This window comes from Phocoena phocoena, chromosome 1, assembly GCF_963924675.1.
Source record: "Phocoena phocoena chromosome 1, mPhoPho1.1, whole genome shotgun sequence".
Lineage (NCBI taxonomy): Eukaryota > Metazoa > Chordata > Mammalia > Artiodactyla > Phocoenidae > Phocoena > Phocoena phocoena.
Genome location: NC_089219.1, coordinates 98,105,721 through 98,166,535, shown reverse-complemented (window position 1 = coordinate 98,166,535; position 60,815 = coordinate 98,105,721). Strand labels below are relative to the sequence as shown.

Below are 60,815 nucleotides of genomic sequence, written 5' to 3'. Positions count from 1 at the left end.
GAGCTGAAGGAAGAGCACACCAAATACCTGAACGTCTTCCAGATTTCCTTTACGCTGAAAAAGATTCTAGAATCTCAAGTTGGTAGCTTCAGCCCACTAAAACCTAGTGTGGTGTAGGAGAGAACAATGGATTAGGATTCAGAAGATCTGGATTCTAGTCCCCGTTTGGAAAAGGAGTAACTGTTGTGACACTGGTATGCCATTGAGCTTCTCCGGACCTCAATTTCCACTGTAGGGAATTAACATTTGCTCTATCTAATATAGTAAGACAATGAGGTAACTTTAGTTAATTATCCCTCCTTCTTTTTCCTTTGTCCTAGCTTGCAACATTTGATCCGCCCTAGCATTTTCCTGTATGTACTTCTCTACCCCAGATGCTGGAGAAGTTGCTAGCAAGCAAAGGCAGTGAGAAACTTCCCCTTCCTGCTACATTCCAGCAAAGAAATGAAAGGTTTCACAGTCATTGCTAATCAAGATTACATGGAATTGATGAAATCATTAAAAGTGCAAGGAAGAGTTCTGGTTGCCAGGCAAGGCAGCACAGCTATTGTGTATCCATGATTACGGAAACAGGGTATAAATAAAAATCAATAGTAAGATACCTCATTTTAGTCAATAGCTTAAACCTTTTCTGCTTGTCTCCCTCTTCATTCAAGAAACTAAACTATATACAATGGAAACAGATCTGGTTTATAGTTGCTGAGGACACCTGGTTTTCAATTCAAACTGTTGTACAGATACTGAGTAGCCAGAAAAGGAGAGTGCAAATTTTCAATAATTGCCTAGAGAGGCCCAAGCCTCTCTAATTAAAAATCTGGGGGAAGGGTTTGAGATTCCTAGACCAGGTGACTATTAAACCCCTCTGGACTTTTAAGATTATGATTCTGTTTTCTCAAAGGGAAAAAAAGATTTATAATATCAAGGGTGACAACCACAACCAAAAAAATCTACCAAGAGGGAAAATGAACATAGCACTCCTGTGTTTTGTTTTGTTTTTCTTTGCGGTACGCGGGCCTCTCGCTGTTGTGGCCTCTCCTGTTGCAGAGCACAGGCTCCAGATGCGCAGGCTCAGCGGCCACGGCTCACGGGCCTAGCCGTTCCGCGGCATGTGGGATCTTCCCAGACTGGGGCACGAACCCGTGTCCCCTGCATCGGCAGGCGGACACTCAACCACTGCACCACCAGGGAGGCCCAGCACTCCTGTGTTTTAAGTTAAACAGTTTTATACAAAATAGAAAGGTCACAGGACACATAATGATGATGCAGCTGACTGAATTTCCTCATTTATTAAAGAATAGAAATAAATTTTGCTTAAAAATTTTAAAAACGACATTAAAACTTAGTTTATCTTTCCACTGAATAAAACTGAGAAGAAGACTGGCTTTCAGATCATATATTTATTTAAAAAAATAAAATGGATCGACAAAGTTACCACATTATTATGCATGCTAACAGGATTTCCCAAGCCCATGAGATACCATTTCTTGAGCAATAAAAAAAATGACTTCCTCAATAATGTAAAGATAGGAAACCTTTCAATCCAAATTCAAGATCTTTATCACTAGGTTCCACCTCACAAAATATATCTGTGCCACAAGCTGAGCTCCTCAGTAAAGAAAGCTTGAGAAGATACTAAACAAGGACGTCACTAAAAGATGATGATTTGTTAAAATTATAAAGCAACCATCTTTTGGCCTGCAAATATTCTACATTAGAAATCTCCACCACTGGGGATCTGCTCCCCATGACAATTTTACTATGAATCCAGGATAATTACAAACACATAGCATTTTTTTCTTGCATGCTTTCTTGGGCCAACCCTGTTTGACAACATGTACAATTTACGGGATGGAACTTGAAACTCCCATTCTCACACAGGGATAGTTAAGGAGTGTTACCAATAACAAAGAATAAAAGTTATATATAACGTTGGTTACTATAAATTATATTTGCTCTTAACCACCCCGTTCTCCTTAATATGTTCAGATTCTTTCCGGCAGAAAACATGAGTTTCCTATAACATCAATTACATCATTAATGATGATTAGAATGAGCTGTAGAGACCTTGATTCTGAAGACATGTATGTGCAGGTGAGATGCAATCTGATTGCAAACACTGACACAGTAGCGAATCAAATCAAAGAAAGAGAAGACCTAAAAAAAAAAAGAGAGATACTATTAGATTCTCAGGAATCTGCTTAGGCCATCCCTAAGATTCCTGAAAGCCAAGAGGAGAGGCTTCTTTCTTCTCTTATTTTGAAATTCACCTTCAATTCCATAAAATTTAATAACTCAATTTCCTCAAAGATTTTTCCTTTACACCAAGGAGCAACAAACTTAGTGAATATTTTAGGCTTTGTGGACCATACTCTGTCACAACTGCTCAACTCTGCCACTGTAGCATGAAAGCAGCCACAGACAATACATAAATGAATGGCCATGACTGTGTTCCAATAAAACTATTTACAAAAACTGGCCATTGGCCCACAAGCTGTAGTCTGCCAACTCCTGCTTTACAGTTAGAAATATGGAATTTATGAGCCAGGATGTAGGCAGGACTAATAAGAATAATACAAAAAATGACTCAAAGATGAAGCCATGAGGAACTCCCAAGAAGTCCCATAAATGTGGTTTTCTAGTATTCTAGATCATTACAATTATACGATCCATCTCTCAGGACTGGCCCACTGAAACAGAAAACAAGTAACCTTCAAATCATGAAATAGAACACAGTACAAAACTTACCAGGGCTATCCAAAGTACAATATATTCATCAATAAAGCTGTTAAAATATTGGTCCAGAAACAAAAGTGCTGGACCTATGAATGCTGTGTCATGCAAATGCATTTCACTTTTAGTCATGTGTGCCACCTATGAATAAAGAGAATCGGTGATGTAGGCAGGCATTTCCACATTAAAGCAATTGTGAACTACACAGTAAATCAGTATTGTGATCAAATATCAAGTTTCAAGAATTCTTTAGCAATACCTGTTGAATTTTCAAAACTAAAACAACAACAAAAAGTGGGTGTGAAAGCTATACACCGAAGGTATATACCACGCCAACTAAGTCCCCTTAAATACGCTTTTCACAAGGAGCCTTGAGTGTACAGAATGAGAATGAAGAATGTGGATAGAAAGAAGAGTCGTAGAGGTTTAAGGAGCTTCTGGTAATCTCAAATTGTAGCTTCATGTAAGAGTAAAAATGGCTCCCATATTGACATCAAGAGATTTTGATTAGAGGACAGCAAACTCTAGAACTGCTTAGGAAATTATGAAATGAAAACTATGGCCATAAAACCAAAATAAGATGAAAGTTAAAAAGAAAACAGACAAAAACTCTGGTGCTTACCACAAGCTTATTGGTGATTTTGGCAGATACAAAACCAAATGTCAATATATAAAGACAGGGATGCTTTTCAAAAAGCTGAACTGCTGATTTCTTGTAGATCATTGCAGCTAACGTAATTACTGATCCAATATGGAGAAAAGGAGAAAGGACACTTGTTCCCTGTACAGAGTAAAGAGAAGTGAGGAGTTAGTGGTATTCTATACCAATTTGCTTGATGGAAGACAGATCAACTTGAACTTCTAAGAACCTCACGGTGTCTGAGAGTCAGCAGTTTTTATAACTGAATACCAGAACAGCTAAGGAAAAGCAGCAGCATGGATTAGTTAGGCACAAACTGAGGATTTTACTTAAGAGAGCAGACATTTTACAAAGCAGATCGCACTTAAAAAAAAAATATATATATGTGTATAAAAGTGTGTGCATGCACAAAAAATATGCAAATAAAAGCATATAAATGTATACATGTGTAAATAAAACTGAGATGTTTCAGGGTTTTTTTTAAGACTAAGTGGAAACTCTCAATTAACAATGATTTTAATTAATTCAAATAACAATTCAAATGAAAAACAAAGTGACTACAAAACTAAGTCCTAGCACAATCACTGGAAATCTTAAGAAATACTTACTGCTATCGTTGATCCATTTTTTCCAACACCACCTGTGAAGATTACACGGAAGTAATTTGTACAGGAAAATATGGTGCCTGCTACAGTACAAAGCGCAGGAAAAATTTTCATTTGAATATTCAGCACTGGAATCTTTAATGGGTAGAGAGAGAAAACAATTAATATATATATATAAATCAAAATAAGAAAACAAAGCAAACATTTGATTCATATTCTGATATATTCTCCATTCCTTCTAGTCTAGTAAATACTTAAATTGATGGAAGTTTCCCTAACCTTTCCATTATAAACAATATAAAGTCTCAAGAAATGAGAGACTACATAAAAATTAATCTGACTTCTGATACCAACTTAAAAAAAATAACTCATCCAACTTTATTAGCTCGTGTCATAGCTAAATAAGGTTCACCTAATGCATCCCAGAAATCTGGCAATAATGAACCAGGCTATCTTCTGGCCTTTTAATAAAAGAAGTGTACTTTTCCTTTATCTTTGTGCATTTTTTGAACTCTACTGCTAAATCTGTAATTCGTTACTAATTGTTATGAGAGAAAGCATGGAGCATAAAGGACTAGAAATATTTGCAACTAGATTTAAAAAATCTGCAAACTAGAGAATTCCCAATTCCAAACTGTTAGAATACAGGCAGCTAGTAAAAGTAGAAAGCAACTAAGAAGGCATTCATATTCAAGGAGCTTCTGTAATCTCAAATTGTAGCTTCACATAAGAGTAAAAACAGCTCCCATGTTGATGTCAAGAGATTCTGACTGGAGCAGAGCAAACTCAGGGACAGGACGAAAAATATGTGAAGCACACCCAAGCAGGTACAGCTCTATAATTGTGAATCCGAAACTTTAACATATAAGTTTACTTTTCAGAAGAAGTAAATAATAAATTTTTACAGTATACTGAAAATATGAATTGATTTACCTAAAGGGAGGCTGAGTGCTTTGAGATCATGTATCTAACCTTGTGAACACAATATGCCTCACTTAAAATTAAATACACTTGTATAATACTAAATTCTAAAAATCATTTAAGATTTTCTTTCTTTCTGCACATCTCTTTTTAGCTTTTCTGAAGTCTCCAATTTTGTCCAATATGGACTGAAAAGAAAGGAATAGTAAAATGATATATTCTATTAAGTGAAACAAATGACCCTAGGAATAAGATTCCAAAAGCCCACAGTAGTTTAACAGGCAATGAGTTCTTACAATGAAGACATTTTAATCAGGGCTGTCTACACTTTTTAGGGATGCCATCTGCTTACACTTTTAAAATCAAATAAGAATGTGACACTTCCTATTTTTTGTATGTATAAAACCCCGGTAAAATTGAAAGATATAAAATTTAATGTTTAGCTACTCTATTTCTTTAAAACTCTCAAGAACTTAGTTTATTTACACAACTCTATGACCTCTTGCAAAACTGCAGTCTAAAAAAACAGGGAAATCAACTATTCAAATTTCAAGTTGTACTGTGGCAGTGTTTAATTTTCTAAAATGAAAATAGGTCAACTTAAAAATTAAGCCCAGAACTTCACGGAGCATCTTAAATTGTCTCCTTCCTTCTCTAACTGATCTCCAAACCCTACAGTCCAAATTCAGGGCTTGTTTTCAATAAAGGAGAAAATCAACACCATGGTTGCTTTGAACTCCAAGAGATTTTTTTGCTCCAGTTCAGAAAACTAAGGATATTACAATCTAGGTCTGATGCACCTGGCTGAAATTCAATATTCTGTCTAGTTTCCTTTTCCCTCCAAAGACAAAGGACCTGTCTGGCAAAGGAGGAAATACTACACTCACTTAGATTTCAAAAGAAGTGAAGCATTAATCCATTACAGGGGCATGCCTGTATTAAGGCCAGGGCACTAAACAAGTGCCAACTCTAGTGTAGCAGTAATCTGTGCCACAATTGAACTGCATTGCATCACAACTGTGTTTAAAATTTGGTGAAAATGCTTTAGGATCATGGAAATTTTTGCTCTCTGAAAGAACAAAGGATAAACAGCAACATTACAAAAGCCAGGCAAATTAGTAAATGGCTTGGACCACAAACCAAGTAAGCAAGCTATAGACGTAGGGGCAAAGAATCATAAACATTCTTAGGGCCCTCTTCACTTCTGTCATATATGATAGCTACATACACCAAAACATAAGCTCCTGAATGTAGGTTTACGTTTGAATTGATTTTTAGAACCCTGGATATTGTAGGTGCTCAGTATAAACTTATCAAATAGATTAAGATGTTCTCCCTTTTTCTCTCTACGTAGAATGTCTTTTTTTGAAATACTACCGTATTTCAAAATACGTGACACACCTTGCCGTCATGTTAAGAAGAAAAAAGGAAGTTAGCTACAACAAAATGAGGCAACATGAAGGGAAAGCGGAAGTCAGAGGAACCCCAAGTCTCACCAGGTGATGATCACTTAAAAATCAGCACTGATCAATCACTTTTAAAAAGTATTAAAAGTATTGCCATTTTCACCTCACACTCAAGATCAAGGAGGGTGGACACATTGTCCTTTCCAACCTTTCTTTCTGTCCTCATCCTCCTGGAACATATCCAGGGTGATCTAAGTGCATCCACTCTATAGAAACAGCCAGAAAGCTGTACTAAAAACACTTTTATCTCAGGCCTACCCAGAATGTCAATGGTCTTTGAGACTGGGAAGAATAAGAACTCCCTTGGGTCATGGTGCCTGCTCTACAGCTAGGGTAAAATCCTCTGGATTCATGCCATAAAATTATGTAGCCAAATAATATCAGTTTAATGTAGTTCATTTTTCAGAGATTAAAAAAAAATCTTAAATTCTCAGGTGTACCAGATTAAATGGACACAGATTTTGGTTTAATCGTTTGGATTAATGCAGAGTATCAGTTACTAAGCTGTTAGACAAGTTTTCTTATGAGCATAATAAAATATTCTTACAGGCTTTGTAAATTTCAGCAGAAACAGAAAGTATCATTTTGAGATTAGATACTTCCTTCCAAAGAATGTGGGACTGCCTGTTTATAATGTCTGATTTAGTTAAGTATAAAGCCACTACTTAAGTCTTTTAGTTTAAGAATGAGATACAAATAAATTACATTATATAGCAAGTCTTCAGTTCTACCTAATGAATTCTGAAACTTCACCTGTAGTAACACCCACCATTTGCCTTAACTGGATTCCAGAAGGTGTCTCCTGGTTTATTACACATTTAATCTACTACTACTTTTTTTTTTTTTAATTTTTATCTTTGGCTGCATTGGGTCTTTGTTGCTGCACATGGTCTTTCTCTAGTTGTGGCGAGCGGGGGCTACTTTGTTGTGGTGTGTGGGCTTCTCATTGCGGTGGCTTCTCTTGTTGTGGAGCATAAGCTCTAGGCACGCTGGCTTCAGTAGTTGCAGCACACGGGCTCAGTAGTTGTGGCTTGCGGGCTCTAGAGCGCAAGCTCAGTAGTTACGGCGCACGGGCTTAGTTGCTCTGTGGCATGTGGGATCTTCCCGGACCAGGGATCAAACCTGTGTCCCCTGCATTGGCAGGTGGATTTTTAACCACTGCGCCATCAGGGAAGTCCTCAGCTACTACTTTTAAAAGAATCAAACGTCAGTGAAAGTAACTGTGAGGGGATTTTATGGGTCCCTTCCAAAGTGATGACATTCTTTTTTTAAAGAGTTATATATATGATAGAAGATAGTTCCAAGACATCCCAAAAGGATATATTCTTTTAGGGAAGCAATACACAAAAAAAGTCTTGTTTTTTGCAATGTGTAAACCATATACTAACTTTTGTGCATGAAAATAATTTCTTTCCGTAAAAAAGGGCAGGGGAACCAAAACACAAACCATGCACACACAAAAAACCCAACCAACCAAAACCAACAAAAACTAACTACAACCTTTGGTAAAAAAACCATCTCTTTGGGCTTCCCTGGTGGCGCAGTGGTTGAAAGTTCGCCTGCCGATGCAGTGGACACGGGTTTGTGCCCCGGTCCGGGAAGATCCCGCATGCCGCAGAGCGGCTGGGCCCGTGAGCCATGGCTGCTGAGCCTGCGCATCCGGAGCCTGTGCTCCGCAATGGGAGAGGCCACAACAGTGAGAGGCCCGTGTACCGCAAAAAAAAAAAACTCTTTGATTTAAAAAAAAAGGCAAGAAATAGGTAATCAATAAGCAGTAGATAGAAATCACTTACCTTTGCAAAACAGCTGATTTTCTAAAATCAGCTTTAAGAAGACATTTGCACTGTTTTTGTTTGTTTTTACTATAAAGTTGCTTTCTTAAATATCAGTAAAAGTCTTTTAATGAGGATTTGGAAGGCAATTTCCATTTCATGGCCTCAACCTCAAAAGAGATAAAAATTTCACAGCTAGGCTCTAAATATCTTCTCTCCATTTTGGCACACAAATCAGAGCACTGCATGTAGTAGTCTTTCCTGAACTAACACAATGCAATTCAAAACAGCATATTCAGCAATGAGCCCATAGGGCCAAGGATAAAGAAAAAAAGAAATACAGTGGGTTTGAAGTCAATTATGGGAATCTGTACTGAAATCTGCTCAAAGAACCCAGAGTATTTCTCTAAGCCTCTGAATATCACCAGAGAAGTCCAGTCCTTTCCTTTTATTTTAATGATGGTAACAGTAGAACCAACGATGCTAATAATAAGACAGTGGCCCGTGAATCTCTTTCCCTACTGCAACCTCCATTTCAGTCTTGGATCTGAGAGTTCCTCAGATTACTTTTTAAAAACATATAATAAAAAAGAATGATTATCTTAATTGCCAATATAGGACAAAATATTTGATCCTTTTAAAAGAAAAAAATTACATCTGTTATGTTCATGTATACATTGTGTATATAAATTCTAATAAAGAAAGGTGACAAGTTTACCTGAAGCAAATTTACTACCAGGCACCACCTAAAAATTATGGATATGTGTATAGCCTGCGTGAATACATAACTGCAGTGAAAACAATGCTTTCTGTACCTCCATACTGATACAGATAATTAGGGATATATACCTGATGTTGACTTGATTTTGGATGATTAAGCCAGAAATCCCATTTTTTTTGTTACTGATATGCTGAAACATTAAAGGTAATTTATATATATATGTATAATTTTGGAGGGGGAGAGATCTTGGTATAAAACACAAAGCCTATGAAAATAATAATCAATATAATGAAGAAATTAAAAAAAAATTAAGTGGGAGGTAGGCTTTAGGCTTTATTACCTAGTTTCAGGAAAAGAAAATCTTTTCTTTCCTTCTTCTACAGCCAAATTGTTTAAAACTATTAACTATTTAATAGTTTTATAGCTATTTATAACTGCTATTTAACCTACCCAAGAGCAAAAGTAATAACATTCTAGTGAATTCCAAGATCTATAGATATAGATCTATATGTATACAGTGTGTATGTATCTATAGACCTCAGATGTCACTAGAGACAGTATTGACTTTTGAGATTAATGTGTAAAAAAAGATGTGATTTTGAATGATATTATGTACATGAATGAACAGTTTCAGAATTTTCCTGGTTGACTATGGATTTTCTTTATTCCTTCATCTTCTCCCTCCTCACAACACTATCCTCCCAACAAAAGCCATTAAACAATTTCTGGTAATAGATACTTAGGGAAGCATGTTAATTACACTTCCTTAAGTATCTAATTTACTATCATAAAGTGAGTTAGGTAAGGGAAAAATCTTGCTCAGTAAATTTCCCTTATACTTTAAAATTAATCTGATTTTTATGAACTGTGTTTGTTTAGGAGTAGCAAACATGCCAACTGTAAAAGCAGCAACAACTTCTATTGAGGGCTCATTATTTGATAGGCACTGGTCTGACTGCTTTACACATACTCATTTAATACACAAAATAACCTTATAAGACAGGTACTATTATTGTCTTCATTTTACAGAGAAGAAAACTAAGCCACAAGAGTTGAATAACAGATCAAGTTCATACAGTAGGCAGTGGAGCCAGGACCAAACTCAGGCAGTCTGGTTCCTGAGACTGTGTTCTTGGCCCCTGTATTATATATATTATATTCGCTCTTTCAGAAGTTTGTGGAAAAGAACTTGTGTTTGTAGGGGTGACTGTATTTCAAGTCAAGTTGAAAATCAAGGTCCTGGCTTGTGAAAACAATCCTAAGGCACTGATTTCAATAAGCACTTATTCTGTTCTGGGGCCAGAGTTAATTTACTACCAAGATTTGTTACTCAGCTTTAAGCATATAATGGAGAAATCAGTAGACTCATGTAGCTCAGAAAGAGAATAAAATATTTGGTTTAATCTTGTCATTGGTTAACTTGATACACTACCTGCTGTTTCCTCAGCTGTAAAATAGGACGACAAATAATAATTCTGATAGCCTTCAAAAATAACCCTGAAATGGACCTACTGTACAACATAACCCCAAGTAGTAAAATTCACTATGCCCTAAAGAGAAGTTTGTGTCCTATCATTGCTGTGACTTTTTGTTTTCAGAAAGAATAAAATAATTTTACATATCATCCTTTAACTGGATTATACCATATTAGAAAAACACAAGCAAAAGACAACATGCATTATATGGGATACACAATGTGCAGAGTTACCATAGATTGCCAAAAAGGTGGTCCTCCAATCACTGCCAGCAAATGCATGATTATTATGAAGATTTGCACTTCAGTCACATCAATTCTGATTAGGTACAAAAAATCCAAAAAAGCAGAATTACTCAAAACAATTTCAAGTTAATTACTTGCAAGCTTAGCAGCATTCCTCTATCATGCACAATAGAAAAAAATCTCAAATATTGAGGAAAGGGGAGAAGGAGGTGTCAAAAATTTGTTATGAGCAAAATCAAATAAAATCCAGAGCGTTTTAATTTCATTTGATGAATTTCACAGAGCAATAAAAACCCCTCCTTTCTAAAGAAAATTTCTGACTCATTGAAGTTGGGCTGAAACTACAGCTTAACCTTTCTCACCAAAAAAAAAAAAAAAATAAAAAAAAAAGAAAAGAAAAGAAAAGAAAAAAAGTGTGTGTGTATTAAATTTTGAAGCTCAAGCAGAGGATTGCATTGTACTGCTATATAATATGAGATCTTGAAATAAGTGCTTTGTAGTATCAAATGGAAGAAATGGTGAGCTTTTACTAAAGTAACATAAATCTCTGATACCTTGGCAAAACTTACTGCCCTTTAGATATATTCATTTAATGCCTTCCATGATGTGGGTGTGAAAAAAAAAATTCACCCCATTCTCAATCAAATTCTTATGCTTATTAGGTCAACTACTCTAAGACGTCTAGAAAGAAGATACTGAAAGCAGCCAAGAATTAGCTTTGAGCTTGCTGAAAACGATCTTACAGTCAAGAAGAGACAAACCTGGTACAAAAACAGGGCAGTAGAAATTAGAAGCCTGAAAGTCTGAAAAAAGAATATGGGCATATTCTGAAGACTGAGGAGCAAAGCAAAAACTGGTGTTCCTTTCCCTCTGTAAACTAGCACTTTTTATAATCTTGAGATTGTCATTCTCAGATTACTGGATCCAAATGCCTTTTAATTTTTTTACTGATTTACCCTACACATATGCTTGCACAAAATGTCTGTACAAGGTTATTACAGCATTATTAATAGTTGCAAAACTTTAAAAATATCTCTCAATGAGGGAGTAGTTATAGAAATTATGGTACTTCCATACAGTGAACTATTGGGTAGCTTTTAAAAAAAGAGTGGGGTAGCTCTCTAGTGGTGACATGGAAAAATATCAAAGTCATATTGGGTGAAGAAAAATGCTGCAGAATGTGTATATGAACTTTTTGCATAAAAAAGAAGAAAAATAATATTACATTTTAATTTTTGCCGATAATTACATAACAAATTTCTGGAAAGATACATTACAAACTAAGAACAGTGGGTACCTATTGGAGAGGACAGTGTGGGAACTGGACAGCTGGAGATGAGGATGAGAAGGAGACTATTCACTGCACACCTTTTTTATAATGTTAGTTTTTAAACAAAGTGAATAATTTATCTATTAAGAAGGTAAACTTAAAAAAAAAAGTCAGTCTAAGAAAACTGATAGCAACAACAGCAAGGGGGTTCAAATCCCAGAGCAGAATAGAGCCCCCATTTCTAAAATTGATACTTCAAGTAGACAATCTATCATGTTCATGTGAGCTTAAGACATGTAAGTTTTATGCTCATAATAAATAACCAGATTGAGACCAATCTCTCACAACTAAAAAAAATTATCTTTGATTGCTCAAGAATGTTTTTTAAATAGAAGCATATTAAGCTGCAAACATATAGTGATGTAGTTATCTTGATATACACATTTATTGAAAAAAAAATGGACTGAATTAGGCTCAAAAGAATCTGTAGAGCTGACCTGGTGAGTGATGTTGCCAATAAGGGGAATTACACTCAGTAGCAGACTCAGGAGACTAAGCAGGTGTCAAAGATGATCGACTCTGTCTTGGGTGGAGGAGGGTAGACATCTTACAACATTTTGCTGGATATGTGAAGTAGCCTTTTGGGAGGGGAAGGGCCAGAAGTATAGAATTACAAAATAAAAATGGAGGGAACCTCATGCAATTAATCTTTGTACCTTGGATGAATGTAAGTAAAAGAGATTAGGAAACATGAAAGATCTTTACAAAGCCCAAATTGGGATTCCTGGGAAATTTTTATGGATTAGCCTGTTTGGAAATTTTGGAAGACAGAATTCTGTAAACCGTTCAGATATTATCACTGAATTTAGATCAACAATGCCTTAATGTTAGGAGGGAGAGTCAGGGAAAACTTACTTACCAGTTGGTAGTTAGTTAAGAACATTTTTTCCTGTGTGATTATCTGATTTAGCAGAATACTCTGTACTCCAGGATAAAGCCCTCCTGCTCTGAATCATGAGAATTGCCTATCACCACTTCTGGATGTGTGGCTCTAATCTTGACTGTCAATGAAAAAACGTGCAGTGCGAGGCCGTCCCAAAAGAGAGAAACTAAGCAAGCTAAGTGGGACAGGTGGCAGAAATGATTAACAGTGAACAAGAGTTAATGATTCTGTTTAGAAGAGAAGTGGTTACCTGACAGTCCATTTTTCCACCCTCCCACGAAGAAGTCTCTCAATATAGGTTGAATTTACTGTAACACATATTAGGAGGGGGCTCATTTTACGCTTTTTGGCTATGCAGGAAAGACATAATTATCTACAGAATATTATATAAGGCAGGAATTTGGCATTTCTGTAGTCACTTGTTATTTTCAAAATAACATGGGTGATAATATTTCCAAGTGTTGGAGCTATTTCTCTAAAACAAAAACAAACAAAAAAATCAACCTCCACAACTATACCAAAAATAAGCCCTTCAAGGGACAAGGGCTATGTGGTAGAAAACCACCTAAAACACCAGAGTGACTTTTTAAAAAAAGACATGGGAAAACAAATCTCTTAACTATAGCATTAGATTTTCACAGCCTAAAAGTTTCAGAGGGGGGAAATTAGACGATAATAAACATAATTTTCTATAACCATGAAAGTATTTAAATATCTTGACTGGTATTGCTTAAATAATTTCTTATTTCTACTTTATTTTGGTATAGATTTTGTCAAAGGATAAAAAGAACTTCCCCAACTGCTGTGGATAATCCATGAGTACTCTGGTCAGAACACACTTAAATTACTACAAGCCAGCAACAAACAACCCATTCTAATGGTTGTCACAGAAGAAAGATGGAGAAAAGCAAACCAGTTGTGGAGATTGAGCTCTCCCATTTTTCTGACAGGGAAGCTGTAAGTGTGGCAGTCCACAGTGAAAATAACCTTCAACACTCATAACAAATCCCTTGGGCCCATCACTCCTTACAACATCCTAATGGTCAATTAATTAAGAGGTAAAGATATCAAGGCGTCCTAAATAAATATGAGTAATTTTAACTTCAACTTGTTTAACTAAAAAGAAATAGAAGCTTTCTAGTTGCAGTGCGGATCCTAGGGAGGCTTCATCACCAGAGAAAGACAGCTTAAAAAGTTCCCTGATCAGGACAGCTATTACATGAGAAGTACAGCTTTTAAACGTGATTAAGGGGTGCAACAACTCCAAACCATCTAAGTTAGCTAACTATAAAGAAAATTTCTATTTTGAATGTCTCATTTTTATTTCTTAGTGTTCAGAGAGATTCCTAACAAATGCATTTGGTTTGAATTCCAACAAGACTCAGCATTAACTGAGGAATGTGAAGGGATTTAACTGACATTCTGAGCGTTGATAAGCATGTAATCGTCATTTCCTAGCATTTTAAATATCAGAAATAAGACAATTTAATCTAGTTTTCATCTACATATGGCATATGCATTTCAAAGATATACTTGCAGTTAATTTGGAAACATAATTTTTTAAATTAAACTATACATAATAAATATAATTTCGTTGTAACTGGGTTGGCTACCAGCTTGGTTTTAATAGAGAATACGCACTAGGGCTAGATTCGCAATGTCACAGAAATTCTGATTTGTACAATTTGACCTGTTAGCTACTATTTTAAAAGAAGCATTTTGCTTAGGAAGTCACTGAAGGGAGCTGGAGTCCTAGTAAAGGATTAGATTGCTGTTAACTACAGATTTGCAATTATTTGTAAATGGATCTGATGTTCTAGGGAACTTATACATAAGCAGAATATGGCACTCATTATATATTTTACCAGGGTGGGTGAAGTACTAGTAGACCGGAATGAAGATTGACCTAGAAATTCAACATACTGACTTCCAACATTTTACTTCCTACCCTTCATAAGGGGCAAACTGGGCATGACAAGCTTAATGTTAATAACATCAACTATACAGCTGAGTGACAGCTATGAGTATTTTAAAGTCAAGTGTTATATATAGAGAAAGTCTAAGCATCTATTTTTGAGATAAGCTGAATTATTTAAAACAGTATTATCTACCACATGAGTGACTATACAGATCTTTAGACTATCTGAGAAGACTAAAATAAAACAACAACTCACCCAGTGACTTTGAATAAGAGAAAAATAGGCAAAAGCTAGAATAGAACAAGTCCTCTAAGAGGAACTAAAGTTTAGGTCTCAAATTTAAGGGGGCAGCCTATCCTTATCACCTTTGGCAACAGAAAAATTAGAAGACAGTCCTCTCACCTCATTTAGTAGTAATCTCAGAGTTAAATAAAGGGATCATGGACATATTCTTCCTCTCAAAATAGCACAATCAATTTTGAAAGAAATCTGGAAATTACTGGGAATTACTAACACAGGTCTTAAAATATAATAATAATGATAATAAACACTATGACAAGCACTGTAGTCAGCACATAACATGTTTTACTCTTTTAATCTTTACAACTATCCTAGGAAATATTACCACCATTTTATAGATGAGGAAATCTGGTCAGATAGGGTAAGTGACTTTTCAAAGGTTACAGAAATGATAAGTGGCAGAGCCTTGAAAGGAATTAGTGTTGTTCCTACACAGTGCTGAAACTCTTCTAATTTTTACTCTGCTAATCAACTGGGACAAACATTTGTCATACGTTTTTAACTTGTTATCGCTAAGATGTCTGTATGTTTCAGGATGAAGGTTCTTGCATTCTAACACAGTTTTCCCTAAAATGGCAGAATACCACAGGCAATAGCTAACACAGGAAGTTTAGATGCTAATAAATTAAAATAATTTGGAGACAAATTACAAAGAACAACTCTTTCTGAAGCTTATATTTTCCTCTGACTTTGTAAAGAAAAAAGAAAGTACATCTGACAATTTCATTTCAATGACCAAATCAGTTAAAGCAACACACATTAAAAGCAAAGGAAAATCTCTGCAAGTTAGCAACTGATAAAAGTGAAGACAATATATCTGAAGAAAAAGTGTATTTCCAAAACATTTTTCAAGATGTTAAAATGCTTTAGTTCTAGAAACATTTTAATAGGAAGGGTTCTATAAACAGAGGGTACTTTGTTATCATAGACAGACAAGGTGAAGGTAAATAATAGTATCCTGACTATTAATTTCATTAAGAACATTGGTGGAAAAAAACCTTTTGTAAGTTTAATTAATATTAATAAGTGAGCTATCAAAAATTATACATCTAGACAACTGCAGTGAGCATAAAGCTTCAGGTCTTTGGAGAAAGTACCAGAAACAGGTTAAGTGTAAAGGAGTGCTAAAGAATGACACATCCTGAGCTATGCATATTATTCTACTCTAGGTGGGAATACCACAAATAATTATGCCAATACATTGTAAATTCAATTGAAAATGGCTTTAGTTTTGCTCCTAAAACATGCCTATAGTACTTTTTAGTATACTCCATATTCCAAGTTTATTTGAAAACATGATGTAGGATATCCCTCACTACTGATTTGTCCCCAAAGCCATCATTACTACCATTGAATAACTGGATTTATAATGCTACAAGATACCTTTCAGAAAGAACTGCTATCAGAGACTCACTATTTCTATCATATTATTGAAGCATGTTTGGGTATGGGGACTCAATGCACAAAATCTAATGCTGCCTTGTACTGATAGAATGATCTGTAATATGAACAGTTCCCCAATACTCCCTAAACTGCAAAATTTTTTTTAAAATCTATTTTTCTTGTAAATAAACCGTATCATACTAAAGTGTGAAGGATTCTGGAAAATTCCACTGGGAAACCATTTCTTAATAAATCTTTTTGAACTTTCAAAAGTCATAAGGCCAAAATTACAATTCTAATATGAAAGAAAAAAAGATACTATTACTTCCTCTCTTAGCATTAATTAAGGAAATAGGTATTTACCAAAACAAAACAGAAAAAGGAGGGTATTCAAAGAATAACTACAGTAACATGAAAAGCTAAGAATACTTAGTTTTTAAAGCACAACTAAGAGAGGAAAACAGTAAACAAAACAAATAGAAGTGAGAATAGCTTCTAACATTAAATTTTTTATTTTTTTAAAACCAAGATCATTTAATAGAAGCAGAAAAACTAGTACCAGGTTTCTTAAAGAATATTAAAAGAGAATAAACAGAATTTTTCCTACATTACTATAAAGAGTCCTCTCAACTTACCTATCTAAGGAAAACTCTGCTTGCTTTATTTTGTTAAAAATGTAAATACCAAAAAGTTCTGTTTAATGGTGGAAAGGTATTTGTTTCAAAAATATTTCATAGAGCAAAAATGTTACAAGGTACAGTAGGTAAATGGGAGAGAGAATTGTTTTTAGCATCAAATCACCAGAAATATTATATTTCAAAAAATTTTGTTTAATAGGGTGGATTTTTATTGCCCTATATCTTAAAATTATTTGTTTTCTAATAACCTGTTTGTCTGTGAAATACCACAAGAAGACTTTTGAATTTTTGTTTTTAAATTATTCTGTGCATGACAAAGGTGCTGTCTTTATTGAGTTCACGCCATTGTTCACTGGACAGCATGAATATTCTAGCAGTTACCGTGAAGTTCCAGAACCAAGGACCCAGGGTTCCTGTGAGAAGCTGGCATATTATAATTATGATCTGGGACTCTGTAACATCGAATCTATGCATAAGGAAACAAACATTTCAAAATAACTTTACTCAGAGCTTTTGCTAAAGAGCCCTACTAAAACAAGGTAGCAAAAATAGATTTAAAATGTAGCATTCTCCTTATAAAGACATCTAAAGATTCAATGAAACAATTTACACAGTACAATTACTATCCTTATGCATACAGGTATACTTCTTACCCAAATCAAAACAGTATAAAAGTTTAAAATTTAAAACTGTAATACACTGAATAAATGACTTATAAATAGGCAGCTGGAAACACTGGAACTAAAAATGCAGTCAATTCTTAATTACCTAGGAATGGTGAATACTACTTGCCAAATAATCACACTGTCTGTGACATAGGTCCCCTCAGTGCCAGACTTCCCTGTGGATAGAAATGCTTCCCAGAAGCCCCAGTGGACAGTCATCTATCTATGTGCTTGAAAAACCGCTAATCATCTTATACCCTTCACTTCTCCACACCTCATCCTGCTCCTACCTCTGCTATTTCAGTAAAATTACCACATGGATGTGGAAGGGGCAAGAGGGAAAGTGAAAGTATGACTTCTTTTGATATGGCCACAGCAAAAATCAAACTGGTCATTTCCTTATCCTGTTTCTAGTCTAAGAATCTTATCATTTTTCCTTTCTCTTCCCTTAATTCCCCATCAGCATTATAACTCTCTACTATATTGGATTAGTTTATTAGTCGTAAAAATAGTTAAAACATCCAATTCAATGGTGACAGAAATAGAGTAGCAGTATAGAACACGCTTCAAATAAAAACTACATAATCAAGATTAAGAACTGAGGAATGCTAATGAGATAGAAAGAGGTCCATGATTTTACCCGATGATCTGAGAGTTCAAACTACAATCTAGGTTTTACATTAATACAAATGCTGTAGTTGTTTTAGGATATTATCTATAATAATTGGATAAAATTTAAATGGGCCGAGTCTAAATGAATGAATCATTGCTGAGGAAAAAAACAAAACAGGTAAACTAGAAACTAAAAGGAAAATCTCTGGTATTAATAATTCATGTGATAAATCTTAAACATTTAAAGATAGGCAGATCCTATACAGGAATTTAGTAGGAAGCTTCCTAATTCTTTTATTTTTTATTGAAGTATAGTTGATTTACAATGTTGTGTTAGTTTCTGGTGTGTAGCAAAGTGATTCAGTTAATAAAATATAATATGTACATATAAAATAACATAATATGTATATATAGTATGGATATGTTATATAACATACTTTATAAATAGATAAGTTATATAACATATATTCTTTTTCATATTCTTTTCCATTATGGTTTATTACAGGATATTGAATATAGTTTCCTGTGCTATACAGTAGGACCTTATTGTTTATCTAGTTTATATATAGGAAATTTCCTAATTCTTAATCCACAGAAAGTGGATTACGTATTGGGTTGGCCAAAAAGTTCATTCGGGGTCTTCTATAACATCTTACGGAAAAACTCGAACAAACTTTTTGGCCAACCCAATACAACAGACAACAGTTTTTAACTACTTGGAAGTAGGAGGTCTTTGAATACTTATTCTTTAGAGGTTATTTGGATATGAAGATGAACTGGATTTGTCACACTACTAGTAAATACACAGCCTATTAACTTTTTTCAATTAACTACAGAAAAGAAAAAGCCAGAAGTTATTTACTTACATAGGAATAAATGTTGGTGGCAGGCTTTTTAGCTAATGTAAATGTGAAACCCTAGATGCATGAATTGAAAAATGTCATAAAGTGAAGATACTCTGCCTGCTATAACTATAAATAATAAGCACACTAGAAATAATATCTATAAAAGTAATAGATTCTCAGAAGGAACCTTAGATATCATGTAATCCAAAACTCTTATGTTACAAATTGGGAAATGAGGCCCACAAAAGTCATGGGCCTTGCCCAAACTGATATACAGATAATCTGGAGATAACACTTGAGGCAAGACACACTGGCCTGAGTTTAATCTATTATAATTCCTTTCTTTTATTCTCTCCCAAAAAGATAACAAGAGTATTTTTTTTTCTGAAACGATAACTTAAAGAGTTTTACCTTTCACAGTGTGTAAGATTTTTTAAGACCTATGTCTTACAGAAATATAGTCTTATTATAGATTGTTTAGGGTTTCTAAGCATTTAATTTATAAAAATGATTCTATATATACAAGTTATATATTTAAAAGTATCTGGATATAGAAGGTTTAGTTCTTAAGAAATGTGAACTCTTCCATTTAATATAATCCATAAACATTAAAAGAATATTTTACAAATGTTTACAAATGAGTTTCAACTCATAATTCTTCTCTTCTTCCACTAACCCAATCCTTCTATGCAGTTCTAGCCTCTAAGCCCATATCCCTCCCTCAGTTTTTCATATCCAGGCTAGTAAAAATCCTAAAGGTCTAAGCTGGGTCTGGAAGGTCCCCATGAGCAGTACCCATCTCCATCAGCTCTCTACTTACTCAGTGCAGAAGCACTGTCAGGACAGAGGTCTGTCTAGCTGTGACAGGTACTGAAATTCTCTGTGCAAGGCAGCTCTTAGCAAATCAGATTTTAGTGATCAGAACAAAGATATAGCTCATACTTTCAGGGAAGAAGTATTCAAATCACAATGGTTTTTTCACAATACCTGACTGTGAATGAAAATTATTTAGTTATGGATAAATTATTATGCCAATTTTTGTGCAAGCACACTTAAAAACTAAAAATAGGGACACTAGGAGACTAAGAAAAACAAACAAAATTTCTTCTTTGGTAAATATACTATTTTATAAGGTTATTAAACATATAACAACCTGGATTTATTATATATATATTAAATAAACCTCATGATTTTTTTGTCACTCGTGTATAAATATCAAAATAAAACAATTAAAATAAAAATGTTTTAAAATAAAATTCCCAAGATGCCTAAGGCTGCTTTCCCCTAAGGAGGAAGAAAACACAAGTGATTTTTAAAAATTTCTTTTCTCAAATTATATTTGAGAATTGACCTTTCCTAATTAAATAAATAAAATTTGGACTTTCTCTTCCACACATATAAACTTTACTTCAATATTTAAGCTACTATATATCTGCCTATTATATCTGCTCTTAAAAAAAAATATGTGAAATCTGGGGCTTCCTGGTGGCACAGTGGTTGAGAGTCTGCCTGCCGATGCAGGGGACACGGGTTCATGCCCCGGTCCGGGAAGATCCCACATGCCACAGAGCGGCTGGGCCTGAGCCATGGCCGCTGAGCCTGCTTGTTTGGAGCCTGTGCTCCGCAACGGGAGAGGCCACAACAGTGAGAGGCCCGCCTACTGCAAAAAAAAAAAAAAAAAAAAAAAGTGAAATCTAAAATTTAAACTACTTTAAAAATATCTTTAGAAATATCTAAAACTACTTTAGAAATATCTATATTATTCCATATGCGTCCATTACATTGGTATTCTGATAAATATTTCCTTAAATGTAAAGCACTTGCAGTATATTTCTATGAAGGTTGTAGCTTGCTTTTAATTTTAAAAATAACTAAATTCGGTGTTGCTTTAATGTGGATGCAAGATTTCAGAAAATTGTATACAGTTTTCCCAAATCAAAACCAATCCCTTAGGGAATTCCTTGGAGGTCCAGTGGTTAAGACTCCATGCTTTCACTGCCAAGGGCGCATGTTCGATCCCTTGTCGGGGAACTAAGATTCCACAAGCTGCAGCCAATTTAAATAAATAAATAAAGTCGATTTTTAAAAAATCCTTTACAATACAAATATTAATTTAAACTGAGAAATTAAGTCCAACTGATCTCAATATTTCTAGATATTTTTTCACACCATTATAAGGAAGCACTACAGTTTCAGAGGGAGAGTATGCTCCTAATCTAGTCCCAACTGCCTGATACTCTACTCCTTTAGGTCCTGCATTTTTAGCAGTCTAAGCTCGATAAATCACCCCCCCCCTTTCTTCAGGTGTCTTCAATCTCTTTTCTAAGTCAGTTTCAAAATGTTCATAGCTACCATAGTATGAGCTATGTTCAAAATTTTCCCATTAAAAATACAAACCCCTTCTTCCTTTGAGCCCATGTTTGCTCCTCTGATACCTTGCTCCTTCCCATCCCAGCTACACATTTTATAAGTAACCTATATTAACTGTGTGCTTATTTATTTTGTTCACTTCTGTTCCCTACAGTCTGGCCTCATTTTGAGTCTTGGCAGCACTTAGCATTGTTCTCTTTTGAAATTCATCCCTCTACTGGCTTTTCATTCTGGTATGCCTCCTCCTACTCTGGCTGTTCAATAATTTTCATGGGCTTCTTTCTAGGCTTGCTCTCTATGTTTTCTGCTATTCTCATTCTATTTGGATGTCTAAAATCCCTCACATACGTGTTCTAGATAAAACTATTCCTTTGAATAGGTTCCTCTCCCTGCAGGGCCTTTCTCCACCTTCCATCCAACCATCCAAGGAGGGGAACTGGGAGTCATTCCAGTCTCTGCTCTCTCATTCATTCTCCATAACCAAATACAGACTATGTCCTACAGTTTTTACCTCTTAAGCCTCTCTCCAACCTATCCCTTTCTCTTCGATAGCACTGTCATTGTGCTAGTTCAGATTTCATTGTTCCTCACATTTAATTATGCTGATGCCTCCTAAGGGATCTTCTTACTTCTGTCACAGCCCACTCCAATTCACCCTCCAAATTGTTGCCAGACTGATATTTCCAAAAGGTACTTTTGTCATTTCCCTGCTTTAGGTCCTGCAAAGGTTCTCAATAGATTCAGGATAAAAAGCCCTCAGTTCTTGGCAGGACATAGAAGGCCCTCAATTTTCTGGATCTTCTCCAGCCTTATCTCCTGCCACACCCCTACAAGCATCTTATGATTTAACAATATAGAACTGCTTTCAGTTCTTCAAGTATATATTTCATCAAAGGAATACACTGCAAGAAAAAATTTTAAGACCGGCAAAAATAAAGTTGTGATAGCAAATCACTGCTAAAAACACTGTCTATTTAACTCTTCCCTTGCTTCCACGGTTCATTTTCTTTCCTTCCTTCAGTTCCTACACCATGTAGCTGGTGCTGCTTTACTTGAAAGGGAAAGAAAATAAATTAGGGCTAGATAAGCTTTCAAAATAAGGGTTTGAAAGTTAACTGTGAGATAATAACCAATGAAACATAAACTATGTGAAAAACAGGTACTACAAATTCTGCTATTTTTGAAAACAGTAACATCACAAACAATTAAAACTGAATTAGGACAAACCAAGTGATCCTAGAAGTCTACCGTAATTTGTGGTTTTTACCTAAAGCAGAAAAAAACTATGAAAACATTATTGAGATAATGTAAAGGCTATGAAAATATTGAGGAAAAACATCTGCATATAATATTTTCGATTACTGCTCTTTTCTAATATCAGGTATCTTCAATATTTTCTGAGCATAGATCATTTTATAAACTGCTGATGAATGCACAGGCATACAGTTTTCAACTGGACACTCATGTCCACTATTGTCACTTGAGATGTGCCTTAAACATGTTCTCTAAATCCTTTTATCTTTAAATTCTTCCAAGACATGTCTTTTAGTTAACATCCAAAGTATTAATAATTATTCATTTACTGTCATAAGAAAATCTTAAATTCTATTTAAATAAGGTTAGCAAAAATCACCTGAAGTGAACTTGTAGGGAACAGCTAAAAATTTCTATGCATTCTGGCTTTTTCAAGGCCTAGAAAACTAAGTTTATCAGTGATCTAAAATTTTAAAATTCATTAATTATTTGCCTTAATGAGAAATTAGGTTAAGATATTTTCCTATCATTTGACATCAAGATTTTTATTTTGATATTCCATGAAGTTTTCAGAGTCTTTTCTCAAGTTATCTTTTAATCCTACACCGTGAAAAAAATAAAAGACTAACTTAAGCAGTGTAAATAGGATCTGTGATACTTAATTAAACACCAGTTGGTGAATTCCATCCTTAACATTGTTCCAAAACTGGTTTACTCATTAATATTTACGGAAAAGTACTAATCACCAGGTAGGAACTATTCACTTCGGAGTTTGAAGAAAGTTTCTATTTCATTTTTTAAATTGTTAGGCATTTTGTTGGCAGTAGTAATCTATATGGTGTGCTCATATCCACTAAATTATTAAGAGCTTAGATATTTATAGATTCATAAATAAAACGATGTGAAAAGAATAAAATCTAATTAAGCTATGATATTTGGAGATAAGAGTTGCTCTTTGCTTTCATAAACTATCTTTTCTTTCCTGAAAATACATTTTCATGTGTCAAAGTAAAACATAGTGTTAAGGTGAATAACAGTGGGGAAAAAGAAAAATGAATTTGTCTGAGGGAAATACAGTGGATATGAGTGAAGGGCCTACTGTTTTTCCTGTTACTTTAAAAATATTGGTTGGGAGGTTCTAATATTTCCTTTTAAAAAGTGTGACAGAAGGACACATGATTGAGACCGCTACATAGTAGCTAAAACAATGAGAGTTTTAAACGTCTTTTATTTACTGAACTAGTGATTTAATCAAGTCCTAATACTCAAATACCTATAAGCAACATTCTACATATTTGAAAGAGAAAACAAAATCACCATTAAGTGTTACTTACATTCCAAATCGCAATGTTCCAGAAACATATGTTTGCCAATGTGCACAATAGAACATGAATGTCCCAGCAAAACAACAAAAAAACATCCAGTCAGGGTTTGTCCCCAGTTGCACTGCAATACAAGTTCCAAGAACCACGAAAACTGAAAAAGAAAGATCACAATGAAAACTGAAAAATCTGAATAACAAACATTAACTGAGCTGGAAATGATTTTACATGAGGCAAAAAGAAAACATGCTGTGAACGTACAATCTTCTCTCAGTTATCTAAGCAAACAGGAAAGTAGGATATCATCTTTTACATCATCATTTACCCTGTAATTTCGATCTCTTCTTTCACTACACCACTTAGTGTAACCAAACTTCTTGAAAGCAACTAAAATACTTTAGCATTTTTTGGAGTACAGGCATATCTCATTTTATTACACTTTGCAGATACTATGCTTCCAGATACTGTCATTTTTTTTTTTTTTTTTTACCAGTTAAACGTTTATGGCAACCCTGCATTGAGCAAGTCTATCAGTGTCTATTTTTTTCCAACAGCATTTGTTCACTTAGTTATCTCTGTGTCACATTTTGGTAATTCTTAAAATATTTCAAACTTTTTTCATTATTATTATATTTGTCATGATGATTTCTGATCAGTGATCTTTGATGTTACTACTGCAAAAAGATTACAACTTGCCGAAGGCTCAGATGATAGCATTCTTTTAGCAATAAAGTATTTTTTAATTAAGGTATGTACATTGTTTTTTCAGACATAATGCTACTGGCACAGTTAACAGACTAAAGTGTAGTGTAAAAATATCATTTATATACATTGGAAACCAAAAAAATTTGTGTGTCTCGCTTTATTGCAATATTTATTGCAGTGGTCTGGAACCGAACCCACAGTATCTCTGAGGTATGTCTGTATTCCCCCAACTCTATAATACCAGTTAGCAGTGAAAAATTACAAGGCAGAAGGTCAAAAAGAAAGAAAAACAAAAGGCCTAGATAATTCACAAAGGGACCTACTAGCTTTAGATAGATAGTTGTCTTTTCTTATTTAGCAGATTTCATTATGGGTAATACACATTAAAAAAAAGGACTTCCTATGAAAGTCTGGAACTCAAACTACTAATGCAAAAATGACTATCACTTAAAAAACAGGACACCTATCATTCTGCTGCCAACTAATTAAATTATAATAGCCTTTCAAGATGCCCAACTAGCCTTTATAAGAGCTTAGCTGTTCCTTCCCCTCTACTAAGCAAGCTGCTGTCAGGATACACTGAAACAATGATTTTAACATACACCTACGTATGTGAATCTGAGTTCACAAGGTAAAACCATCAAGGGTTTTTGTTTGCGTCTTTTAAAATATTTTAAATGCTATGCCAAATGACAAGAAACCAGTTGAGCTGCTAAATAAAAAATAAGTGTGTGTGTGTCGGGGGTGGGTGGGAAGTCAGGGTGAGGGGATTTCTTCAAAGGAAGCCTAGTTAGAAACTGTCATTTAATTTCTAAATTTCTTTTTCCCCTGTAAAAAACTACCAAAATATTATTTTTTAAATGGTACAAATAAAGACATAACACATATAATCTAATTATAGTAACTTATCTATTGCTAGCACCTTACTGTATTTTTTTTCTAGTCTTTTCATCCAAGCCCATTATCACAGTTATACTCCAAGTCTACAACGTAATTTTACATGTCTACATAACATCCATTTAAATATAAAGACTACAAATTCCTAGTCTCGCATTATTGAACTCTCATCTATAATTTATGAGATTTTTCCATGATAACAATTATGCCCTTAGAATTTCAAAACAACAGGTGTCAAAACAATAATATTTAGGGTTAAAAATAACTTAAGTAGAAATTAATTTCTAAATTTCCCAATACCACCAAATCATGAACAAATATTAACCAGATTTATATTTTTGAAAATACTAAAACTTGTAATACAAAAAACCACTTACTCTGATAACTATTACAACACCAGGAACCTCTTTATCTTATTATCACTGTTTATCATATTCCTTTTAACTCTGCTAATCATTAATATTAAAAAATCAACAATACCTGTTGATAGTGAATCACACCCATGATCAAAAAGTTCTCCCAAAGGAGAACTGCTATTGGTTCTTCTTGCCTGTTTCCCATCTATAGCATCCAAAGACTGGTAAATGAAAAGGCCACATGCACAAGCAATATACGCCCACAGAGGTGCCTGTGAAATAAAATAAGAAAAGCAAGAGTAATAAGACATATTAATTACTATATCTGGCTAATATATTTTTACTTGCAGATATTTTATCTTCGTTTTTCAGAGAAGTTGGAGGCTATGGGAGAGAAGATCCAGGTGCTACATAATGAAAAACTTCTGTAAACAATCAGAATTATAAGAGAATTAAAATTCCTTGCTTTGTAGGAGTACTCAAACAGATGCTGGATAACTACTTCACAGGGATAATACAGAAATCCCATGAGAGATTAGGCTAGGTAACTTCTATAAGATCTCTCCTAACATTTAGATTCTAAGAATCAATTAATGAATAACCCAGTACAGTTTTTCCCAAATTGTATCTTTCAAGACGCTTATAGGTATTACACGAAAATAAAATTTCCATGCTAAACTCACTTGGGAAACATTGGATTAAACAATGTTAAACAGATTTCTTAACTGCTGGACTTCTTCCAGCCCTTAAGACTGCTAATGCATATTGAGATTATTCACTAATGCATACTGTGCATATTCAAGGGGGATACAACATGCTGCCATTTCCCAAACTTATTTGAGCATGTAACTTGTTTATTATTTTTTATAAATTTATTTATTTTATTTATTTTTATTTTTTTAATTTTTGGCTGTGTTGGGTCTTCGTTGCTGTGGGTGGGCTTTCCCTAGTTGCGGCAAGCGGGGACTACTCTTTGTTGTGGTATGCAGGCTTCTCATTGCGGTGGCTTCCCTTGTCACGGAGCACGGGCTCTAGGCCTCTCTTCAATGTTCCATGAAACAACACTAGGAAAATAATGATCTACTTACTAGACAGAGTGCTTATATTATTTTTCAAATATTTATGGTCACATTTTCAAGGAATGGTTTCTCTTTTCCCAGACAGAAATTGAACCACTAATATTGAATTTAAATGTAGTGAATTAAAAAAGGAGAGCTTTGGGACTTCCCTAGTGGTGCAGTGGTAAAGAATCTGCCTGCCAATGCAGGGGACATGGATTCGAGCCCTGGTCTGGGAAGATCCCACATGCCGCGGAGCAACAACTAAGCCCATGCACCACAACTACTGAGTCTGCGCTCTAGAGCCCGCAAGCCACAACTACTGAGCCCGCCTGCCACAACTACTGAAGCCCGTGCGCCTAGAGCCTGTACTGAACAAGAGAAGCCACCACAACGAGAAGCCCACGCACCACAATGAAGAGTAGCCCCCCGCTTGCTGCAACTAGAGAAAGCCTGTGTGCAGCAAGAGACCCAATGCAGCCAAAAACAAATAAAATAAATAAATAAATAATTAAAAAAGGAGAGCTTCTATTTGGTCTGTTCTCCGTAAGAATGTGTCAGAGTGTTTTGTATCACTTTTTACTATTTTCCCATGCCCAGGCCATGAAAAAAATTTTATAACCACAAGATATTTCTCAGATATTGGTTATCAAGTTAACTGTATTAAATGCTCAGGGCTGCAAATTAAAACTACTCAGAGCTGCAAAAAATATTCAGTATATTCTGCACTGCAAAGAGGTATCTCTCTGACAGAGGTCTATTTAGATCTCAGTTATTAAAGGTAAAGATCTTCTCTTAAACGTTTTCTTGGAATCTCATATTTTAAAACACTGAGGTTGCTAAAAGGATCATTGTACATACCTCCCCCAGGCTCGAGTTACAAACCTGGAAAACAATAACTGTGGTTATGTAACCACGGTTTACATGCCAGCACACTGGACTAAGTGATTTATCTTATGTGACTAAGAACTCTACCTTTCTAGACTTTGGGTCTACTGCTTCTTACTCTTAGAGGAATCCAGTAACTCTCTAGAGCTGCACTGTCCTATATAATGGCCATTAGCCAGCCATCTGTGATTATTTTAGTTTAAATTCATTAAAATTAAATAAAACCCAAAACTCAGTTCCTCAGTTGCTAGGTACATTTCAAGTGTTCAATAGCCAGAAGTATCTATGGCCTCCGTATCAGACAACACAGACACAGAACACTACCATCATCACAGAAATTTCTATTGATCAGTACACTGCTTTAGGGGACTAGAAAACAAGGAACTTCTTGGGGGTTTTAGGATTTTAATGGGGAAAAGTGTTACTCTGGAACAGAGACAACTTCAAGTATTAGTATATACATAATCCTAGAAAACAGCAAGATTGTTATTACATATATGAGAGAGCAAAGCCTTCTTATCTTTGGACTTTTCTTTTTTCCGGTGAATCTGTAGAACGCTAAACTAATATTTATATTTTCCTTCCTTGTTTCCATTATTTCACAACTCTCATAGGTGTTTTAAGAAGAAAGCCTTCTCATTCAGGAGCCAGTCTGGTCTCAGCTGGATTAAGAGCCTGATACACTGAATGTATCAATCAGGGAATTATTACTGTACAGTCATATTCCACCTTGAGTCCTCCCAGCAGCATTCTGAAAAGTTCTCTGTGATTAGTATAGTTCCTATTCTGGAAGTTTCCCCAAAGACTTAACTAATTCTAAGGTTACTCTAATAATTCCAAATCACTTAAGAAGAGAGGATGAGGAAAAGTACTATAGGGAACATGGTGCCTGGTATACTCTGGTTGTTGAATAAATGACTATTCGTGGCCAAGCTACCCTCCACCCTGCTCTCATTCCCGATCCCCATCCTGGAACTAGTTTAGGACTTAGAAGGCTTCAACTGGAACCAACCCAGTTCCCTGTTCTTCTATACCTCTAAAGATGTGCGAGATCTGGACCAGATTCCTCTGGAAGTATATGTCAGGTCCTCAAGTAAGCCATGAGTAAAACAGCTCGAAGAATGTGATAAAGAATCCCAGGACATATTTAAACAATTGTACTGGTGTTTATTTTTAAGTTTATTGATTGATGTAAAGCAAGACAGTTAAGAAAATGAGGGGAAACCAGAAATTTATCCATACAATCTGTATAAACTGTACCTGTATAGTAAAAGAGGAATTAAAGGTATTCAATTGTGAGGGGAAAATAAACATCTGGCAAAAGACAAAAAATAAAGTATGTTTTACAGGTAACTGTGACCATCAATAGCTACTTTAAGAGCTATATGTGGTAACAAATGAATTAATGAAAATAGAAAGGTATAAAGGATTGAATGGTGATAATTTTATCTCAAAAAATCATCTGAAAAGACTACATTAAAAAAAAATTACTTCAAGCTTAAAACAAGACAAGGAATGTTGTGGCCATTATGATTTACATGGTTCAGTCACTTTCAACAGCTTTAGTTGAGGATCACCTTCTATCTTCTTGGTTTACCTGTGGCTGATCATTCTGATTAATACAGGACCAATAAATGTTTTTGATTCTCCTTCATCTACCTAACTACCTTAGTTCGCTTTTTGACAAGAATATTTTAAAATCAATTAAACATCAATTTACCCATTCAGATGAAGGGCTCTAGTTTCAGTTTTGGTTTTAGGAAGTGAGTAGAGAAAGTAAAAGAGGGAATAGCAGTGGAAAGAGTCTTTGTAAGCAATACCATGCTTCCCTTTTTTTAATGGCAGCCATAGCAGGATACCGCAGCAGGAAATACATTATACTGTTTCTTTCTTACACTTCTTTTGCCTTCTTAGAATAAGAGAGATACTCCTGAGGTTATCAGCCACATATGTTTACAGGAAGGTAAAAGGGATATTCAATAACTCTTACTGGAACCAAGAGAATACTTTTGATAAGACTGATTTATAGCTGTGCCATCTTACTACCACAGACTTTCCTCTCTGATCATTTTAAACTTTGCTAAGACTTTACTAGCCATTTTTTAAAAAATGGGATAAAACTCTTTTTTAAAGAATTAAGACTTACTGATTTTAAAGGAATATTTTACATGTTAGTCTCAACTAACATTAATTTATCTACTGGGATCAGAGTCCACACTTTGCTTCTGGTTTCTCATAAGCATAGTGTATATAAAGTAGGTTGTAGCTATGAGCTTTATTAACGATATATATGATAGGATACTTTAAAACAGTTGACAAATAGCTGTCAGATTATCTTACCTTTAGTTAAATGACCTAAAAATCCCAATTACAGGGTTTCTGGCATGCAATAAATGTTTATATCTGTTATTAAAGAAATTCCTCTTACCTGCTCTGTAGCTGTAGGACAGTAGAAGACTAATAAAACAGTTGTACAGATGTTTATTGACAATCCAATGATCGTGATGAGATTTGGGGCAATCCAGGAGGGAACTCTTCCAACTAGCCATTCCCAATACCCTTGCATTAAGGGCTCAAGCAGGGACCGTCCAGCACTCTGATACCTGTGTTCTTCTAGCCGCTTAAGTTGGTGTCTTGACAATGGTGGTGTAGGTAACTGAAACAATTTATTTAATACACACCCTGGAGTACTCATATGCCCGAAGCCCAAAGGGGACTCCGGGTGAGAATCTCCACATCGTCTCCTTGTTGACCGATGCCCACTCATGGATCTTGCCTTTTTTTAATTTAGGGAGTATAATTTATCTTGTTTTATAGCTTTTTGTGGATAGTCTTTACCTGAGGAAAAAAAAAGATATATTCATCAGTCACTATTTATATCAATGTCAGTATATTAAACAAAAAATCAAACTGGTAACAGAATATTACATATTAAACAGGGATCAGAACACCAGGGATCTGTTTTTAGCTCTAATTCTTATTGATGATGTAAGCCAAAAGAAGTCATATAACCTCACCTTTAAGTGAAAAATATTAAGAATTTTAATAGTAATATGCTTCCTGTTACCTTATAGTTTACCTGACTTCGAAGCTCATGATCTTCTTGTTTCTATCTCACACTGCTTTCAGTAGTATAAATCGAAAAAAAATCCTAGAAATGACCTAATCATTTCACATATATGGAAACTGAGGTCCAAGGCATACCCAAAGACAGCTAGCGAATTAGTCTTAATAGTGGAGGAATGACTTGAATCAAATGGGTCTTAAACTAGATATTTATTTAATGTGAATAGCTAATATTTATTGAGCACTTACTATGTACTAAACACGTTAAGCAAGCTTTATATATTAACTCATCTAATCCTCTCAACAACCAAAGAAGGTAAAGACTATTAATTATCCCTATTTTTACAGAAAGTGACACTAAGGCACGGAGAGGCTAATTAACTTGTCCAAACTCACACAGCTGGTAAGTAAGGTTCAAACAAACACAAGGTTTCTGTTTAAATTAAAAGATAAGACTTATTAGTGGAAAGGGATATAAATGATATTCCAGGAGGGGATAAACAACAATGAAAAAAATTAACTTTAAGAGGACACTATTTATGTGTTAGCAGTGACCTGATAAATTGAAGTAGTAAGAAAAAACTGTAACTGCATTAAGTGATGACTGTTCATAAAAAACCTTAAATCCCTGAAGTACTTGCACTTGACTTCAAAAAGATCAGAAATAACATAATTATCATAAGTCATTAACCAATGTAAGAAAACAATGACAAGTTTAACACTTAAAAATCAGTATGGTGATATCCAAGGTATGAAGTGGTGAGGGCCTAGAGTAGGGTGGTAAAAATGGAAATATGAAAGACAGTCAAACCTATAAGTAATTTCTACTTAGAAGGAAGAATCAAGAGGAGGTACTTAGGAATTAGATATGAGGGGTAAATAAGTAGAAGAAAAAAGAAATCAACAAAGACTAGTGGTACTACTGTCAAAAAGGAGAGTTTGGAAGGAAAATCAGTTTGTTATTTTGGCTTTTGGCGGATGTGGGTGAGAGGGGATCTTGGGATGAGTAGGAAAGACATACATGCAACTTTTAAGTAGAGATGTTTTAGACAAAATCAAATGACTGGAGTTTGGGTAAGAGATAGAAATTTCAAGTTTTCAACTTGGAAGCTAAAGTCTAGTTAAAGACTAGAAAGTAGATAATTTCTTGAAGGCATTAAGTATGAAGAGAAAAGGAAAAGAATAAAGAACCTTGTGGGAAACTCATGGTTAGTGAGCAGGAAGAGAAGCCATAAAAGGATTAAAAAAGAAAAAAAAAAAAAGAAAATCTTAATGGAACTAAAAGGGTAGTGGCATTGAACCAACACAGGTGTACTCTGATGTCCTGGCAGAAAGCTATCCAGAATGCAATATGAAATTCCCAGAAATGCTGCACTGTGGGAACACAGAATGTGATACAGGGTCTAGGACATCTCAACAATGGACCTGGTAGCAAAACATGCCCATGACTTCTCTCTATTCCCAAAACAACAGATTCCAAAATTTCAACGTCATGAATGATCTAAAGTGGCATCCCAAACCTCAGTCAATCATGTAGCTCAATAATTGGTTTAGGGAATAGTTATTGTAGTCATTAACTGACTTAAATAAATTTTCAAAAATCTATAAAGAATCATCAGTACCCCAATTTAACTAACTGAAGTGCTCTGAAATAAAAATATTGTAATAATTTTCAAGCCAAGTCAAATGAAAGCTAATTTCCTACTATTTCAAAGAATTCTTCCACACACCCAACTGTACCAAAAGCAACTGATTAAAACTGTTTTAAAGTAATATTTATACAATGTCAAACAACTGGTTACAAAATCATTTTAGATGAAATGACAGACTGATAACCACCAAAATACTGTACTATAAAGCAGCCAAATTTTCAAAAGTCAAATTGAATGATGTATTTTCATATTTGGTGAGCTATAATCAATCAGCTCTTATGGATTTCCACTTAAAATGGTAATAAAATGTTTAGCCAACTCAATTTATATTTTATTATTGCAGTGTTCCATTCTCTTATAGTTAAAAAGTGACATATTGAGGATGCTGGCCTGCTTTTGGCACTAAACAGCTACAAGCAACTGATCCTAATGGTTTTAAGTTTGAGCATTTGGCAGGACTATTTGATAAACTGATACCTTCCTTCTAAGTGTTTTCCCCTTCTGACCTAGATTTTTTTTTTCCATTTCTCTTTCAGAAAAATCTACATTTTGACAAACCTTTCTAGATCTAGTCATTATATAATTCACACATTAAAAAAAAAGAATATTTCAATTTGGAACACTGTCTCCATGAAGCTTATTAGTAACAAGATTTCAAATAAAAATTCAGATACATGTTGCCACTGACATATATAGTTAGCTACTTTGCTTTCAACAGGTAGCCACAGAGGTTGCTGTCACTACCACAGATCCATCTCCACTCCTCCTTCCTCCCATCACCTGAGACCAGGAGGCTATTGCCACGAAAAATGTATCAGGAGAAAAGAGGCATTTCTGAATTTCAGCAAGTGAAAAGCAAGCATACCAAGGGAGCAGGACAGTGTAGGTTGCTACAATAGAAGAGCAGACTCTATGGAGAGAAAGAGGAAAAGGATGTGAGACAGGAATATGGAAAGGAGGTACAAACATTACAAAAATTACTTTAGCCACTTGAGATTTTTATCTAACGTCAACCTTATGCCCAAAAGGTTGAGGAGAAAATGTCATTTTTCTACCCACACTATAAGGAACTAAAAAATTAATGCAAGAAATTAAAATTATTGCTGGTTAGCCTAGAAACCTAGCCACCAGTCCTGAGTTTTTATGATAAAATGGATTCCAAGTTTCAAACGCATTCAACCAATATCTGAGTGCAGTAAGCAAGATAGACATGGTCCCAGCTCCCATGTCCAATGGGAAAATAACTAAAAGAAGGTAAACAAGCAACTAACATTACACACTGTGATGGGCGCTATGGAGAAAACAAGGTATGGAGCCAGGAAATAGTTGAGGGTGCACATTTTATTAGATAAGGTGGTTGAAGACGATGAAGACGAAGCATTTATACCAAATTCAGAGGAAGAGAAGGAGCTAGCCATTCCAAGAGCAAGGGGAAGAACAGTCCAAGAAAGGGAGAACAGGCCCTGACCCAAGAGTGAGCTTATCTTTCTTATTCATACCTCTGGGATCACTATGGCTGGGCAGCAGTAAACCATATGAAAGAGTGGGATAAAATAAAGTTTGAAAAGCCAGACAATGCAGAGGTTTATAGACTTTGGCAAGGAGTTAAGATTTTATTCTGATGTTACAGAAAGCCATCAATTAGCTTGAAAAGATTCCTATAATTTTGTAGCACAGCCTATTTGTTAACTGAGGAAATGTTCTGATAAATTGTAACAGTAAGAGTGAGAGTATTTTAAACGTTTAAAAATTCTCATCACCTGGAATTCAGTTTATGTTAATACTGATCCTATACCTATTGTACTGTCCTATACCTATTGTAACCTTTCCACTTGTAGTCAGCAAATTCCCCTCCTCTGCTATAACCTGGCTCAAACGTGATACTCCTTTCATAGCACTTACCACATCTTGAACTTTTTTGCTAGATGTTGTTGTTTTTTGGTCTTTTCCCCACACTGGTATGTAAGACACAGGAGTGCAGGGGCCTTGCATGTCTTAATATTCTTTTCCCAGAATCTCAGACCATACCTAACATTAGGTAGGTAATCAGTACTTATTTGTGGAACAATGAACAAATATGGTTCATCTAGTATTTAATGAACACCTAGTTGCTCTAGACCCTTGAGGAAACAGAAGGATTGAAATATGCCATCCATGCTCTCAAGCTCAAAGTAGTGGTGGGGAGTCTTGTAAACAGCTAAGTTATACTGTGAACAAACTGTTGTGGGAGTCCAGAGGAGGGGGCACATATGGTCTACCCAAATTCTTCTTTGTGCAGGCACGAATATTTATATGAAAAGTCCAACAAAGGTACAAAAAATAAAATCAGAGATATTTAATGAATACCTTTACTAAAATTATACAAAATTCGTGGACCTTAAATCTATGATGTAGAATATCTGTGCTTATAGCAGCTGAGGATAATAGCATGCTGCCTACATTATTCCTGCGTTCAGCACTGGGGAACACCTGACAAGTATCACACTAAAAAAGGAATCTCCAACTGCTCAGCAGAGCATAAGGTAAACTTACACAATATCCAACCTGTAGTGTGAAATTCCAGAATTCCCATCCTCCCATGTCTAAGGGTTCCAAGTTTTGAGCTGTGCTGATTCAGCAGTATGTTTATAGTCCTCTCACAGGAATTGGTGACTACACAGCTCTTTCCACTTTTATGGCACGACTAGAGGAAAATACTAATGGCGAACAATATTTGGGAGGCAGAGCAAATTATAAAAAGCAAGTTAAAAAAAAACTAATAGGATCACAGGATTACATTCAGCATTATCTAACAAGTGATACATAGAACAAGTTAGCAAAAACAAAAGCCTTTTCAGCAGACTTGGAAGCTAAAACAGTACTGTGTAACACAATTTAGATCTACTGTTTTGCTGAAGTGAAATCTTGCATTCCTTAAAAAAAAAAGGAAGCAACTTCCTCCAGAAACAAACAAACAAAGCCAAAGCCTAGCATTTTGTGGATTATTTTCCTATTCCCTTGAAAGAGACAGCACAGCGTGACCCTCAAAAAGAACATCACCAGCACTTTAGCCAGCTTAAAGAAGTCTACTGCTGCCTAGAAAACACATTGACTATGCAATAAAATATAACTGGGGTTATAAAACAAGTTTACAGTTAAATATCAAATATATAATAGTGTTCATAACGTAAATTTCAAGAGACTGGGTGTGGGAGAGGAAGAAGAATGAAGTTATGAAACCACAATTGTAAATATTCAATAATAATCTATTACCTGGACAACAAATAAAGACACCTCTGTCAGAACAGGTTAATACAAGAGGCATATTTATCTAGCTTATTTCTTAAATGGCAGGGTTGTAAAGACAAGTTGTACAAGGGGCTTCTGACTAGCTTTTGCTCAGCACAAAACGAATATGTAGCAAACTGCTTTTAGAACTTCAATTTCTGGAATTTTACGTGAACGCCAATGGTTCTAAAGTCCTTACGCCCTAAATGCCTTCACCAGTCTTACTTGGGTTGTTAGTCAATTCAACACCTCCACTGAACACATGCCTACTAGTATGAGAGTAGAAACCGAATCTTTATTCTTTGTTCACATACAAGACACTAACATTTGTTTAAAGATAATTATGAATTTGCCTACTACCGTAACAAGGATTCATCAATGAACTGAGACTTCAAGCAAAATTATATATTAATACCAATGATGCAAAACGTCAAAAATGACATAAAAACGCCAAGCACCGAATTGGAGAAAAAACAAGTTAAACGTAAAGATCTCATTCATCCAGTATTCTTGGAATACCGGCAAAGACTAGCAAACCCTCCTGTCCTTTCTCCTTCCAAGAATACTGCTGAAATAAGCCCTAGCTGGCAACCTCAGAGCTTGTCAATATATCCTGAAATTTCTAGAAAAGTTGCTGACCAAGAAGTGCGGCCCTAGCCACGAATCACCAGCACCGTATGCTAAAGGGAAGGCAAATCCGGCACAGGATGTAATACGTTTGTGGACCTGGCAGCACCTGAGCAGGAGGGTGTGGACCTGAGAGCCAAGGTCGGTTCCGCGCGGGCAGCGCCCTCGGCCCGCCCAGTCCGGGCCGCCGAGGTTTTCCCCACCCTGACTCCCAGCACAGCAGCCCCCGGACTCTACCGCTGGCAATGCCCCATATCAATCTCTCCATCCGGGGCCATAGGAGCAGTCGCCCCTCGCCCTCCCCACAAGCGCGCGCGAGGCAGGACTGCGTTTGCCTCGCGCGAGTCCATACACAGCTATATTCCAATGCCCCACCCCAGAGCTTGCAGCCATCTCTCCAGCCCTCTTGAGAGTCGTGTCCCCGGACATACCCTTCACACCCTGGCCGTTTTCCAAAGACCGAGCCCCGCAGCCTTACACCGGCCCCCAAAAGCACAACCCTGGAAACAGACCTCCGCCTCCAGCCGACTGAGTGACTCTGATCCGCGGCAGCACGTTCACGACACTTTCGCGATTGCCGTAAAGGGATATAGGGTCGGAACAGGCGGCGGCGCGAGCGCGCACCCCCTAGTGGTGAGCGCGCCCCGGGGCCGACTTAGCTGCTCGGGTACGCGCTTCGGGGCCTCTGTCCTGCCGGCAGCTCCGGAGCCGGCAGTCCGTACGAGCAGACATCCAAGCAAGGTAGGCCAAAAAGGGGATGAGGACCAGCCCTAGTTCCCACTAAGAGGTGTGTATCAGAGAATGGGATCGGGCGAGTAGGGACGCGGACGCTGCCGGGAGCCCTCCACCCCCGCGGTGGGCGCGCGAGTCGCGTGCCAGCTCGCCCTGCCTCCAAAGACTACGCTGTGCGACGCGCGGGAGAGGGACCAGGTGCTGGCCGGAGCCGCGGGCGGGCTGCGAGGGGGCCTTGGGGGGGGGGGGCGGGAGTGGGTGTAGGCTGGGCTCAGGTCTCCGCTACCCACCTTTACGTCCGGGTTCTTGCTCTCTCCCCCCAGCTGCCCTCCTCTCCGCGCCCCGTTTGCCCCAAGCCCGACCGAGCTCTGCCTCTCGCATCTTTTCCCGGCACCAAACAACGCGTTAATCCAGCTCTTCGTCCAAGTGCTTCGCGCTTCCGGAAGAAGGTAGCGGTGAGTGTAAATAATTCTTTGGTTTTATTTGTTTTAAGCGGTTACTGAGAACCTTAGCCCCAGTCCCACGAAACACTGTGGTTGAGTATGCATTCCCTTTGTCACTCCTGGGCTCAGATAACGTTTTGCGGGGTGGGGGGGAGAAGGGGGAGGAAGGTTTGAAATTGAGATATGTGGTGACCTTGTGTTTACTCGAAGCTCATGTCTACGCGGAGTTTTGTCGCGGGAAGCCCAATACAGAAAGGTAAATGGCTGGTCCTTTGTATCCTCACAACCGTGCTTACATTAGGATACATTTACAAAACACCACATTTTCCTAGTTCTCCCAATTTAAATTTGTAAATCAGTACCCAAATGCAGCTCTAATTTGCCGTGCATCATCAGATTCTCCCCGACTTCTCTCCTGTAACATTTGATCCAACTTGTAAAACAGTTACTTAATTTTCTAGACTATTTAATTTTTAACCGTTACGAGAATATTACATTTGTTAGAAGGCCAAATTAGAGTTTAGAAAAATAACCGTTTACTATTATGCTTTGCATTGGGCATGATTCTGTGTACCTAGGGCTTTATTTCTTCACTTGGAATATCCAGAATTTACTTTTTTATTGTTCCTAAGCAGTCACCACTTAGAGGAGACAGCGTAAGGAATTCATCTTTTCACTGGTGGCATTTAAATATTTGTGAAATTCGAAAATTGTAACTGCAGTTCTGATTCACGGATCTTCAAGGAAAGCAGAGATAGGTGAGAGATGCAAGAACATTTTGTTAAACACTTTCACTACTATATGAAGGTTATTCCTGCATATTTTCAAGTATCTTGAAAGGTTTCTTAAATTGTTAACCATTAAAATTCTAATTTTGCTTGGCTGGCAGTTAGCCAGCCAAGCTTCCAGCTTTCCAGTGTGATGATACATAGGCAATAGTAGTCTTCCTCACCTAGTCGGTGCACTTAAATTTCTCAGTCGTCCTTAGCAAACTGGTAAACTATTTCAAGCCCTGCTTTTCCTCTAAATTGTCAGTTTAGATAACTAGAACCCTCAAAGCCTAAGGAGATAGGAATCCAAGATGATTCATATAAACAAAGAATGAAGTGTTGTCATTCCCCATCCCTGTGGCTAATTGTGGTTGTACAAATCACCTTTCATTATTATATTGTATGCTTACTCTGTACTACTCTAAGGAACAGAGCTACCTTACAAATCAGAATACTGAAACTCAGAGAAGCTAAGTAACTTGCCAGAAATCATACAGCTGGGATGTGATAAAGCTAGGATTTGCACTTAGATAAATCTGATCTTACAGCTGTGTTCCTTCCATTGCATCACAGAGACTAGTCAGTGCTTTATTTGGCTTAATAATAAGCTATCATTCTTTCCTCATTATTGTCTTTCCTTCTGTGGGAAGGAACTCAGTGTTTTTCATTTTATTTTATCCTTTTTGAGATCAGCGAAAGATGTCTAATGTGAGAAAGGATGAGAAAATTGATATCCCAGATTTAAAATATTATTTAATTCCAGATGGTACATCATTATAAAATACACAAGTGTCAACTCTTTAAAGAAAAAGAGAAAACGTTAATAATGCTATAGCATAGTGTTCTATCCATGAACAATATTGGTGCATTGACTTGAAATTTTACGTTTTAAAAGCCTGTGGGTCGAAACAACCTCTATTTTCTTTGTGTGTGGATTTCAGGATTTACAAAAGGTGCAGTTTTGGGCAGATTTGAAGACTGGTATTTTGAGAACTTGTAAAACAGGTAATTTGTCTTTTACATTCTAAAAGAGGAACAAACATTTATTGACCACCTATGAGAGCATCTTTACATATATTATCTTATTTAGTTCTTGAATAAACCTCTCTGAAGCGGGTATTATTTTAGACCATTTACTGAAAGTTACCGGTATCAGCAATGTGTTTAGGTTCTTTACTTGTGCTATGTCAGTGTAATTCCTGCAATAATTATCCAGCTTAGTCCAATAGAACTTTTCCACGATGATGGAAATGTACCATATTTTCACCATCCTATATGGTAGCCACTAGACACCTGTGGCTTTTGAGCACTTGAAATGTGTCTAGTACAACTGAGGAACTGAAATTTTAAATTTTATTTTATTTTAATCAATTGAAATTTTAATTTAAATAGCCACATGTGGCTAGTGGTGACTATATCAGACAGTGCAGCTTTTACCAATAATATTATTGCCATTTTTCAAAGGAGAAACTGGTTCAGAGAAATTAATGAAGTTTGCCCAAGTTTGCACAATTTTATTTAAAAAAACGTTTTTGAGCAGAAAAATGTTTTAGGACTGTTAATTTGGCAGTGCACATAGAATGGATGAATGGGAAGAAAAAAATAGGCCAAGAGAATTGAGAATCTGATTTGAGTGTTTACACTGGCAACTAGGAAGAAGAATGGTTGCCAATGACTGAAGGTAGAAATGCCGTCATTTAGTGACAACATGTGAGGGCTTTGGATGAGAAAACCTAAGGTTACTCTGAGGCCTTAGAATCTGGATAGCCTGGAAAAACAGTAGTACGAACAGATCTTCCTCCACTTACAATGGGATTATGTCTCAATAAACCCATTGTACGCTGAAAACATCATAAGTTGAAAATGCATTTAATACATATAACCTACAGGAACATGGTAGCTTAGCCTAGCCCTCCTTAAACTTGCTCAAAACACATTAGTCTACAGTTGGGCAAAATCATCTAATACAAAGCCCATTTTATAATAAGGTGCTGAATATCTCATGTAATTTATTGAATTCTGTACTGAAAGTGAAAAACAGAATGGTTGTCTGGGTACAGAATGGTGGTAAGTGTATCGGTTGTTTGCCCTTGTGATTTTTGTGTCTGCCTGGGAGCTGCATCTCGCTGTCACAAGAATATTGTACTGCATATCACTAGCCTGGGAAAAGGTCAAAATTCAAAGTAAGGTTTCGATTAAATGTTTATTGCTTTTGCATCGTCATAAAGTGGAAAAATTCTAAGTTGAACTGTCGTTAAGTTGGGGGTCTCCTGTACTGAAATGGAAAAATAATGAACCTTTTTGGGGTTTACGAGAACTTGGTTTGGGTTATTGAGTAATTTTTGTGAGCAAGTCCCTCTTCTCTGCTTGGGCAGAGAAGTGAAATCCCTCACCAAGGATTTTATCCACTTCAGACACCCTCCCAAACTTTTATACTCTAGAAGATATTGAGCTGTAAGAGATGTGCAAATCAAATGTTCTCAGAGGAAGGGGTGTTTATTTCCAGATGCAAAGGGATTAGGGAAGGTTGTGTGTGGAAGATGGTATTTCAGCTTGATTTTGAAGAATAGGAAGGATTTGGACATGAAAAAACAATTAAAGGAAGAGGTCATGTGGGAATTCCCTGGTTGCCTCATGGTTAGAATACCCGGCTTTCACTGCTGTGGCCAGGTTTAATCCCTGGTCGGGGAACTGAGATCCCCGTGAGCTGTGTGGGGTGGCCAAAAAAAGTAAAATAAAATAAAATAGGCTCTCCCATTCTCCCTAGAGGAAGACAGTGCTTTCCCCCAACTTTGAAATGAACCATCGCCTACTTGTCCCTCCAGTGAAATCCTCCGACATCTATCTCTACCACTCCTACTCTCTTCTCTGACATTATCTACTATTCTGGAACCTGGCTGGGACCATTCCTTCCAACATACCTGGGACTAATGCGACCCACAGAATTCTGGGAGTTGTAGTGTTTGTTTCTTTGTTTTAAAAAAAAGAGGTCATACTTCTAGCAATGGGGTGGACAAAATGTCTTGAAAATCCCTTTTGCCAAAACACCGAAATGCTGAATATATTAGCCTTGTAAATGCATAGCAGTTCACGTAGGAAAGAAACAAATTCTCAGGACTAATAAGTCGAAGAGAGCTGACACCAGAGTAGTAAACCAGTAGTGTGTCTCTTTTGGGGCCTTTGAAGTAAAGTACAATCAAAGGTAAATGATAAGCTCCCCCTGCTCACCACCCAAGGTAGAGAGATAGAATTCATACCCCTTTGACCTCCCAGGTGTACAACTTCCAGAGACACTATTCACATGATACAGTTTGTGTAGATGATGCCTGTGTGTCAGGGGATGACTTTTCCATAAAAAGTAAAATGTAAATATTTCTACTTGAAATTGTACAACTCATGGCCTTGGAGAACCACCTCCCCCCAAAGCCAGGACGCTCAAAAATCTATACACTCAATGAAAGGTGGGCTAGGAAAAATATCTCCTTCCTGGCAAAGGGGGATCACAAAGAAATTTGTTCATTTTCACCACAGCTCCAGGTGGGGGAATAAAGATACCACATAAGAACTTGAAACTACAGGGCCTGTCATCACTCAGATTCATGGTTCAAATTTACTTATCTACATGGTCTAAAAAACCTGGAAGCCAAGAAATTAAAAGTCGGCCCGGGTTCATAATGTGCCAGAGTGCTTGGCAAAAGTAAATACAGACCCTCCCTGGAATGATTCACCCTTAATCTAAGCCTCTTAGAATACTCCCAGTTAAGATCATCCAAACAGGAGCTCATAGTCAAAAACAGAAAAACACATGTACAAGGGCTGGCAGAACCAACAAATAAGGAACTAGACTCCTAAAGATTTTAGAATCGAATTTATCAGAAACAGGGCTTCCCTGGTGGCGCAGTGGTTGAGAGTCCGCCTGCTGATGCAGGGGACACGGGTTTGTGCCCGGGTCCAGGAAGATCCCACATGCCACAGAGCGGCTGGGCCCGTGAGCCATCGCCGCTGAGCCTGCGCGTGTGGAGCCTGTGCTCCGCAATGAGAGAGGCCACAGCAGTGAGAGGCCCGCATACTGCAAAAACAAAAACAAAAACAACAACAAACAAAAACAAAATAACATTTAAAGAGATGAAAGGAGAAACATGAAAGATTTTAGAAGTTAATCAAAATTTATTGAAATTGAGAATTATTGTCCCAGAAACTTATGTTGGGGAAAGTCCTATAGGAACTTGGCAAGGAACTGTCATAATTAGCTAAACAGAAGAGTAAAATTGATGGAATGTTAAGGGCTGACAGGAAAAAAAAAACAAACGGAAAAGAGGAGATTATGACAATTCAGACAGGAAATTACTCAAATCAAGTGTATAATGGTGACTTTAGGGATAAAGGAAAAGAAACTTATTTGGCAAGATTTAAATGTACATATTTTAGCAGCAAGTCAGATGATCAGAGTAAATGACAAGTACAAGTCACAAATGGCTGAGGTTTTATTATCTGGAAGGTCAGTCTGAGATGAGGAAGCTGAGCACATTGGAGGATTGTGGAGATTAGAATTGTAAGTTTTTACAGAGTCCTTGGGAAATACTAAATTTCAGTCCATCACACTATGAAAAAATACTCCTCCAAATACGAAATTATTTTCACATGTGTAGGAGTAATTTCTTATAATTTGAAAATATTTCTGTATTTATTCTTTTTAATTAAATGCATGAAAATACATTAATATTTTCTAATTCATATTATTGACCTCTTATTACTTATTAACATTGTCAGTCTGGAATTTAAGGGAGGAAATGGTGATAAGTGGTATGTGTATATGTAGGCCCTTTCAAGTTTATTGAGGAAGATAAAACCAAACAAGCGAGTAACAGTTAAGTGTGATGAATGACCTGGTTGGGAAAGTGAGCCTGCTGTTGGGAACAAAGCAGGTACACAGCGGAAGCTAGAAGAGCTGAGGCTTGAAAATGTATAGCAGTTAACTGGTGGTAGTGGGGCAGGAGGGGTGACACCATAGTAGTCTAGTCATCCAGGCAAAACAACGTGCACCAAGTTTCAAAGGTGCACAAGAGGGCATGACACACTTGACGATCTGAAAGAAGTTTTCTGCGGCAGTATAGCATGGTGATTGGTGTTAGACTGGAACTGCCTGAGTTTGAGTCTTGTCTCTACTGCAGCCCTATGACCTTGGGCAATTCTCTTAACCTCTATAATTCTGTTGTGAGGAGTAAATGAGATCATGTATTTAAGGTGTTTAGTAGCCTTGCTGACACAGTAAACACTGTGCTTTTGTAATGATGATGAAGATGATGATAGCTAGGGCAAGGAACTAGGAGCAGACAGAACTGGCGGGAGAGGAATACAGAAAGGTTAAATAGAGATTGGACAACAAAAAAGACCTTATAGACATGTTAAGGAGGAAGGACAATTTATAAGGGCATACGGGAGGCACTAAAAGGTTCTTTGGAGGAGAATAAAGTGGTCAGGTTGGTATTTTAGAATTAGAAGGTTCATTCTGATTTTAAAGTCAAGTCTAGGTGGTTATAATAATTATCTGGTCAAGAAATGATGGTGGTTTAAGTAGGGTAGTGGCAGTGAAGATGGAGGGAACGGGTAGATTTGAGGAAATTTAGGAGGTGGAATAAACAGTCTTTGGTACTTGGTTACGTGTGGAAAGATGGGGGAGAAAGATAGTGTCTAGATATGGCAAGTGGGTGAATCTTGGTTCCATTAACTGAGAAACCGAAGGAGAGCAGGTGTCAGTAGATGTTGTGGGGGCCGATGAGAAGTGAAACAGCTGAGGATGATAAGTACAAGGTTGTGGGATGGGATGGCTAAAGTAGAATAGATGAAATACGCGTGAATAATCTTTTCTAATTTGTTTTTCTCTGCTTCAGGAGACGTGTTTGAGATGTGGTGGTTTCAGCAAGGGCTCAGTTTCCTTCCTTCAGCCCTTGTAATTTGGACGGCTGCTGCTTTCATATTTTCATATATCACTGCTATAACACTTCACCATGTTGACCCTGTTTTGCCTTATATCAGGTCAGTGAAATGTATTCTTTTATGGAGAATGGTATGTCTCATTCATATTTTAACATTGAACCCAACATTCAATTTTAACATTTTAAAATTCAACTTTTATGTTTGATATTACAACAGTGAAAGGAACATAAAAAGGAAGTTGTATTTGCCTCTTTCTATGTGATAGAGAAATGTGGAGACAGAGGGCTAAGGTTCAGTTAGTGAATTGTGACACCTCAGTGCCTTGTCTTCCAAATAACTGTTTGAGGTCTCAGAAGATAGAATTGGAATTATTCTCCCCTTACCATTAAAAAATGCTAGAGCAACGATAATAATATTAAAAAATAATGGTAATGACAAACATTAATTGATCCACTTACTGTGTACAAGGTAATGTTCTGAGCATTCTTCAGGTCTTAAATAATTGAATCCTTACAGCCACCCTTTGAGGCAGAAACTATCACCCCCAGTTGGTAGAGGAGGAAATAAGGTCCAGGGAGATGAAGTTGTTTGTCCAAGGGCACATGACTCAGTAATTAATGGAACCAAGATTCAGATTCTAGAGACTGTGCTCTTACTCTTTTTTTTTTTTTTAACATCTTTATTGGAGTATAATTGCTTTACAATGGTGTGTTAGTTTCTGCTTTATAACAAAGTGAATCAGTTATACATATACATATGTTCCCATATCTCTTCCCTCTTGCATCTCCCTCCCTCCCACCCTCCCTATCCCACCCGTCCTGGCGGTCACAAAGCACCGAGCTGATCTATGACATGTTGCCTAGATCTTTCTGACACATTAAGTATCTAAATTTATTGATAATAGTTTTGAAATTTCAAAACTACTCATGATGTAAGTATGGGTACTCAATTGCATGTGCTATGTCCATAACCCTCTTCCCCCCCCCAATTATAAAGGCAATATGTGCTTATTATAACAAATTTTAAACACTATTAGAGTGATTATAAAAATAAAAAGTGAAAGACTCTTCCAGCCTCCCTCTAGTTCCTGCCCTTCCAGAGGTGATAAATGGTTTGGTTGATTTCCTTCCAGAGTTTGGTTTGTTTTGTTGTTTGTTGTAGTTGTTTCATTTATTTATTTGTTTACCTTCTGAAAAATAACCTTTCCAACACAGAAAATAGTGAACTTTTAAAGGATGATAAACCAAAAGGCTAAATTTATCTTTTTTAAATGTCAAGAAGAGGTCAGGGCATTGCCATTACATTTGTTGTTACCACTATGGTATGGCGTAGCACAAAGGACACCAACAAATTGAGTCCACTTTGGGAAGATTTACAAAATCCAAAGATATTTTAGAATTTAAGTTTCCAGTTCTAGGAATAATTTTGATAAGTAGTCACCTCTGTTTACCACTCTGCTAGAGGGACATGCAGCTTAAGGAGCCAGTTCATTCTTTAGTAACTCCAGGAGAGCATACATATTCCTGAGCGTCCTTCAGCATTTTTATTTCCCCTTAGAGAACTTGTCTGTTTGAGTTCTTTTTCACTTTCAGTTCTCTAATGGTACTGCATGTGATTCTCTGATCGATATGACCCCAGGCACTTCCTTTTCTGTCTCTGTCCTTCTACCTTTTAACTTTTTTGCAAATGAACTTAGTATTGTTGCACGGGGAACTTTCTCCAACATTCTAATATATTTAAATTCAATGGTTGAGTTAGACTAGATACTCTGCAGAATTCCTTTCAGTTCATAGACCCTACCTAAAAGGCTTAATTATTAAAGTCCCCAAAAGACATAACCAAATATAAATTTCACTTCAAAGACAATTCACAATTCAAAGACAATTCCACTGCAAGTGTGCTTCAGGTGTTCTCTTAGTTCAAGTAGTGAATGCTCAAGTAGGGTGCATGAGGCTAGCCACTGGGGCATAAGAATTTTTTAGAACTTCTATGTATTTTTTATTTCAAAATATTTAAACTTACATTTGGGAATTCCCTGACAGTCTAGTGGTTAGGACTCCACACTCTCACTGCTGAGGGCCTGAGTTCAATCCCTGGTCAGGGAACTAAAATCCCACAAGCCACTCGGTGCGGCCAAAAAAAAAAAAACCTATTTAAACTTATATTTAATATATGTATAATAATATGATAAATAACATATAATGATGCCAGACAATTTTTTTTTTGACGGTGTGTGATCAAAATAGTTTGATGACTACTGGGTTGAAGTGCGATGCTGATGGGTGTTTTCACTTATAGGCCAGTTTGTCATTCCGATCCAGAGCACACTTAGCCAGCCATCTTGGAAGTGCGTGCTGTTATTTACTTATGGGGTAATCCAAAACAGGAGCATCATTTGGAATATGACTGTTAAAATTATGGATTTTTTTTCTGATTATAAGAATAATACATAGGCATTATTCTTGAAAACTTGAAAGGTAGAAGGAACAACAACAACGAAACATAATCCCCACTCCCTGAAGATGATCAAAGAGTAACAAAATCTTTTGTGTCTGAAGAAACATTTTAGAGTGGGAAGGAGCAATCCTTAGAATTCATATTTGATGCTTTACTTTTCCCAAACCTAATCCAAATGTTCGCCAAATCTTATTGATTCCTTAGCGGATATGACTTTCTATTTCTTTTTTATTCCTATTACATTGTCTGAGTTGAGATCCTTCTTACCTCTTTCCTATAGTACTTCAATTTGAGGCTAAAGACTTTGTCTTTTTAATCTTTTCAGTAGTTTGAGAGAAGGGGAAGGAACTAACATTTACTGGGTGTCTCTTGTGTGTCTGCTGCTGTGCTAGACACTTCACATGCACGACCGCAGTTTTGTTTCCTCACGTTGATCTGATGAGGCTGGGAGGGAATTGATAGCCCCATTTCATAGATAGGGAACCATCTTAGGTATATAAAAGAATGTTCTCAAGGTTCCCCAGTTAGTAGTAAATGGTGGGCTATTAATCAAGATCTATGCGTTTCACCCTGCGCTGAAAGACAGGCATGTAACAGACACATTGCAGCACAGCGTGATCTGTGATTTTCATAGAAGTCTGGACTGAGAGCTGTGTGAGTCAGCAAGGCTGTCTTGAGTGGAATCTCTAGAAGGGTAAGGGCTTGGTCTCTTGTACTTACCACTGTGTTCCTGTCCCTAAAATGCTGTCTGACAATGCTGGTAGGTGCTTGATAAATATTTTTTTAAATTAATCAGGAAACGATTGGGTGTTAATTGAATTATAGGCAGAAATAACAGATGCCAAAAGAATCATGAAAGGTCCTTTGGTGTTTAGGGAATATTCAGGTGAGACAGGTAAACGTGCCGCCTGACTGGTGTAAGTTAATAACGCAGCCTTAACATAATAAGGATAGCTTTTTTATCAATTCACAGTGATTTCTATTATGTGAAAAAGAAATAACCTTAAGTGATATAAGAAAAAAGTGAACAAGGCAGGTATTGCGAGCTCAAATTATCATGTTCTTATAAAATTATGTAAGAGTTGAGCTCATAGATTTATAAAAAGATAAAGGATTTGAAATAACCCCTTTTGTTTCTTATCCCTTAGAAGAAATACATGTGTATACTAAATCTAATATGAGAAATCCTCATACCTTTTTTTTTTTCTTTCAGTGACACTGGTACAGTAGCTCCAGAAAAATGCTTGTTTGGGGCAATGTTAAATATTGCTGCAGTTTTATGTAAGTAGTGAGAGTGGTTTTAACAATCAAAATTAATAGCTGAACTGCCCTTTTCTTCTTTCAACACTGTTGGGTTATTTATTTTACTTTCTAGTTACAATTGAAGGAATGTTATCACTAAATCATTGATCACAGATATGTTTCTTTTAAAGTAAAAATAATTTCTAGAAATGCTAAATTATGGAAATCTTTTAAAAATACCTATAAGGCTATTTGACTACTATAGAAATAGAACTTGTAAAGTATAACCAAATATACTTGCTTATAGAGGTTGTAAAGTATAACCAAATATTCCTTGAGGCCCTAAGTGGATTTCTTAAGCAACCAATAAAGGACAAAGAGCTGTAAACACACTGACCACAGCTGACCCCAACAAAATTCCTTTAAGATAAACACTTCAGAAGTTTGAGAATAGCTGTGGAACCATGTTTTGATTTTTGAGTGATATTCTAATGCCAAAGAAATTGAGTTCTACTACAGTATTTTACATTCCTGTTCATTATTTTTTGAAATTAATTAATTTATTTATTTAATTTTGGCTGTGTTAGATCTTCGTTGCTGCACGCGGGCTTTCTCTAGTTGCGGCTAGTGGGGGCTACTCTTTGTTGCGGTGCGCGGGCTTCTCACTGCTGTGGCTGCTCTTGTTGCTGAGCCTGGGCTTGAGGCACATGGGCTTCAGTAGCTGTGGCACTCAGGCTCCATAGTTGTGGCACACAGGCTTAGTTGCTCCACGGAATGTGAGATCTTCCCAGACCAGGGATGGAACCCGTGTCCCCTGCATTGGCAGGTGTATTCTTAACCACTGCACAACCAGGGAAGTCCCTGAACCAATTTTTTTATTAATGGTTTACTAAAATAATACTTCTTCCATCAATCGTGATTGTTTAAAATGTTTGCATTTTTCCATATGATGTTTATTATTTGGTCAGGTCAAACATTGAAGTTAAAAAAATGATTCTTAACCATTAAGGACAGTCAAGTGGGTTTTATTTTTCTGTGTAACTGACTGCTATATCTGATTGAGCCAAGTTGTAGTAATTTGAAATAAAATGAAATGGGAGCAAGGCAAATAATCCTTTGGTGTTTTTTGCCTTTCATTTTATACGTGTTCTAGAACTAATTACTTTAGACTTTAATGCTAATCATATAGAATATTTTGTGCTTTATGTAAAATTTATTTCTAGAGATTTTCAGAAAACATCAAACTTAATCTCTTAAATTTTTGCTAAATTTTTAAAAAATAAATAAATAAATTTATTTATTTATTTTTGGCTGCATTGGGTCTTCGTTGCTGCGCGTGGGCTTTCTCTAGTTGCGGCGAGCGGAGGCTACTCTTCATTGTGGTACGCAGGCTTCTCATTGCGGTGGCTTCTCTTGCTGAGGAGCATGGGCTCTAGGTGCACAGGCTTCGGTAGTTGTGGCATGCGGGCTCAGTAGTTGTGGCTCGTGGGTTCTAGAGCACAGGCTCAGTAGTTGTGGCACACAGGCTTAGTTGCTCCGTGGCATGTGGGATCTTCCCAGACCAGGGCTCCAACCTGTGTCCCCTGCATTGGCAGGCAGATTCTTAACCACTGTGCCGCCAGGGAAGCCCTTTCCTAAATATTTTTAATATGAGGGCTACGGGAGGCAAACGACTTGCTCAGTCACACAGAGGTAGCAGTAGTTTCACAATGCAACCTTAAAAGTTCTTTAAAATCTACAGCCGTTTTTTTTTTTTGTTTGTTTGTTTTTTATTGTTTTTTCTTTTATCAGATTAGCTTTAAAAGGAAACTCTATGTTTCTGGATAGCCGTGACCTTTGTGAGCTCTTTATTGGCAACTTTATTCCTTAGTTATTTATTACTTTGTTGTTTTTCCAATTATCTCTTCCCAGGCATTGCGACCATTTATGTTCGTTATAAGCAAGTTCATGCTCTGAATCCTGAAGAGAGTCGTATCATCAAATTAAACAAGGCTGGCCTTGTACTTGGATTACTGAGTTGTTTAGGACTTTCTATTGTGGCAAACTTCCAGGTTTGTGTTTTAGCTCAGCACAGGTATTTTCCTGAAGTACATAAAAATACATGCTAAGAAAGAAAACCTGAAAGATTCAGTTACATGTAGTTATTGTTTTTTGCCTTAACAAAATGGAATCCACTGCCTTTAAATTACTTGACCCTCTTAGAAATTAGAAAAATTCATTCTCAGTAATCTTCTGAACAAATACAAATTATTATAACTTTTTAAAGATCCTCGGGACTCTTTACTTACTAGATTCTTTATTACTACTTAGTTGGAGATTACTCTAAGACCAGAGAGAATTGACATAAATTATAAGTGACACAATTACAGACTTAAACTCTTTTTTTATTATGCCTAACAAGTTACACTCATTTACCTCTTTTATATTCTTGTTTAGATGTTCCTGTTTATTGCCTGCATCCCTAGGTGCCCAGCCACTTAAATGAGGAAGTCAAGGGAGGAGCTGTAGCTTTTCCAGTTTTTTTCTCAGGGAATTCTTTATGTTAAGGTAGCAGTCAGCCTTCAGCAAATATTTGTAAAGTCTCCACGTTCCTTTCTACTGACGTTCTTTCAGAGGAGTCTTTGGTAATACCAGCTGCATCCTAAGCATATGGTGCTTTTTTTATTAATCCCTGCAGCCTTTAGAGTTTCAGTCTGTACATTTGGTAACCTGTTTCGACATCTAGTAACTATCCAGACATACAGACACACCCTCATCATACAAATACATGTATAAAGGCATATTCCATCTCTCTTTTTTATTCAAGGTTCTCCATTCCTATAATGCTTCTGATTGAATGCTCCTCTTTTTCAGTTTTTTAGTAATGGTTAATACTAGTAAACTCTATAAGTATAATTCAAGTGGATATTAGGGTAATGCTTGCTGCTATAACAAAGTCCAAAATTTCAGTGGCTTAACACAATTGAAGTTTGTTTAATTTTTATTGGAGTATGGTTGCTTTATAATGTTGTGTTAGCCGCCACTGCACAACAAAATGAATCAGCCATACACATACAGCACAATTGAAGTTTATTTCTTACATACATGCATCCAGTGCAGGTATTTTTGGTTGATAGATGGCCTTCCTCCCATGGTGATTTAAGGCCCAGACACTGTCCATCTTTGCGCCCTGCAATTCCCTAAAACTCTGTGGTCTTCTGCATCTAGCTGCCTGAAACAGTCAAAGAGAACATGCACAATTCACCCCTACTTCTTAGAAACTTGGACCTGGCAATGACTCGCATCATTCCACTGACATTCCTTTTTGCTAGATATAAGAGGGGCTGGGAAATGTAATCTTGCTGGGCATCAGTTCCCAGGGCAACTCTATACTATGGAAGGGACACAAAAACTTTTGTGGACAACTAGCTAGCTGTCTACCACAAATAGGGCCCTGCCTTCCCTAATCAGTTTGTATAGCTCAGTGTTTAAAAAATGCACTTGGAGGTTTTTAGTATATGCATAGTGATTCTTTGCTCCAGTTATCCCTTGATCAGTTTAACAATATCTCTCATGACTGTGTGGTAAAAATGGATTCCAAAGTGACCTCCACATATAGCATACTACTCCTGTTAGTAACTGATACTTTTTTACACAGTCCAGTAAATTCCAATGGCAGTTCCTAATAGCACCCATTGCAAATTATTGCTGGACCCTATTTATAAGCAGACCCTGTAGCATTACCTACATATCAAACAGTTCTCCTTCCTTCCTTTCTAATGTAAACTTTCACTGCTTATTTAAAGTGGTGAATGCATTGTCTCTTTCTCCTGTCCCCACTTCTCTCTTGCAGAGACAAACTCTAGTTGATTCATACATGGAAAAATTGTACACAAACCAGGTCTATAAATGGTTTACAGTTAGAGAGCTTAACTTGGAAGAGAGGCAAGCACTTTGTTTTAAAGTAGGGACTTGTTGGTTTTATCTCTTAAATATTTCTTGAAAACATCTGCTTCTCTCTATTTTCATTTCTATTGTCTCTACCATCTCCTTCTCAACCAGTTTAGATTTCATCACCTCTCCTCTGGATTACTGCCCTAGCCTCCCTAATAGTTCCTCTGCATTCACTGTTACCTCCCTTTAATTTGATGCCTCAGCCAAAGTAATCTTTTGGAAATATATGTACACCTCATTCTGTTTCCTTGTACTGCTGTTTAAAGCTCACAGGTCCAAGGTCACATGAAAAGAGATAGAATCAAGAGAGCAAAAAATAATTTGTTAAACTGCCAAACTGCTTAATTAACTCAGAGGTCTTTTGTGATCTGGCTACTGTCTGGCCTCATTCTACATCATTCCCCTCCAAATATTGTACATAACACGGGTCTGTGTTCCTTAAATAAGACCGGTTTACTCTGTTTCATACATTGTTTCTTCTGTTGCACATTCCACAGCCCCAAGCCTAAATAGATGTAGGCAGACTATTTCCTCAGGGAAGTCGTCTTTTTTTGTCAATAGATTTCCTCCTATATATTTCAGGTTTTCTTTCTTTGTGTTCTCCAAGCCTCTGGAAACTAATTCTGTGCAGCACTTCTTATAGTCTAATTTTTTATCTATGTTTTTTAGATTTATTTAAAAAATTTTTAGTTGATATATTTCCACTAATTATAGCTCAGTGGTTTTGTTCACCATTGTATATCCAGCACCTAACATAGTACTTAGCACAAAAACGCTGACTTAAAAAAATACATATTTCTTTGAAAACAAGTGTATATAAAAACACGCAGCAAGGGACTTCCCTGGGGACCCAGTGGTTATGACTCCGCACTTTCACTGCTGAGGGCCCGGGTTCAGTCCCTGGTCGGGGAACTAAGATCCTGCAAGCCGCACAGCCACAAGGAAAAAAAACATGCAGCAAAACAAATATGTGTCCTCAGTGCCTAGGAATATTTCCCTTCCTAATGTCTACTGAAATAAAAACGTACAACGAGAGGGATGTGAGTTGCAGTTTTATCTGGGGACTTACTGAGGACGATAGCCCGGAGGTAGCCTCTGAGATAGCTCTGAGAGACTGGTCCAAAGAGGTTAAGGGGGGAGGTCAGCATATATGTGTTATTGGAGAAAGGGTACGTGCTGTCAAACACACATCTCAGTAGAAGGTCTCTGCTAGTCACAAGGCACAGATATCTTAGTTAATGATTTTAGTGCTTTTCTAAGTATGGGAAGATGCAAGAAATTGGGTTCATAAAATTGTCTCCTGAAAACATCTAACTGTCTGAAGGCCTGTTCTGCCACTTTCCACAGAGCAGAGTGCCTCATTCCTGATCTCTGCCCTGAGCTCCTTTCAGAGTATGTTGAAGGTCAATGACTACTGTGGCTAATGACTCAATCCTTGTAGGGCCAGATGGCGAGTGACATTCTTTAGTTGGCACTAGGATATTCATCCTCAAGGAAACTTGAAAGGGATAACTAGGCAGAAATCTATGTTAATTTTCTAGGGCTGTCATAACAAAATACTACAATTTGGGTGGCTTAAAAATAACAGAAATCTATTCTCTCAGAGTCCAGGAGGCCAGAAATCTGATATCAAGGTGTTGGTAGGGTTGGTTCCCTTTTGGGGGCTCAGAGGGAGAATCTATTCCATGTCTCTCTCCCAGCTTCTAGTAATTCTTGACATTTCTTGGCTTGTGGCAGCATAACTCTATAATTTATGCCTCTGTTGTCACATGGCATTCTCCCTTCCTAGAAAATTTATCCTCATGGAGACTTTGGAAGGAATAAAGATTAGTTCTTAAATTTCATTAACTGCTTTTAGGTGAAGATTACAGGCCACTCAATACATAGTTTTTAAGTTCTATAGCAAACATTTGCCCCTGACCACACATATCTCTGTAATTTCTCTTTGTCAAAGAATACATTTTTGTCTTTGTTAAATGATATATTTTTAAAGAAGATAAAATCGTGACTTTTGTACATGTCAAAGATTGTATTTAATTTATTAATGAGAGGAATAGTAGGTAATACAAACCACTTCAAAAGAGAAATCAAAGTACCACACATTTATAGTCAGATAAGGAATGCTCAAATGAATTTACAGATAGATGCAAAGCTAGCAAAACTGGTCATTATTCACAGAGTGATAGTCAGTTTCATTCAATAGGACACAATATGCATTTCTATTCATATGGATTATTTGTGTTATTATGCATTTTCAATAAGTTAACTTTTGTCTAGACACATGATATCCATCATTGTACAAGGTCTCTCTGCAAAATAGCCTAATCAAAGACAAGTAAAATTCACACTTCTGTAGAACCATTCCCAGAGGCTCTAATATTCCATTGAAAGAATAATCTCTTGCCCGTTTCAAGATCTTTTTCTGTTTTCCTAGTCTCCAAAATGACAAAATTGAGTGGATTAAGCAGAAGTGCTGGGCAGTTAAAACCAGTTTTATATACCTCTCTTTTGATTATAAAAATACAGTAGTAAATGCTCTCCATTCTTTATTTTTCTTTTTAACTACAGGATTTTGTTGATGGAACTGTGTACTGATCACATGTGGGCATTGGTCAGGCTATATCTGTACTTAGCTTCATCAATATATGAATGAAAAACATTGCCTGCCATTTTAGTAAACAAAGGGTATTGCAGCCATCAAACCACTACAGCCACCCGGGCAGTGAGCCCTGAGGAAACTCAGGATGGAGACAGATGGGTGGCCTGCAGCCACCCACCAACGGTGCACCCTGAGGGGACTCAGGATGGGGCTGGATACTGGCCCTAGACAGCTAAGGTGCTTATCAATGGAATGATTTCAGTGAGCCCCGACTCTTGCATCTTCCCAAACAGAAAAGCACAAAATTAATTTGAGATACCTGGTTTTCTTTAATTAACAGTAATCTTCTTTGTTATAAAACTCCTATATGTCCTGGCTCCTCCCTTTTGTCTTGAAGCAGTCCCTTAGAGCCATGTGAGAGGATGCCTCTTGGGCTTGAAGTCTTCAGAAAGTCTGCCAAATAAAATATAATTCTCAACTTCTAGGTTGTGTTTTTTTTTCTCTTCAGTCGACAGATATATACGAGAATATTTTTAAGGAGAAAAATTCACCCATGTTCTTGCTCTTAGCCCTAAAATAGTCAGTTTCATTTTTTGCAGCCTTTATCCATATATCTATATATATAGGTAAATTCACATGAACCAAGAAGATATTACCATTTTGTATTATGTTTTATGGGTGCTGAATGTTTTTTTTTCTTTGTTACCCAGAGTGGTAGTAACAATGACTTTTTTCCCCTTCCCAATGCTCATAACTTATTGCCAGTTAAAACACCCCAAACCTTATCAAAGTAGCACTTTCTCTCTCCAAAAGGAAACCAATGCCATTGGCAAATAAATTGTTACCTTTTCTTTCTTTTTTTTTTTTAACATCTTTATTGGGGTATAATTGCTTTACAATGGTGTGTTAGTTTCTGCTTTATAACCTTTTATTTCTTTATACTAGAAATTTCTTGCACCTTCAACTAAAAAAGTGGACTCTATGTGAATTAGCACAGTTGATTGTAGAAGGAGGGAACCAACCCCTAACCTAACCTCTTTTCTCCTGTTACCTTCGTCATACCCTCTTTACCAAGTGCTGCATAGTACCTTCTCAAGCAAATGACATACAGACAGCATCAGTTTAGAAAAATACAGTTCAACCAAAGGCCTTTGATAGTAGAATTTTTGGTGAACTACTGTCATCACTTTTAAACAGGGACATATAGAGTAAAATGTAAATGGATACTGATAAGAGTAAGGCAAAGGAAAAAAATTAAAAAGTGAAAACAAAGAGTAAGGTAAAGGAGAAGATAACTACAATTTATGGTAATCCCTCATTGTATAATTTATCAAAACCAATCAAACTAGAGACAAGGGGGGATGTTTTAATTTCTTGAGCCTTTAAATTGCATTTAGATTTTAATTAGGTTTAAGTTGAGACTCCCTACCCTCTGCATTCCCAAGCATCCTAGTCTTCTTTAACTTGTTCTACTCTTTCTATAACCCATATCACCATTTAGTATACTATGGAATTTACTTATTTCTAAAATTTATTATTTAATGTGTAAATGAATAATTACTATCATGTTTTCAGTAGTAGCATATGAAGTAATATGGATTACTGTAATTCTCAGGCTTATGCTGAGTACTGAGGGAAAATTACTTCAGGAAATAATTTGTAGAATCTGCAGAGCTTTTCCATTCAGTGAATGTCCTATTGAAATCGCTGGGCTTGTGCTTTTAAATATTGTGTTGTCGATGCGTTTGGGGTTTCTTTTATTTACTTATTTCTTCCTTTTACTTCTCAGAAAACCACCTTTTTTGCTGTACATGTATGTGGAGCTGTGCTCACCTTTGGCATGGGCTCATTATACATGTTTGTTCAGACTATCCTTTCCTACCAAATGCAGCCCAAAATTCACAGCAAACAAGTCTTCTGGATCAGACTACTGTTGGTTATCTGGTGTGGAGTAAGTGCATTTAGCAGTATCCTTTGCTGTAGAATGTGGCTACACTTGGAATTGAATAACAAAACTTAAGTGAACATTGTTGGCATATCATAAGTAGGCCTTTTGTGGGTGATATTCTTGGGTTTAGTAAACCCTAAATTAAAGAATTTGAAACGTGAAATTCGAATTTTTACATGGGACCTAGTGACTGAGCTAGAAACAAAGATGATGTCTAGCCTAATCATACTTACTTCAAAGACAGGAAGGATTAGTTAGTGCCCTCCTTGAGAACAATTATGTAGCAAAAGCTTATGATAGAACTAGTGAATTATTGAGCAAAGAGGGATTGACTATGCATCATAGTAATCTTCTGGGCACATTTTAAATTTTACTACTGCCATGTAACATGATGTCTTCAAGAAATGGGTTTGGACCTTGGAAACAAATGTATGTGTAATCCTTTTATATCTTTAAAGAGATTTTTGTTTTGTTTTAAATTAAACTTACAGGTCTTCCCTGAGATTCTTCCTTGACTTACTTTTTTTACAGTGCTGACTTGTTCATCACTTTTGTACAGTGGCAGTTTTGGCGCTGATATAGTACAGAAACTCCATTGGAATCCTGAGGACAAAGTAAGAACTGAGAGTCTATAAAACTTAGTTTTATAGTAAAGATGACTGTTTTGGTTGATTTTGATGTATTTTTCATTTCACTACTAACAATAAAAGTTTTTCAGTAGAAAAATCGGTGATGTCTTAGGATTATTTTCTATAAATGATAGAGTTTATGTAGAACCATCCACATTCTCCTGTCACTTTGTGGTCTGTGAACATTTTCAAAATCTGAAGAGAATTGTGATGGCAAAGAGTTTTCTCAGAAATTGACTCCTCTAAAGGTGGATATAGTATGCAGTATACCTGACTGAAATCTTTTATTAGTAGAATACTTGTTTTCTGAATTGAAAAAAATTTCTTTTCCTACTTTTTGTTATCTGGAAGTTTATTATTATGGACTCTGCATTTGGGTTCCAATATAGTGGATATCTGAATGGACATAGCATCTCTGATACTGAGAAAAAGCGAGGTGGGACATATGCTTGAATAGGTAATAAGATGAGTCCATCTGTTTTCACAAACCACTCAGGTGGCATTTTATTTTAAATTATTTTTAAAGAATCAGCCCTAGATAGGACATGTTTGTGAGAATGACTAAATGAAATAATTTACTAGGTTCTCCTAATTAGAATCCATATATTATTTAATGCTCAAAAAATAGCACTAAGTTTATCATGAACATCGTTTACTTAAACTTTTTTTAGTGGCATTTAATGACTCGTGGCTTTGGGAAAGGTAGTAACTTCTTGGTTGTAGAGTAGAAGTTCTCCTGTCTTAGTTATTCGAATGAAAATTTTATTTGCTGTGGATGAAACTATGATAGATCATTTAGGACTATTTCTAATGTCTGCCTTTAATTCTAGAGATATGTTAAATAAACCAGGGGTTGATATTCAGAACGCAGATTGGTTTATAAATATTACAGGTTTTTTATTTGAGAAAAATTATAGATCATTTGAATGAAATTTCATAGAATTATTCTTTTTTTGTTGTCACTTAAGGGTTATGTGCTTCACATGATCACTACTGCAGCAGAATGGTCTATGTCACTTTCCTTCTTCGGTTTTTTCCTGACTTATATTCGTGATTTTCAGGTAAGAAAATGTAGAATTAGATTTATGCAGTCAAACCTCCTTCAGGTGGAATAAGAAAGCTTTCTATAGCAACTCTTGCCTTTTCGAAAATTAACTTCTTAAGCAGTGATGCTGGAAGAGGAACTTCTCAGGTGAATTGTTTCTGTGTTTCGAGAAATAGTGTTTTGTTAGCAAGGTCCAGTCTTGAAAATAGGGTTGTAAAACAACTGAATTTGCAGAAATTCAGAGAACTTTTATCAACTCTGCCTACATTTACATAGGCCATCCTCAACATTTAGTTTTACCGATTCCTCATAGAAACCAAAGAACACCAAGGAACTTCTGAGGAAAGAAGCTTATTTTTCCCATTTCTGTTGGTACTACAGCAGTACAACAGCTGTCTCTCTCTTGTTACTCATTAGAATTGATTTACATTCCTAATCCCAAAAGGTATTCCTCAGAAAATATTGAACATGTGATCTTTCTTTAAGGAGCAAACTTCTGTATGTAACGTTCTTTTCTGTTCCAGAAAATTTCTTTACGGGTAGAAGCCACTTTACATGGATTAACCCTCTATGACACTGCTCCTTGCCCTATTAACAATGAACGAACACGGCTACTTTCCAGAGATGTATGATGAAAGGACAAAATATACCTATGGTGATTATGATTCTCAGGGATTGGGGAAATATTCATGAAAGTTACTTATTCTGCTCTGAAATTTTCAACCAGTTAATCAAGGCTGACAGTGATATCAAAGAATCCTGATAATCAAGAGACATGAATTAAGCCATTTGATGTTGTTTTAAAGGATATCTTCAAGAGGACTGTGAAAAAACATTTATGCCTATACTTTTTTATCCCAGAAAATAAAACCAAAGGACTACAAAATTGTAGATTTTTTTCTACTTTTTTAAGAGAAACAACCAGAAGTGCACCAAGCAGTCTGCAAAATCCAGCTTTTCACATTTTAAAAAACATTACAAATCATATTTTGTTTGGAGCACTTATGTGAGATATGTTTCAGGACCCCAAATAATCAGCAGTGCTCAACAGCTCCTTTAAAATTGGGTTTTGAAGTAATAGTTTTACCATATTAATACATTTCTTATAGTCTTTATAAAATTTATTTCGTCTGGAATCCAACTTTAAAGGGAAGCAGACCTGAATTCATGTGAGCACTTTTATTGCTTAAGCTTTGCACAAGAGATTCTGTAGATATTGATTTGATTCCTGCCACAAGGCCAGATAGTATGCTAACTGGTGTATACCCATGCTTGTGATAGTTTTATGAAGCTTAGTCTCTGATATGAGATTTTAATTACTAATGAATGAGAAAAGTAGCTATAAGTAAATTTACTCCAGTTGTGTTTTGCATAAGACAATGGTTAGTGTTCCTACACAAGTCTGAGAAGTTTGAATAACAGTAAGTATAATTAAAATAAAAGTCACCTCAAACTGCACTCAAGAGTGAAGATTTTCATTTATAGCAAATTATAATTACTTGAAAAAGCAGCCTTGAACAGGCAAATGGTGAGACTTTTTTAATGGGATGTGATCTTTATATTATACAACCCAAATTCTAAAGGACAATATCAGCAATCCAGAAAAACTAGGTACAGTATAATTGTGATACATGCATCTACCAAAATAATTTTCTTTCTCTCTGGTCATGCAAGTGATTGGATAGCTTCTACTTGGATCCTTACCTGTGCAGATAGAGAATGGTTTATAGATGCCAGATAAAATTCAAAAGAAGAAAATGCTCATCTGGAAGTGCCCAGTGACAAACTGGTTTGCAAAAGAATCTCTGACGAAGATTAACAAGTTTTATCTTTTTAGAAGAATTGGGTCCATAGCCAGAATAAAAGATAGTAAGAAAAAGTTTAAAGTGTGAGAGGGAGCAATTTTAGGAAAAATGGTTATATGGTGAAAACGTAGATCTCAATTATGAAAAGGTTGCTAGTTATAGGACTCTAAATAGTATTTCTGAAGACTTCTGGACTCATAAGAGAGAAAATGGAATAAAATACTGTTTAGCTGTTTCAAGCAACAGTGAACATGGGAGACATTTCAATAAACATTGATTGAAATCTGGCATCACTAGAAAAAAGTTGTCAGTACAAACCATAAAACATTTTTATCATGCCTCAGAAAATCATGGTGCAACCACATGTGGGAAACAGCATCTAGTCCTGATTGCTGTCCCTCAAGGAAATGTAATTCCAAGTTGTGAAGGACCATGGTATGGTAAGAGGGAAATTGATAGAATCAAAGTTGATAAGATTATAAATTATGTGTGGGGGAGATGGCACAGGGAAGCACATGGACTTGTACATCCATACTAGAATATTAGACTTAGAGGTACACTAACAACATTAAATTATTTTAAAACAAAAAATATTACTTGGATAGTATTTTAATTCCATTATTTAACTTTTACTTTTAGAAATAGCATGGGCTGAAAATATGA

General features: G+C 36.3%; 2 protein-coding genes across 3 annotated transcripts; one reads left to right on the top strand and one right to left on the bottom strand.

Moving 5' to 3' along the window:
• Window positions 1–1,937: 1,937 nt before the first annotated feature.
• CEPT1 (choline/ethanolamine phosphotransferase 1) lies at window positions 1,938–37,178 on the bottom strand. Of its 2 annotated transcripts, XM_065879355.1 has the most exons (9): window positions 37,091–37,178; window positions 30,429–30,838; window positions 26,179–26,326; window positions 24,109–24,250; window positions 10,564–10,648; window positions 3,979–4,110; window positions 3,353–3,511; window positions 2,746–2,871; window positions 1,938–2,154 (listed from the first exon to the last, which is right to left on the bottom strand). In XM_065879355.1, the coding sequence occupies exons 2-9, from the start codon at window positions 30,765–30,767 to the stop codon at window positions 2,035–2,037; spliced, it is 1,251 nt and encodes a 416-aa protein (XP_065735427.1). In that variant the 5' UTR covers window positions 30,768–30,838; window positions 37,091–37,178; the 3' UTR covers window positions 1,938–2,034. The 2 variants fall into 2 exon arrangements, with proteins under 2 accessions (XP_065735427.1, XP_065735434.1); XM_065879362.1 differs by lacking the exons at window positions 10,564–10,648; window positions 37,091–37,178 and adding an exon at window positions 17,410–17,494 and having other exon boundaries at window positions 30,429–30,767.
• A 7,276-nt stretch (window positions 37,179–44,454) lies between these two features.
• Window positions 44,455–59,855, top strand: DRAM2 (DNA damage regulated autophagy modulator 2). Its single transcript, XM_065886319.1, has 7 exons — window positions 44,455–44,593; window positions 48,165–48,232; window positions 50,105–50,244; window positions 56,515–56,692; window positions 57,205–57,287; window positions 58,271–58,363; window positions 58,872–59,855. Exons 1-7 carry the CDS (start codon window positions 44,463–44,465, stop codon window positions 58,977–58,979), a joined length of 801 nt encoding a protein of 266 aa, XP_065742391.1. The 5' UTR covers window positions 44,455–44,462; the 3' UTR covers window positions 58,980–59,855.
• The last annotated feature ends 960 nt before the right edge of the window (window positions 59,856–60,815 follow it).

Coding starts and splice junctions, on each gene's coding strand:
- CEPT1 (XM_065879355.1), bottom strand. CDS start 30,767: ATGAGTGGGCATCGGTCAACAAGGAGACGATGTGGAGATTCTCACCCG. Junction 26,327..30,428: donor GTCCTACAGCTACAGAGCAG/GTAAGAGGAATT, acceptor TTTATTTCACAG/GCACCTCTGTGGGCGTATAT. Junction 10,649..24,108: donor GGAACATTGCGATTTGGAAT/GTAAGTAACACT, acceptor GTACCTAATCAG/AATTGATGTGACTGAAGTGC.
- DRAM2 (XM_065886319.1), top strand. CDS start 44,463: ATGTGGTGGTTTCAGCAAGGGCTCAGTTTCCTTCCTTCAGCCCTTGTA. Junction 50,245..56,514: donor CTATTGTGGCAAACTTCCAG/GTTTGTGTTTTA, acceptor TTTACTTCTCAG/AAAACCACCTTTTTTGCTGT. Junction 56,693..57,204: donor TGGAGTAAGTGCATTTAGCA/GTATCCTTTGCT, acceptor CTTTTTTTACAG/TGCTGACTTGTTCATCACTT.